Genomic DNA, 72,089 nt, shown 5'->3' on the forward strand with positions numbered 1-72,089 from the left:
TATTATTTTGAGTATTTAGAAATGTTTTTCCAACCACTAGAAAACAAGTAAACCTCAAGAAAAATCACACAAAAATTTCATGGCCAAGTGCTCCTAATAGTTCTTTGTTTTTCACTTTTCTTTTTCTAGCTTTTGCTTTTGTTTTCATTTTCTTTTGTTGTCTTCTTGACTCTTTTTTTTAATACTGAATATGAGCACTTAAAAACATAGGTCAAACAATTATAAAAGAGGTTTCCAAGTGGTGGAGAAAATAGGAGTAAGAAGTGTAAGTGTACAAGTCAAAAATCAATCACAATAGTTACTAGTTTTGGTACTAGTTTGTTCTTCTTTTTGTTCACCTTTGATTTTTGTTTTTAATAAACTTCTTACTCTGTTTTGTTTTTCAAAATAAGCACAAAAAGTACACAAGGAATTGCTGGCCTAAAATTGCTAAGAATCAATTAGCAATTGAAGTTCACAAAAATTTGACTCTAGGACATATGTTAAGACTAATAACATGCATTGGAATCATTTAATGAGCACATCTAAGAATCATATATGTCCAGCCAGCAATAACACCACACAAAACAGAAGTTAATTAATATAGATTCAAAAATAAAAAGGCACACAAGAGATTTAATGACAAGAAAAGCAACTACACATGACTCTAAGACAAAACTAGGAGATTAAGAAATGAAAAATGCTTGTATTCTTATTTCTTTTTATGAGTTTCTTTTTGACCGAAAATATTAGGAGTCCAATGGAAGATAAAAGCAATCCTAAAACATTAAAAAGCACATACAAACAATACCTAAAGGCACACACAAAGATTGATTCACAAGAAGTAGTGCATGAATTAAAACAAACAAGTCAAGGTGAATTGTTCTATAGATTTATTAATGTGACACAAGAACAACTTAAGGCACATAAACACAAGACAATAAAGGAAAACACAATTAGGAACATTTTTAGACACTATATTACATGATTTGACCGAACCAAAACAAGACAAGAAAGCTTAAGAAAGAATTTACCAAGGAGACCTAACTCTTGATACCAAATGATGGAAACTTGCTTTGGAATTGGATTGATGTTGATTCCCTCTTCAAGTTTTTCTCGAGACCTTTGACTCCTTGATTATTCTCAAGCTTTTCCAAAGCTTCCAATGGAGGATAAGCTTTGGATTTCACCAAGGTTTGGTGAAAAAAAACTCTTCAAGAGGCGCCATTCCTTAGAAGAGATAAGCCACTTTAATCCTCACCACACTCTTGTTTGAGAGGATAAGAGAATTGGATGAATATCAAAGAGGTTGGAGACTTTTAGAAGAGGGAATTTCTGAACAATTTCGGAATTCACTCAATATATGATCAAAAAGTGATTACAAAGGTAAGAAAAAGGTTTATATAGAGTGAGAAAAATTATGGTGCAAGCTAGGCTAACTATGATTCAAGAGAACCATGGTTAGCTTAACTTGACTGGCCTAGTTGGTTTAGGAGGCTTGTGGAGCAAGCTTCTAACTTAGAAGCTTGGGAAGAAAGCTAAGTTAGAAGCTTGTAGCACAAGCTTCCCAAGTGTGCAAAGCAAGCCAAAAAATTCGGCCAAAGGAACTAGGCTAGGCGGCCAAGACTTGAATTTCCATATTTAATCCAATCCAAAAACTTGGAGTTGGTTTAGTTAGGTTCACCAAATGATGGTGAGACCTAGGTAAATCAATTCCTTGGAAAATATGGAGGAAAACAAGCCCAATATGTAAAATTTGGCCTAGGCGCAATAGGTCTAATAAACATCTCCTCTGTAGAAGTCTCCTCTAGCCTCCTAACCATGGACCTAGTTAAAGGCCCAATGGTCTTCAAGTGTGAACCTCCTTGGATTAACCTTCACCCTTCTTGGTCTTACCTCTTCCAAAGGGATCCTTGGGGATTAGATTTCCATCATGTTGAATGTGTGGAATAATTATTGTTGTTAATATACGTCTTTGTTGTCGTCATTTGTCTGTAGCTATCTGGCCATAACTTACACTAGTAGCCTAGGTGGGATGTTTCTCACTCTCCTTTTATTTTGTTGTTGTATTGGTTTTGATCTATAGGTTAGCTTAATTATAATAATTATGTGCTTGAAAGTAAGGTTTAGACCTTGTGTTGTGAATGCTCTAATAGGATGTAACATCAAGGTAATAGACAGGAGATTAATTTCTTCTAGTTATTTACATTAGGACTTGGTTTTGGCTTGTCATTTAGTTTTGGTTGTAATTTGATGCTTCTACTCGAGAGATTTTAATTTATTATGTATAATTTATATGGAAATTCCTTTATAATTATTGAATTGTATGAAATGATGTATGTGGGATAGAAGGTGTTACAAAAAGAATTATTAAAATGTATTCATTAAATAATTTTAATTTTAAAAAAATATTTTAAAATAAAAATAAAACACCTTTGTAACATCCTATTTTTTGGGAAAAAACTAATAATAATATCATTGTTATGTAATATTTATATTATATTCTTAATTAATTTATTAATTGTGTTTATAATATAAATAAAGGATTTTTTTAGAAAATAAAATAAGTGGGGGTTTTATAGGTTACACTTCAGTCGCATGTTTTGACTTTTGAAGCTTGGAAAGAACTTGTAGAGGAAACCTTAGAACAGAACCTTGAAGAATGACTTTTGGAGGCATGAAACCACATTGTTTGCATTAGAGATCACCATTTGAAATAAGAAAGGGAGTGTGGTTTTCTCATATGTCGGCATATATGAAGATTGTGGATAATGAGACAATCTCTAAGCCTCTTTAGATTTATGTTACATGAATGGAGGGATAGTGAACTCCCCGAATTGAGTTTTGATAATATGTAATGCATATTGTTGATTTGTGATGGAATTATCTATTAATTTGGATGAATTGGGTTTTTGTTATTGCCCTATGACTTTAGGATTCATGGGTGATGAGTTTGGGGGTTTTTATGTGATTATTACATATGCCTAATTTGAATTGATTCATGTTTGTGATAAATGTTATAAAAGTGTTAGAATGTGATGTAATTATGAATTCATGCAAAATTAGAGCTTATAGGTGAAGTTGATGCTTTAGATAGAGCTTCAAATAGATTTATAGTTTTGTTTTGATAACACAATTGTGCTTATTGAGAATCACACTTGTACTGGGTTAAGCACACCTGTACTTCATAAGAGTTGTATCCTTAGACGTTAGCTAACTAGTGGATTTGGAATCACTTAAAAAGGAATTTTAGAACTTAAGATATCAAATTAATGAGTAAATGTTAAGCTATCAGTAGTAGATGGCAAAACTAACGTTAACATAGAAGTTGTAGATAACTTTATAATAAAATTAAGATTAACTTGATAGCATAGGTATGACTCTAGTTATCATGTTTATGTCTCATGAGGTCATAGAAGCTTAAGAATGGAAAATTAAGAACATTTATGAGTTATGATGATGAGTATTAAGAACCAAGAGCAAATTGAGAGACACTTAGTCTTATGATTTATTATGAAAGATTTAAAAAGTAATTGTGATTTGTATGTGAGAAATATTAAGGGTTACAATTATGTGTTTGAAATGTGGTATGATGAGCTATTTGTGCCTATGAGCTATATGTGTGATGCAATTATGTTTGAGCGATGGCTTAGAATGTGAAATCCAAGTTATCTTGGCCATTTGTGAAGTCTAGATACAATGGTCATGTCGAGTGGAAATCTAGGCTTGGCCTAGAGGTACGATAAGAGTGATATGCATGTTATATGCCTTCTTCATGTGTTGTGTAATGTATTTGAGTCCATGTATTCATGCATAGTTTGCTTGGAGACAGCTACAAGTCCATGCATTTATTTTTAGCATCTTATTTACTTTAACTAGATCCTATAATTTCACATCATATTAAAGTAATCCATAATAAACTTATGTACATTTTGCTTCAATTATTTATCTTAATAAGATACCTACACTTTTATATCTTTTTTATTTACACCTAAGTTGGTCCTCTAAAAATTTATCCCATCTCTCTTTTCTTAATACTTTGAAATTATTTTTTATTCATACGCTACCATATTTTATATAAAATACAAATATTATTTTTTAAGCTTTTCTTTGGTGTCATTTAAATCAACTTTAATGAAAGAAAAATATAAGGTATTGTTGATTATTTTTAAACAATTCATAAGATATACCCATACTAAAAACACTCATACATGAGAGGTATATTAGCTTCTAAGAATTTTAAAAAAATAAAAATAAAATTATAAATTGAATGATCAATATCTTCAATTTCAAAGAAAATACTCAAATTCTTGTTGTTTTGAATTTTTACAAATAACTAGTATACATGATTAAATAATAAGCATATAAGAATGAAAAGTAATACTCCAAGGAAATGTTAAGAAACAAATATTTTGAACAATGATTAACTTCAATAAAACACTCGAAATATTTTACTTTCCAAATGATTTTATTTAATACTCTTATATAACAAATATATTAATATACATGAAGAAATTATAGATAATTTTTGTTTTCGCAACTATTAACTAATAAGGAATTTGACTACGATAGATGCTACCTGTTTCTACTTATTTACAAGCCAAGATTTATACATAATGATGCTAATATCTAATTTTCTTTCCCGTATTTCCAAACCAAAATATTTTAGTTTTTTTTTAATTATTATTTTGGTAGAATGGGTGCTAAATGAAAAAGAATCTGAAATATTACATAAACAGACAATTTTCAAGTTTAAGACTACTTATTTTTTCCCTTTTCGTCTAGTACAATGACGGGAAAAAGAAAATTGGCCAATTACCTCCTATAACATTGAAACACTTCATCATTAATCCCTTCCAAGTGACATAAATGGCCCTTGCGCACACTGGAATTCTCCTTATTAATTTAAAAACATAATAAAGGAAAATGCATAGCAAAGGGAGCATTGAAAGATTTCTCTTACTCCACAATGTATCACCTATCAGGAAGAGCTTTATAAAATGCTGGTATGGATGCGGGGAAAAACATTTGCCTTAGTCCTTCAGCCTTGACTATTGGAAGTATTATGCCAAATGCACACTGAAAGATTCATTGGTTAAGAATTACAAAGTTGTAGTGTCAACATATATTATTAAAACAATAATGATCATGGACATTGCAAAATAAACCTCAACCTTTGTGAATATAAAATAATAAAAACATTGAAACAATAATAGTGCAATGATTTGTGAATTATGTTATAAGATGATTAATCATTGTATTACTAGTTTCTTATTCAAGCTCTAGAAGATAAGGTAAATATGTTATAATGAAAATTATCAACATAGAACAAGATAATAAAAGGCACCAAAAGCCAAATTTCATGATTAAGAAAATAAATGGATGGAAAATGGGCAAATGAAGGAACTCACCAAAATTAATCTAGCTCCAAGCCACAAGCGTTCAAAAGAAGGGAATGGCAATAGCAAACGGCCAACTCCATAGAATACAGTAGCAGAAAAATGGAGAACTAAACTCAATGGGCTAGGATTTAAACCAGAGAGTAGAGTAACGTGTCCACTTGAATAAAATTTTCCAAGACTCAAGTAATCAAAACTTGCTTGGCGTAGTTCCTTTCTTGCTTCATCGGGTGACACAGAAAAGACCTTATATAGGGCATCTGTCAAAGTATTTATGGTGGATGCCATAGGCTGCAAACATGTAAAGTCATGACTTGAAGTCCACATGTTGTAAAGATTAGAGATTCTAAATTTACTGAATATTTTAATGTTATTAATGTAATATTGAGCCATTCATGTTTTCTAGTCATCACCTTTAAGCTTTAAGCCTTTGGGGTAATTGATTCATGATGTGATATCAAAGCCTCTAAGCATGACTACATAGTTTGAACTCTAAAGTTCAACCCTTTCCACACTAAAACCTCAAAGAAAAAAGTTGAATTTTTGCATAGGGAAGGTCGATCGCGTGCAAATTATCCATCTTTCAAGTTCTAAGGCTTTGGTGTGAGTGATCAAAATATTCAAATGTCTTTCTTAACAATTTAAGCTTTTGGATAATTGGTTTATGATTTTTACCATCATATTGGTCTCCACAAACATGTACCATGCAACAAATACTATTAATTAAACAGACACCTTTAGGTACCTAACAACATTCTATAAGCACCAATTTGAAAGACAATATATAAGTAGTAGTTTGTCTTGAATAATATATAAGCTAACAAGTAAATATTTTTCACCTTGCGTAAGATGTAAAAGGATTCAAGTTGTTTGCATAGTGAGGTTGAATCATTCAGGTCACAAATTGGCTTAAGAAGACCTCGTAGCACAACAATATCAGATAATGCCACTGTCATTCCTCCACCAGCCCAAGGATGACGCATGTTGAAAGCATCACCCAATAATAGAGCTCCAGGAGTAGTAGGATATGGATCAGTTGGCATGCAACTGGTAGGCATGATTCTAATAGTTCTTCTGTCAATTGCAGATATGAAAGCATCATGAAGTTCACGTGGAATCTGGTCAATGAAAAATTACACAAGATTCATATGAAGATGAAGTAAAAAACAATTATTTTGCCTCTTAGAGCAAGAAAAATTGCATAGTTGTAGACTTCAAACTAATGACAAATTACAACTAGACTATCCACAAGTCAAGAAGGAATACAAGATTATAACATATACCTGGGATGCCACTTTAGTCTTTAGGTAGTTGGCTATTCCACCAGGAGGTACTTTCTCACCAGGTATATCAACAACGCAACGAACTAGAGTTTTGGTGAGACGATAAAATATGATAAATGAAGGATCACCCAGCATAATATGTCCATATTTTTCAAATGGGAGTTGACAATTCTCCATGGATAGACTCACGAAACAAGAGGGTACTTCTACCTGGAAAATGTTCAATAACATATTAGGGAAGTCAAACAAATTGGTGCAAAAATGACAAAATCCTCTATATTTCGTAGTATCACCAAACTACCTCTATATTGACATCATTAAAATTGAAAAATAACGTTTGTTTGCTAAACTTATTTAGAAGACAATTTGTTGTAAAATTGTGTAAAAATTTGACTATAATAAAACTAAGCAAAAAATAATATGTTGAAATCAGAAAATAACGTCTTAACACAAAATAACGACTTCACATATGCAAAAGGAGCAAACCCATATGCTATATTTCAGTATTTCATAGATTTGCACACTTTCAAAGTATAATAGCAAGAGTTTAAATAGATAAGTTATGAAACCACTCATTTAGCACAATGAAAAGTACACATTTCTAAACTAAAGCAAGCACCATTATCCTACAACTACAATTTGTTTTTACTAAACTTAAGAAACTTTTAACCGTACTTAATTAATAGAAGAAAAAGCTCAACTTTCAACACTTCTCTTCAAGATTTTTTTCCTATACTTCAAACTTTGGTTTTCAACTTTCATTCACACAACTTTATTGGATGAGTTAATCACCTATACACTACCAGGGTAAAGTTTTTTTACACTAACAACCAATCATATCTTTTAATAGTGCCATGTCAGTTGCTTATTTAATAAAATAATAATAAAATAAACAACTTTAAAAATGATTGGTTGTTAGTGTAAAAAATTTTACAATGGCAGTGTATAGATCATTAACTCTTATAGGATTACCTTCATGTAGTCGAACATATGTAGTGTAATAAGAATACTTGCAACTGCCTTAATTCATTTTCTATGACTTCTTCCATGAGAGTTGTAACAATTTTACCAACACTATTCTCTACAAAATTTATTATGGAATTGGTAAGCATAAGTATAATAATCCCAACAAAGTCTTGGCAATCAAAAAGTGTATCTCCTCCATTGATCAAAGCAATGACCATAATTATTGCTACTTTCATAATCAATTAAAAAAGATTCCACAAAAATTCAAAATCTTTCTCTTATTCTCCTCAAGTTTGCTTTGCCCAAGGATGCACAATCTTTCTCAAGCATGTAAGTTCATTTGGATCACAATTCAAATTCTTAAATGTTTTCTCAAGTGACATTTTTAAAATTTTCATTTTTCTTTAAAACATGTCTGATAGGTCTGACCAATTGATAGGTCCCAACAATTAAGATTCAGAAATAAGAGAAAAGAGAAATTAGAGATATAAGATAATCAGAGAAAAAATCAATTATTTTCTTTGTTAAGGGAAAAAACCCCTTCACATTGTAAAAACAATTTAGTATCAATTAAAATTATTCATACCCCCTATTCTACATAAAGTGTATTTATAAGTCACTCCCCTTCTAATTTTCAAATAGCCAAAGTCAAAAAAAGTCAATCAGACCTCTCACTTATTTTAATTACTGCCTCCTAGAATAGACCTTTAATGTTGGAACCTCTTGGTTCCTAACAGTCTAAGCTCTATTATAAGTCCCTATTTTCGTAGCCTGCAACATGCAAATATAGGATATAGAGGTAAAAAATAAAAACTAGCATTGGAAACCATTTTTGTGTTTTAAAGTGTGAGATTTCTTGTTGGTTTTCTCTATCCCAAAAACCCTTAAAGATCAATGAAGTTAATGTTTATGTAAAATCGTATAAGAGACAAGGTAAATATGTTAAGAAAAAATGTAATAGGTTGAAATTTAAAATAAAAAAAAAAACACATACATACCAAGGAAACACTACAACAAAATTATTATATATTGACACACATCTTATAGTGACACAATATTTATTGCTAAAAAATCACTTTTACGTAAGTATGGATACAATATTTATTAGTATATTATTAAATATATATATATATATATATATATATATATATATATATATAAGTTATAGTGACACATAATATATATTGTTAAACTTTATTCAAAATCAATACTAAGATTATGTGTAGTAATATATCAAATAGATTTATACTTATATATTTTGTACTTATAATAAAACTTTTTATATGTCATTATATGTTATATTTCTTGTTGTGGGAGAAAAAATCATGTTATATTTTAATTTTCAAACAAATTTGCACATTTTAAAAGTATTATAGCAAGATCTTAAATAAACAAGCTACTATATATTGGGCACAACATAAAACACTAACGTCTAAGTAAAAAAGTAAGCATCATTAGCCTATAACTACAACTATTTTTTTTTAATTATAGACAACCTTCAGCCAAATTTACATTTAGAATTAAAATTTTAAAAAAACTTTATATTATTTTGTTATGATAGTAAAAAATATCTCAAGTTCTAACATAATTCAACCTTGGGGTCACAGAGAGACCGGCGTAGATTTGAGAAACAACCATCGCAAACAACTGTTAAGGGAGCGTATGCTTTAAGTTCTTGGCCATCTTTAGTTTTGTATTGAACTCCTATAACACTTTTGTTATCCTGTTTAAGAAGAGATGTTACAATACCTTGCTCCATTCGTACACTGAACAATAAACAAAGCAAATGATATTATCAAGCAAAAACATATATTGTACAAACAACAATTTCAATGGATAATTAACCCACTATTGTCATATTTTGTAGAAAGTTGATAATTTTAATAATTAATTTATGGATCATAATAGAATAAGAAGGATTACTTCTCCAGAGCAGAAGCTTTTTCTCTCATCTTCTGTATAAACCGTCCATTATTGAAGCACCTACCAGCCACATCATAACTAAACTTCTCTAAAGGATAATGCAGCTTAGTTTTTCTCTCATCCTTGAAAATAACATACCCTAGAATTCGTTGCGCATCAATTTGCTCCACGCAGTCTAACAAAAAAAAATATTGATAATTTGAGACTAATAGGAGAATGATATCTTGCAAGAAACTTAACTTGCTCCACCATTAAGCATAAGCTAATTTTAGTGGCACAATACATAACTAAATTAAGACAAATAAATTATGGTCTCCAAAACATCATCATTTATCATTAAAATAATGTTAATAATAACAGATGGGGCTACTATATAATTTTTTTCTATTTGTTGAGTGACATCATGAAATTGCAAAAGGATTAGGAGTCAAGTTATAAGACCACAATTAATGAATGTTGTGTAGTAAATATCAACATGAGCAAAATATTGGTTTAGTGGTGTTAAAATGTGATACAAACTTCTAGAATAAGGTAGATCATTATTGAAAATATATAGATGTATGTTAGTAACTACTAGATGATACAAATTCTAGAATTATATAGACAAATATATATAGATAGAAAATTCTAGAATAGACATCTCTAGAATCGTCTACATAAAACATTAATGGTGGTGTTGAGGCCTGTAAATAGGTCATGTACTCAACATTTGTATCCAAGCAACTAGTAAGTCATTTTCACTACTCAAATCTATTCCAATTATTCCTCTAAGCTAGTTTCCTCTCAACTAAGCCTATTATTATAAATTTTCCTCCTCATTCTTTCTACCAATCAAATAAGTTTTTACTATTTGATAATTCATAAACTAACAGTGGTATTAGAGCTACGTTCGGTCATCTACTGGGCGTATAAATATTACCCCACTACTTCCAAAAAAAATTTTCCGATTTTCTACCCATTTTCAAAACAAAATTCTAATCCATGGCCAACACCATTCAACTATCATCTATCCATATTCCTAATTTTAGTGGTGAAAATTATGATTTTTGGAGTACAAAAATGAAGACATATTTCACCTTCCAAGATTTATGGGACACAATAAAAGAAGGATTTTCTACTCCAGAAGACACCTCATCCCTTATTGCGACTCAAAAAAAGGAGTTGAAAGAGAACAAACAAAAGAAGTCAAAGGCGTTATTCATTTTGCAACAAGTTGTGACCGACACAATTTTTCCAAGAATAATGGGTGTAATAACAGCCAAAGAAGCATGGACTACGCTGTAGGAGGAGTTCGAAGGAAGTGAAAAGGTACGTGCCGTAAAATTACAAACTCTACGGCGTAACTTTGAATTGTTAAATATGAAAAAATTTAAGATTGTAAAGGATTACTATTCTAAGATAAAAGAAAAGGTTAACCAATTGAGAGTGTACGGGGAAAATATGCTTGACAAGAAAATTGTGGAGAAAATTCTAATTAGTGTTCCCCGTAAATATGATCCAATCGTGACAACGATTGAGTAAACAAAAGATCTATCTACCTTATCAGTAACAAAGTTGATGGGGTCACTTGAAGCTTATGAGCAAAGGTTGAATAGGCATGATGAGGATTCAACTGAAAATGTCTTTCAATCAAAGCTCAAATTACGGTCTCAAAATAAAGATAGAAGGAATAATGGAGAAACTTCTAGAAATAAAGAGAATTCTAGAAATTTCTCTAGAAATTATCAAAATGAATATCCTCTATGCGGTATTTGCAAGAGGACAAATCATGTCGAGAAAAACTGTCGATATCGTGGAAAGCCACAATGTCGCTATTGTAACAAAGTTGGACTTGTGGAGAAATATTGTCGCAATAAAAATAAACATCAAGCAAACATTGCTAAAGAGAAAGATGGTGAGCAACATATTTTCTATGTTACCCAAGATTCCAATAGTGAAACAAGTGGAAGTTGGTACTTGGATAGCGCCCGCAACAATCATATGGCCAAAGATGCAAGCATCTTCAAGGATATTGATGAATCCGTCAAGGTGAAAGTTCGAATGGGGAACGACACTGTCATTGAATCAAAAGGCAAAGGCGCAGTTATGGTGGAGACAAAGAAAGGTACGAGACTTATTACTGATGTTTTACTAGTTCCCAATCTTAAAGAAAATCTCTTGAGCATTGGCCAAATGGTGGAGAAAGGTTATACTCTCCATTTCGAAGGACACACGTGTAAAATATATGACAATAAAAAGCTAGAGATTGGCTGAGTAAAAATGGAAAAGAGGAATAAAAGTTTCCCTATAAGCCTGAGACAAGGCCCTAACATTGCCATGAAAATAGAAGTAGACGACTCATGGCTTTATCATCGAAGATTTTGCCACTTTAATACGCATGCCTTAAAGTTATTATATCGAAAAAATATGGAGAGATCTCCCATGCCTAAAGGAGAATAGTGAAGCTTGTGAAGGATGTCTCCTTGGCAAGCAACATTGACTGGCGTTTTCAACAAGCAAAGCATGGAGAGCAAAGAACTTGTTGGAGCTGGTCCATATAGATATATATGGACCAATGCAGACGTCGTCACTCCATAACAACAGGTATTTCATTCTCTTCATAGATGATTTTTCTAGAATGACTTGGATCTACTTCATAAAAGCAAAATCAGAAGTCTTTGGTATTTTCAAGAAGTTTAAGAACCTTGTCGAAAAGTAAAGTGGCAAACAAATAAAAGTACTTAGAAGTGATCGTGGGAAAGAATACAATTCCCATGAGTTTGATAAATTCTGCTAAGATGAAGGCATTGAGCGATAACTTACAGTTGTATATCCTCCACAACAAAATGGAGTATTTGAAAGGAAAAATTGCACAGTAATGGAGATGGCCAGATCGATGCTTAAGGAGAAAGGATTACCAAACACTTTTTGGGCTGAAGCAATTTATACTGCTGTCTACATACTTAATAGATGCCAAACTAAGGCAATCCAAGATAAGACTCCGATTGAAGCCTGGAGCGGGAAAAAACCATCAGCAAACCACCTAAGGGTATTTGGATCTATTTGCTACAAACACATTCTAGAAGAGAGAAAGGCACAAGCTAGAAGACATGACAGAATGAGGTATCTTCCTTGGATATAGCACACGGTCAAAAGGTTACCGAGTCTACAACTTGCAAACCAAGAAGTTGACTATTAGCCGAGATGTTGAAGTTGATGAAAATGCGGCTTGGAATTGGAATGACGAGAAAGTAGTAAAAAACATTCCTATCTCAATTCAGCAACCAGAAGAAGAAACTATAAAAGTCCTAGGTGAGCCTCATTCTCCTCCACAACAGCAAACTCCATCACTAGAGTCTACTCCAAGATGAGTTAGATCCTTGATGGATATATATGAAACCTGCAACTTGGCCATACTTAAACCTGAAAGCTTTGAAAAAACATCAAAGTAACAAGTATGGGTCAAGGCTATGGAAGAAAAGATAAAAATGATTGAGAAAAATAACACATGGGATCTAGTAGACTATCCAAAAAACAAAGATATCATCGGGGTAAAATGGGTTTATAAGACAAAGCTCAATCTGGATGGCACCATACAAAAGAACAAGGCAAGGTTGGTAGCTAAGGACTATTCACAACAACCTGGAGTTGACTACAATGAGACATTTGCCCCAGTAACACGCCTAGATACAATTAGAACTCTAATAGCTCTTGCGGCACAAAAAGGTTGGAATATCTATGTAGAGATCTACAAGAAGAGATCTATGTAGAGCAACCACAAGGTTTCATAAGCAAGGGCAATGAAGACAAAGTACTAAGGCTTAGAAAAGCTTTATATGGTTTGAAGCTGTGACACCCTTACTACCCCAACTTATATTGTAATAAAAATTTCAATTATGGTAACAGGGTTCACATAAGAAACTTCGATAATCACAATAATATAAATATAAAACATAAAAACATAAGAGTTTTACAAATTGTTTTCAAAATAATATTACAATACCAAATGCATATAAATATTTCGTCCTAAAATCCTCTGCCCCGATGTCACAATATCAGAACATTTCCCAAAATAAAATGCTAGCATCTTATATGCCACTTGCAGCTGGATCCTCTCCACCTAAAATATCCACAATTTATACGGTAAGAAAAGAAAATATCTATATGCAAAGTACATTCAAACATATTACAAGATAATCTCATCATAACTCGTTATATAGTGTATACAAACGTGTATATAAACATATTTCAATCCATCATTTAAGTCAATATCATAATTATTTAACATTTATAACTCATGTCAATCTCACAATCATTTCCACATACGTAATTCATGTCAATCCAACAATTAACACTATGCCAAGACCTCGCCACGTTTGACACAAGTGATACAGGTTAATTGCCTCACTCAACCCACACCAGACCAGGGGTCACGCCCTCCCTGTAGCATCACTTACCCAGGGGCCGTGCCGTCCCTCACCATTTTGGTGTGAGGAAACACAATCACATTACAATCAATACAATCTCTTGCAATTAACCCTATGCCAGGGCAGCCATGAAAGACATAAGTGGTGGTGTTAACTGTCTTTCTCATCCCACACCATGCTAGGGTCACGCCTTCCCTGTAGCACCACTTATACAGGGCCGTGCCATCCTAGTCATTGATGTGAGACATCACAAACACATCCATATCACAACCATACAACATTTCAACTCATAATTCAACTTCTATCACTTACGCAATTTCATATGCATAACAAATAAGACAACAAAATAGAGTTTACATACTCCTCAATCATTCTTAATAATTCCAACAAAATAAAGCAAGTTCATTAATATATAAATACGATACATGTCATATATTTATTGATTCAACACTCGACTTATTACATACTTAATACATCATATTATATTCCCTTAATTATAATTTATCTAAATTGTCCATTAATGCAGTTCATTAATCCAATAATCCAAAAGTTCAATATTCCAAGGGTCAATAATTCAATGTTTAATAGTTCAATGGTCCAACCGTTCATGAGTCGCTTAGTTATAATATATATACAGATAATAATAAAGAAAATATAAATTAACTCCAGTAAAGGTGGCAGTGCCTCCTAGTTAGGAATTCATTTATATTTTCCCAAATCATGTAATAAAAATATAATAAAGATGTACATTTTAGTCTTTTATCAAAAACGTTTAAATTACAAATTAATAGGAGGCTCAGCCTTCCATTCAGATAAATTAAACATGCTTCTGAGAAATTCTACCCAATACCCTCATATACTCTACATATAAATAACCCTCTTTTCTCCCGTACCTGGATAAATAGTAACTTGGGCAGAACCTCCTCCTCTTTTTCTTAAATCGGAACCGGAACTAGGGCAGAATCTCCTCTCGTTCTTTCTCCCTTTCTATCTCTCTAGAATTTCCTTCTCTCTATAATTATCAATTTTCAAAACCCTAGGCCCCTATTTATAGAAATTTTGAAATTACTATGCACTATGTACTATTCATTAAAATAATATTATTTCATTATTATAATATTAAAGTTACTATACACTATTCATTAAAATATTAGAATTAATTAAATTTTGAAACTTAATTCCGCAGCCCCCCTTCGGTTCCGCAGCCTTCAATTATGCATATGAATAGTAAAATACTATTCATAAATACGTATACATGAATAGTAAAATACATATACGTAAATAGTAAAATACGTATATGTAAATAGTAAAATACGTATGTGTAAATAGTAAAATACGTATATAAAAATACGGTAACTCTTCTAATAATTCCAATACATAAAAAAAAAAAAAAATTTTGGAATGTTACACTACTTCCCTCCTTTTAGAAATTTCGTCCCCGAAATTACCTGATGCAAATAAAAATGGATATGAAGCTTTCATCTTCTCCTCTAATTCCCAAGTAGCACTTTCTGGTATAGCTCCTCCCCAAATAACCTTTACCAAAGGAATTTCTTTACCCCTAAGTTGCTTTACCATTCGATCCTCGACTCTCACCGGGGTAGCTTCCACCGTCAAGTTCTCCTTAACCTCAATATGATCCGACTCAATCACATGCGAAGGATCATGGATGTATTTTCGAAGTTGTGAAATATGAAAAACATCATGAAGATTTGACAGATTAGGAGGCAAAGCAATTTTGTAGGCAACATTGCCGACTCTTTTAAGAATTTGAAAAGGACCAATAAATCGAGGAGTAAGTTTTCTGGATTTTAATGCCCTACCAACCCCAGTCCACGGAGTGACTTTCAAGAATACATGATCACCTTCTTGAAATTCTAAATCTTTTCTTCTCCTGTCAGCATAACTTTTCTGTCTACTCTGAGCTGTCCTCATCCTATCCTGTATCAATTTAACTTTTTCAGTGGTTTGCTGCACAATTTCAGGTCCTAAGATGACATTGTCTCCAGGCTCACTCCAACACAAAGGAGTTCTACACCTCCTACCATACAAGGCTTCATAGGGTGCCATACCTATGCTAGAGTGGTAACTATTATTATAGGTAAACTCTATCAAAGGTAAAAGGCTATCCCAACTTCCTCCTTGGTCCAAAACACAGGCTCTAAGCAAATCCTCTAAAGACTGAATAGTCCTCTCAGTCTGACCATCAGTTTGAGGGTGGTATGCTGAACTAAGTCTCAGTTGGGTTCCCAAAGCTTGTTGTAGGCTCTCCCAAAATCTAGAGGTGAATCTAGGGTCTCTGTCTGAAATTATACTAGATGGTATACCATGTAATCTCACAATTTCATCAATATACAGTCTAGCTAATCTCTCCAGAGAATACCTAATGTTAATAGGTAAGAAATGTGCACTCTTGGTCAACCTATCAACTATAACCCAAATGGAGTCATGTCCTCGCCTAGTCCTAGGCAAAGCAACTACAAAATCCATGGAAATGCTATCCCACTTCCACTCGGGTATACTCAAAGGCTGAAGCAGTCCTGAAGGTTTTTGATGTTCTATCTTAGCCTTCTAACATACTAAACAGGCACTCACAAATTCAGCTATGTCTTTCTTCATTCTAGGCCACCAGAATATCTTTCTTAGGTCTTGATACATCTTCGTTGCTCCTGGATGAAAACTAAGCTTGCTCTTATGACCTTCCTCTAGTATCAGTCGTTTAAGTGTAGGGTTACTAGGCACACATACCCGATCTTTAAATCTTACCACTCCATCTGCACCCAAGGTAAATTCTTCTCCAATCCCTTGTCCTATATCCTTTCGTCTAGTCTCTAGAAATGGGTCTATTAACTGTGCTTCTCCAATTTCCTTTAACAACTCGCTAGTCACTCGAGTTATACCAAGTCTTACACTACTATGAGTCACCTCACAGGTCAAACTTAAGTCTCTAAATTGTGTCAAAAGATCCATCTCTCTAATCATAAGAGAAGACAAATGCAAAGATTTTCTACTCAAGGCATCAACTACCACATTAGCTTTTCCTGGATGATAATTAAGATCAAAATCATAGTCCTTAAGGAACTCCAACCATCTCCTTTGTCTCATATTTAATTCTTTTTGATCAAATAAATACCTAAGACTCTTATGATCACTAAACACCTCAAATTTAGAACCATACAAATAATGTCTCCAAATCTTAAGTGTGAATACTACAGCTGCTAATTCAAGATCATGGGTGGGGTAATTCCTCTCATGTACCTTCAATTGTCTGGATGCATAAGATACGACCCTTCCTTCTTGCATTAACACTCCACCCAAACCCATCTTAGAAGCGTCACAGTAAACCACAAAAGTCTTACTAAGATCAGGCAATACTAAAACAGGTGCACTGGTCAATTTTTCCTTAAGGGTTTGGAAACTATCTTCACATTTACTATCCCAAACAAACACAACCCCTTTCCTAGTCAAATTTGTCAAAGGTAATACTAGCTTAGAGAATCCCTCTATGAATCTCCTATAGTATCCAGCTAATCCAAGGAAACTCCTAATCTCACTAACTGACTTAGGTGTCTTCCAATTCAACACAGCCTCAACCTTAGATGGATCTACTGCTATACCCCTACTCGAAATTACATGTCCTAAGAAACTCACTTCCTCCAGCCAAAAGTCACACTTGGGCAATTTAGCATAAAGTTGATTCTCCCTGAGAGTTTGTAGTACTACCCTTAAGTGTTCCTCATGTTCCTCTTTAGTCTTGGAATAAACTAGTATGTCATCTATAAAGACAACTACAAATTTATCCAAGTACGGATGAAGAATCCGATTCATGTAGTCCATAAAAATTGCAGGAGCATTTGTCACACCAAAAGGCATTACTAGATACTCATAGTGTCCATAACGGGTCCTAAATGCTGTCTTAGGTACATCTTCACTCTTAACTCTAATCTGATGGTACCCTGATCTAAGATCGATTTTACTAAATACACAAGCACCTACCAACTGATCCATAAGATCATCTATCCTAGGCAACGGATATTTGTTCTTAATGGTCACCTTGTTCAACTGGCGATAATCTACACACAACCGCATACTACCATCCTTCTTTTTGACTAGAAGTACGGGTGCTCCCCAAGGTGATACACTAGGCCTCACAAACCCCTTTTTCAACAAGTCTTCTATTTGTTTCTTTAGTTCCACTAACTCTATGGGTGACATCCTGTAAGGTGCAATAGAGATAGGTCCTGTTCCTGGAACTAAATCTATGGAAAATTCTACTTTTCTTCTAGGTGGTAAGCTAGACACATCAGAAAAGACATCCGAAAAGTCACACACAACAGGCAGTTCATTTACCAAAACATTTTTCTCGGAATTCAGAGAAGCTAACAACATGTACACTTGGGCATCTTCTTGCAAAGATACCTTAACTTGGTTGGCAGTCAAATAATCCTTACTCACTTTTTCAACAGACTCCTCAAAAATAATAGATTTACTAGCACAATTCAAAAGGACATGATTGGAAGATAACCAATCCATACCCAAAATAACATCTAGTTGACTTAGAGGTAAACAAATTAAGTCAACCATGAAATCTCTACCTTCAATAGTCAGAGGACACTTTGAACAGACATCAGAAGTGATTACCGATTCACTAGTGGGTGTTTCGACAATTAACTCAAAAGACAAGGAAGAGACAGGTAATTTTAGTTTAGACACACACGCATGTGATATGAAAGAGTGAGTCGCACCAGAATCATATAAAACGGTTAAAGGAATTCCATTAATGAAACACATACCCTGAATTAAGTCTTCGGATTGAGTAGCTTCAGCACCACTCAAAGCAAATACTCTTCCTGTGGTTCGAGGTTTGCTAGCGCTCCCTCCAGCCTCTGTTATTTCTTTCCTACTCTGAGGGCATTCACTAGCTTTATGTCCCTCTGCTTTACATTTGAAGCATATCATTATCCTTTGCATCCGACAATCAACTGCCCTATGACCTGGCTTTCCACATTTAAAACAGTTGTTGTGTGGAACAAAACCCACACTTTCCCTTCCAGAAGTTTGGCTAACCATTGGAACTTGGCTTCTTTGTTGCGTAGAACCTTGATGATTCACCTTAGAACTTGAGTCCCCTGCAAACTTGGTATAAGGTTTATTCTTATTAGCTGAACCAAACTTAGTATTTCTCATCGGTCCTCCACTCTTATAATGAGTTACCCTAGCTCGGTTGTCCTCATCAAATACTCTGCACTTGTTTACTAATTCATGGTAGTGAGTAATCCCTTGATAATTGAACACTTGTTTGATCTCAGGGCGAAGACCGCTCACAAACTTCACGCATTTGTCCTCCTCATTGTCTACACCATCATACATAGGGCAGAATCTAACCAAGTCTTCAAATTTAGTCACGTATTCAGCCACAGAATTCTCTCCTTGTTTCAATTCAAGGAATTCCACCTGTTTCTTATGTCTCACATCTCGGGGAAAATATTTCTCCAAGAACAGCCGCTTGAAGTTATCCCAGTTTACTTGAGTTCCTGCAGCCATCATTCTTTGCAAAGCACCTTGCCACCAGATGCCAGCCTCTCCAGAAAGCATAAAAACAGCCAAAGTCACCTTCTGTATCATAGGACATCCCATAGCTTGGAATATCTTTTCAACTTCAAATATCCAGTCAGCAGCTCCGTCAGGATTATAACCTCCACGGAAACTTGGTGGATTATTTCGCTGGAATCTCTCTAGCCAATCAATTTCTGGTCGTTGGTTCAAATTACGAAGAGCCTGAGCCATTGCTTGTAGAGCATCGGCGATTGCACGATCATTTCTACCTCCTGCCATTGTTTTTTCTGTTTTTCTCCCCCCAAAAAGTTAATAATCATACTCTAAAACAATTAACTCAATCAATCGTCATATTATCAATAAGTTCAATAATCAATTTTACCATATCATTCATCTACCAAACAAGCACAGTAGACTCATAACTCACGGTCGATTGAATCGACATGCTCTGATACCACTAAATGTGACACCCTTACTACCCCAACTTATATTGTAATAAAAATTTCAATTATGGTAACAGGGTTCACATAAGAAACTTCGATAATCACAATAATATAAATATAAAACATAAAAACATAAGAGTTTTGCAAATTGTTTTCAAAATAATATTACAATACCAAATGCATATAAATATTTCGTCCTAAAATCCTCTGCCCCGATGTCACAATATCAGAACATTTCCCAAAATAAAATGCTAGCATCTTATATGCCACTTGCAGCTGGATCCTCTCCACCTAAAATATCCACAATTTATACGGTAAGAAAAGAAAATATCTATATGCAAAGTACATTCAAACATATTACAAGATAATCTCATCATAACTCGTTATATAGTGTATACAAACGTGTATATAAACATATTTCAATCCATCATTTAAGTCAATATCATAATTATTTAACATTTATAACTCATGTCAATCTCACAATCATTTCCACATACGTAATTCATGTCAATCCAACAATTAACACTATGCCAAGACCTCGCCACGTTTGACACAAGTGATACAGGTTAATTGCCTCACTCAACCCACACCAGACCAGGGGTCACGCCCTCCCTGTAGCATCACTTACCCAGGGGCCGTGCCGTCCCTCACCATTTTGGTGTGAGGAAACACAATCACATTACAATCAATACAATCTCTTGCAATTAACCCTATGCCAGGGCAGCCATGAACGACATAAGTGGTGGTGTTAACTGTCTTTCTCATCCCACACCATGCTAGGGTCACGCCTTCCCTGTAGCACCACTTATACAGGGTCGTGCCATCCTAGTCATTGATGTGAGACATCACAAACACATCCATATCACAACCATACAACATTTCAACTCATAATTCAACTTCTATCACTTACGCAATTTCATATGCATAACAAATAAGACAACAAAATAGAGTTTACATACTCCTCAATCATTCTTAATAATTCCAACAAAATAAAGCAAGTTCATTAATATATAAATACGATACATGTCATATATTTATTGATTCAACACTCGACTTATTACATACTTAATACATCATATTATATTCCCTTAATTATAATTTATCTAAATTGTCCATTAATGCAGTTCATTAATCCAATAATCCAAAAGTTCAATATTCCAAGGGTCAATAATTCAATGTTTAATAGTTCAATGGTCCAACCGTTCATGAGTCGCTTAGTTATAATATATATACAGATAATAATAAAGAAAATATAAATTAACTCCAGTAAAGGTGGCAGTGCCTCCTAGTTAGGAATTCATTTATATTTTCCCAAATCATGTAATAAAAATATAATAAAGATGTACATTTTAGTCTTTTATCAAAAACGTTTAAATTACAAATTAATAGGAGGCTCAGCCTTCCATTTAGATAAATTAAACATGCTTCTGAGAAATTCTACCCAATACCCTCATCTACTCTACATATAAATAACCCTCTTTTCTCCCGTACCTGGATAAATAGTAACTTAGGCAGAACCTCCTCCTCTTTTTCTTAAATCGGAACCGGAACTAGGGCAGAATTTCCTCTCTTTCTTTCTCCCTTTCTATCTCTCTAGAATTTCCTTCTCTCTATAATTATCAATTTTCAAAACCTTAGGCCCCTATTTATAGAAATTTTGAAATTACTATGCACTATGTACTATTCATTAAAATAATATTATTTCATTATTATAATATTAAAGTTACTATGCACTATTGATTAAAATATTAGAATTAATTAAATTTTGAAACTTAATTCCGCAGCCCCCCCTTCGGTTCCGCAGCCTTCAATTATGCATATGAATAGTAAAATACTATTCATAAATACGTATACATGAATAGTAAAATACATATATGTAAATAGTAAAATACGTATATGTAAATAGTAAAATACGTATATGTAAATAGTAAAATACGTATATAAAAATACGGTAACTCTTCTAATAATTCCAATACATAAAAAAAATAAAATTTTGGAATGTTACAGAAGCAAGCTCCTCGGGCATGGTACAGTAGAATAAATCAATACTTCACCGATCATGGATTCAGGAGGAGTAAGAGTGAGCCAACACTATACATCAAGACCCAAGGTCAGTATGACACTCTCATTGTCTCCTTGTATGTAGATGATCTTATCTACATAGGAAACAATATGAATATGATGACAGAATTCAAAGAAGACATGATGAAGACATTTGAAATAACGGACCTTGGCTTGATGAACTACTTCCTTGGTATTGAGGTAAGTCAAAAGAAGAAAGGGATATTCATTTGTCAAAAGAAATATATTGAAGCTCTCTTGAAGAAGTTCAAGATGAGTGGTTGCAAGACTGTCACTACTCCACTTGTGACAAAGGAGAAGCTACAAAAAGATGATGGAGCACCAGATGCTGATGCATCTCGCTACAGAAGTTTAATTGGAAGCTTACTGTATTTAACAGCCACACGACCAGACATAATGTATGTTGTAAGTCTTTTATCAAGGTTTATGCAAAGCCTAAGCCAAATTCACTTTGGAGCAGCTAAAAGAATTTTAAGATATCTACAAGGCACTAAGGAGTTTTGTATTTGGTACAAAACAATGACCAACTCAAGTTTGCTCGAATACACCGACAGTGATTGGGCAGGATCGGTAGATGACATGAAAAACACCTCTGGTTATGTCTTCTCACTTGGATCAGGAATATTTTCTTGGGCATAGAAAAAGCAAGCAACAGTTGCACAATCAATCGCAGAGGCAGAATATGTTGCAGCAGTTGAAGCTACAAGTCAAACAATTTGGCTACAAAGAATACTTGTAGAAATGGGAGAACAACAAGATGGGCCTACTACAATCTACTGCGATAATAAATCAGTAATAGCAATGACAAAAAAAATCCAGTACATCATAGCAGGACAAAACACATTGCAATTAAATATAACTTTATCATAGAAGCGGAAACAACTAAAGAAATCAAGATGGAGTATTGTAAGACCGAAGAGCAAGTTGCTAACATATTCACAAAGGCACTACCAAGAGGTACATTCGAACAATTTTGCACTATGATAGGAGTTAAAGAAATTTGTATCAAGGAGGAGTGTTAAAATGTGATACAAACTTTTAGAATAAGATAGATCATTATAAAAAGATACATAGATATGTGCTAGTAACTACTAGATGATACAAATTCTAGAATTATGTAGACAATTATATATAAATAGAAAACTCTAGAATAGATATTTCTAGAATCTTCTATATAGAACATGAATGGTGGTGTTGAGTCCTATAAATAGGCCATGTACTCAACATTTGTATCCAAGCAACTAGTAAGTCATTTCCATTACTCAAATCTATTCCAAATATTCCTCTAAGCTAGTTTCCTCTCAACTAAGCCTATCATTATAAATTTGCCTCCCCATTCTTTCTACCAATCAAATAAGTTTTTACTATTTGATAATTCATAAACTAACAAGTAGGATGAATACGTCAAGGTGGGTAAGTAGAGGAATATAGCACAAGTTTAAGATTAAATGTATCTGGGAGAAAATTTTAGTAGCACTTATTGAGGAGATCATGGATGATTAAGATGATTCAGTCACGTCTAAAGACCAAAAGAGTTGGATAAATGGATCCAATGGAGAATTTGAGCAAGAAAAAAACTAACAATAAGAGAAACCATTAATAAAAGTCTTGCTCTAAATGGTTTTACCATTTGGCTTCGGATAAAGTCTAATAGCATCGATCCATGTAGATGAAACCACCTAATAGGATAAAGGGGTTGTTGAGTGAATACATAACTCACTTAGAAAGAATACTGTATTTATAATTTAGGTTGCAAGAATTACAAGCATAGAGGGGTGGTAATAAAATCAAGCTAGATGATAATATATATATATATATATATATATATATATATATATATATATAGCAAAACTAGGTTGGTTTAGCACAACATGTGTAAATATGAATAAATTGAAACTGAAGAGCAAAACAAAGAAAGGCATGTAACTTATGTAAGTGTCTCTAGACATGATATTAATTAGTTATTCAAGCATGTATAAAATATATGATTAGCAAGGAGACTATATCCGACCTCAGTCTTGGAATAATGTTGTTTTCTAGATAATGATACATACCTTCTAACCCTAATTCAACTAGCTTTAGATATCCTCCTGGCAAGAGAACTTCACCGACGATTCTATCTGGCTGTCTCAAGTCTTTCTCAATGACATGGACACGTCGTCCATCCTTCAAAAATTTATTTACATACGTATAAGTTAATTTATGGAAGATCTTCATAGTAAACAATCAAAACATTCATTTTCTTTATGATATTAATCTAGTTTCCCTAGGCATTATTTATAGTTTTGTACATCTTTTCATGGATACAAACGAAACATGATACAATAAGAAGAAATGACCAAGAAAATAAGATATTCTCATAAACTGATCTAGTTAGCATTTTAAAAGTTGAAATACTAATCACTGTAGAGCTCCAAGCATGGAAAGCTCTGTTATTAAATCCAACAACTTCACCTTTTCCATCAGTGTGCCATCAGACCATTATAACTCCCATCTTATCCATTTTTAATATATTAATCTGAAGATTAAGATAAATTTAACCTCAAATTTACTATTGTGTGTTTCATCAACATTTTATTAAGATCCTTGGATTCTTATTCAAAGAATTTCAATTGTTCTTCCTAAACATTTTTTTTTTAATTTATCACACAAAATTCAAGAAGGTAATAGATCTTAAATCAAATTTATTTCTTAGTTTTAATGTTGTGGTGAGTAAAGTGTAGAAAGGGGGTTACACCAATATGCACATACTCATAGGTCACTACTATGTTTTTCATTTGTGCTTCACAACTTTAGTAATAATCTCATTTCCTGATAACTCATTTGGGCTTTATATATGTATCTAATGTATGAATAAAGTTATTAGGTCTATTTTGATGAGACATTTTCCATTGTGCCTTTGATAAGCATGCGTACAATTGAAATTTTAGTTCAATACACTTAAAAGTATATAGAAGATGTATTTCATATGAAGGAATGTTTTAACCCTAAGAATTTTATTATAATATTATTTTTGATATATTTTTTTTAATTTTTTTAATATGAATAAAGTGATTGAAAATGATTGAAAGAATATTGTTTTAGTATTTCTTTATTTTTATTTACACATTATAATTAAGAGTATATGAATGTTTGGTATTTATTTGAGTATTAGTGTTTTCTTAAAATAATTTTTAACTTTTTTATCCAATAACGTAACCCAACTCAACTCATTATTAGTCATGGTTTGGTTCAGATTTGATAAAAAAAAAAAAAAAAAAAAAATTCACAAATCCAACCTAAATTATCATTATTTAGTTGGATAATGGACTTATTGAAACTTAATTCAAACCAACAAATGAAGATCCCTAAAAAATTTTCTGCATGATGTAAATGATAAGAAGAAGAAAAATCATATTGTTACACCATAGCATTGTGTTTTCAAATAGTTCATTTTCATAAATGAATTTTTTTTCATTCTCAAAATTGAGCTTCTTTTGAAAGAAAATATTTTCTAAAATTGAAGTCAAACATATTTTCAATATTATTTTTTGTTTTCTTTGAAAATAGAACATGGTGAGATTAAACAATGTTTGTTTTATATTTTTATTTTTAAAATTAAATTGCTTAAGGAATCTCTGATCTAGCGAGTGGGAGATATTCATGGTGTGACAAAGAAAATAAGAAATTTCTAAAATTCCATTAAAAATGTGTTTTTAATTAGGGCATAACATAAAAAAATGTGTTTTCAACAAGTCAATTTAGTTGATAAAATTTATCAAATATCACTTTAATTACTAAAATAAAGTCATTTTAGTCTCTACAACAATAAAATTTAGAACTATAATTCTTGTTTAATAATAATTTTGGAATGAAATAAGACATTTCTTAATCAGAAGTAAAGGATTAATTTCTTGAGATATTAAAATTTATTTAAAAAGTTGACTTTAGACAACAAATATTTTTTCAAACACATGAATCATGAATAAAATCTCTAACCGTGTTACTTAAGATATAAAATTATTCATCAATTATATTGTAGCTTGTTGGTGAAGTTTAATCATTTTAATACTAAAATAATAATTGTTTGGTAGACTAAATCAATGAAGACGCTTAATTTCAAAATATTAATAAGATTAATTTCGAAATATTAATAAGATGCATTTGAACTCGTATATCCATGAGTCTAATTTTTTAAAACTAACCCACAGATAAGGTTAAATAACCCAAAATTTCTTGAAATATTTAGAATTTTTGAAATAAATTCATATACTTAAAAACCTGAAATTATGTCTCTAAAGATATAAATCATTTAAATTAAACTTTTCTTAAGGTTCCATAAAATACATGCACTTAATTAGAAAGTTAAATAAATCAAATCACTAATTTAATTATTTAATGAGTTCATCGTCATTATAGGTTTATTTTTTTTATTTTATAAATACTTATAATAAAATAAAAGAATAAATAAAATAAGTATTTTTACATTAACTTATGCATAAAAGTTCTCTCCTTTAACATTTTTAAAAGCTTATTTTAAGTTTAAAAAAATGACTTAGTTAATTTTAACTCACAAAAAAATTATTTATTTTTAAATTTTTTTTCTATAATTAAATTTTAGATTACAAATTTTATTATTATTGACTATTATTTAAAGATAACAAATTAATTTTCTCCATTTTATTATCTAATAAAAATATTAATGAGTAATATATAATATTCAATAAAAATGTATTTATATATATATATATAAATACATTTTTCATTTATATATATATATATAATATAATATAAATTGTTTTATAAAATATATATTATTATTTATATTTTAATTACCCTATAATATAATATAATAAAATATATTTATATTTTATTTTATTATTTAATTGTTTTTATTTTATGACAAAATTATCATAATTTTTATGAGAAAAAAAAATTCATTTACGTCAATATTAAGTCTTGATATAGGCTTACTCTATTCAATAACTAATGTTTTATATTAAGTTTTTAAAAATTCAATTGTCAAATTAAAAGCTTTTAATGTATAAATCAAATTTATAAATTTATTTTAAAAATTAAAAATCATATGATACTTCATTAGATAGATTCAAAATAACATAAAAATATTTTTTCTATTATATATCAATTTAAATTAATGAAACTGAATATCAAATAATTTGTTTTATTTTTTTTTAAATTTTATAAATTTGATCTATACATTAAAGAGTTTTAATTGAATAGTTGAATACTTGATGTAGAACATGAATTATTGACTGAAATAAGTCTATCAAAATTGACCCTTGAAATAAATAAATCCCTCCTCATTTTTTTATTATTATAATATATTATATTTTTTGGCTAAAAGATTTATTATTTCTTTACTCATTAAATATGTCATAATTTAGTTTACTAATATGTAGTTTTTTTTTAATTTTTATTTTATTTTTTAACCCTTTGATCATGTATATGTATATTGTGTATTGGTAGGAGAGGATCCATATTAAGAGCTAGAATGAGAGTAATTATCACACAATTTTTTTAATTAAATATATTTAAGTAAAAAAATTACTCTTATAAAAAAATAGACATTGCACTCATAAAATATTTACTTTAAATGAATGTATAAATTTAGAAGACACTAAAAGAAAATAAATTAATAATTTTATTATTTTTATCCTATTAATTTGTACCATTTTATTCCTCTAATATTAAATAAGTCACAAAAAATTATAAAGTGACATTTAAATATAATCTTAGACAGAAAAAGAAAAAGAAAAAATTATCATTCTATTTATAAGACAATTGTAATTTATACAAATAAGGTATTTTAAAATTTTTACCATAAAAATATTATATTTTTAATAAAAAATAATATAAAATATTTTATTGCCCCAACTTAACAAATTTTATGAATTCATCACTGTTTACATCACACCAAAATTTATTATTTAGTGAAATTATTTATTAAAAAAAATTTAAGTCTCAAATTTACTATAGATAAAATAATTAAAGAATATATGAGTAGAAAAAAACTTTTACCTTACAAGTTTCACTCAAGTCCTACATCGTTTATTAATAAAACAATTAAAGAGTATATAAGTAAAAAATAACTTTCACTTTATAAATTCCACATCTCTTAGGAGATAAGATAAGATAATTAAAAAAATAAGGAAAAAATACAAGTCACACATCAATTATAAATAAAATAATTAATTAAAAAATAAGAAAACTAAAGAATATATAAGTAGAGGACAATCCTCATCTAATAAATTTCACATCGACTAGAGATAAGATAATTAAAAAGTATTATGAACCATTTATTAAACTTTTAGTGGTAATAACAAAACATATTAAATATCATAAAAATTTATATATTTTTTCAGTAATTTTTATTGTCACTAAAAATCATATTAAATGCTACTAAAAGTTTATTTCGTTGAAGTGTTAAGAAATAATAGATAAACAATTTCTTTTATAAGTTTGAAAATCATCTTTAACCCAGACTCCAATTATAAACTTTGGAAGCATAAAGAATTATATTTCAAAATGTTTCTACTAATGAAGGATGTGCACAAGCACCTTAGCAAGGGTGTAGGCGAGAGCGGAACCGGCGACGCCAGCGCCGACGATGACGACATCGGCAGCGCCGGAGAAACGGAGAGGCGGAAGTGTGGTGGCGTTGCGGCGGAGAGCGGTTGTTGTTGTTGTGAGAAGCGGCGATGCGATCGGAAGGTGGCTTGGGAAGACGAGAGGAGTGTGAGGTTTGTTATAACTGAATCTGAACGACCACCTACACGGTGCTCCGGCGTTGGTTATTACTGTTTTGTGATTGTTGTAGTTGAGTGAGTGTGGGGAAAGCATTGTGGAAGAATAACTTAAATCCATCAACATGTGACTGTAATTGTACATCTCCCATTGTGTTTAATTTATACACACCACACCATATGTATGGATGGATAATATGTATGGATGGATGTTAAATATTTATAAAAATAAAATTAAAATAGAATTTTGATCTCTTGTTATTGTGATTGATCTCTCTTAAGTTTATGAAGTTCCATTTTAATTAACATGTTTTTCATCAATATTGTACTAATAGTATTTGAGTTAATTATATATATAATGTTAATATAAAATTTTTTTACACTAGCAATCAATTATATATTTTAATTGTGTCATGTCACTATATAAACATATTTACTTTTAACAGTGACATGACACAATTAAAAGATATAATTGGTTACCAGTGTAAAAAAAATTTATACTAACAGTTTATAGGTGATTAATTCACAGTATTTATTGTGTCCCTTAGTAAATATTTTTCCAAGTTATTTTACGCGGATGAAAAAAGTTAATTCGACGGATGAAATAAAATTGATAATTTTATAAAATTAGTTTAATGATTAATAATGATGCAACACAATTTTTTTTTAAAATAATATTATTATGGTATAAATGAAAAACAGATAACTTATATTATATTAAAAAGTTAACACGAACACTTATTTAAAATTTATTTTTATTTTTAATGTGACATTTATTATAATTAAAAGAAATACTAATTTGGATTGACGTGATAAATTGACCGAAGGACTAAAAGTAAAATATTAAAATAAATTTCCTTAAATTAAATTTGTTTTTTCATCAAATAAAAATTATATTTTAGAGAAATTATTATGACAAACTAATGCTAAATAGATAAGTATAGTTGTGTTAGATAGATGTTAAAATGAATTACTAGAGTTAAATTAGATTTATTAATCTTTCTTGTTAATAAAATAAAATGTAGATGTTTAAATATTTTGTTTTTAATATTATAATTGTAAACTTTATATAAAATTTAAATTTAAATTTTATTCTAAATAATTTTAGAATTGAAACTCTTTCTTTAATTATTTTTCTTCTTCATTTTAATATATAAAGAAAAATATTTTATATTATAATAAGTATTTTTAAATTTGGACGGATACTTGGTCAAGATAACGAGTGAATAAATTATTAATTAAAATGTTTATTAATATAATATATATATATATATATATATATACGAATAAAAATAAATTATTAAAGGAATGTACCATAAAATTTTTTCTTAAAAAAAATTCTACGATACCTATTATAATAGGAAGGTACCAGTACTGCTGTTTAATTTTTTTTATTAAAAAATATTAAATTAAAATAAAAATAAAATAATTAATTACAATAAAAAGAATTAAATGATTGTACCAATACCCCTACTATTATATTAGGTATCATAGAATTTTCCTCTTGTCATTACTATATGTCTTTATTTATATAAATAAATTTTTGGAATCAACGAGACAGACATTAGAAAGTGAAAGACACGTAGAAAATTGAGGCGCACACCAACAAAAGTAGAACACGCATAAAAAGCTAAAGGTGGGGTGGGGACGCATGTACTACAGATTCCGAAGATATTTGTTAAAAAAGATAAAATAAAATCGTTGTTTCGTATTTATGTAAATTTGTAAACATTTTTTTTAATATTCTTAATATTGAAAAAAATTTATTTTGGTCATTCTAAAATATTTTTTCATTTTTACTTTTTAAAATTTAAAATTATCATTTATATTTATGACAATCATTTTATGGCTGATAAACATCATTTGATTTAAGAATCTATAATTTTTTTTTAGAAATGACACACAATTATAGTGTTACATATTACATGACATTTCACACTTCTTCATTGATCAAAAATTTTTATCGATCAAAACTTTCTGGATAATCATTTCTGAGATGCTTGGATTTAGAATCAACAACTATTCTCACAAACTAATATAAGACTTTTCAGTGTGTTCTCACTCACATTCTCTCTAGGAAACTTACCAAAAAGTCACATATCACTAATTTGCTTGGTTTATGTAACACTCCTCGAATATGATGTCTTAGTAGTTCCACTCCACCACAAGGTGACATTTCACACAATTTCTCATTGGTCAAAACCCTTAACCAGTTAAAATCCTCTTTCGGTAGCACTTTCTAAGATGCTTGGATGCCTTTAGGATTAATGAATGTTCCCACAAATCAACACAAGATTTTTCATTGTACTTTGTCCTCACTCGCACACTTTCTAGAAAACTTCTTAAAAGGTCAATCATCCCTAAATTTTTTGGTTTATGTATCACTTCATAGATTCGACATCTCAGCAATTCCACTCAAATGACACTTAACAAGATGACACTTCACACAACTCTTTGTTGGTTATAGCCCTTCATCAATTGGAACCCTTTATGGATAGTCATTTCTGAGATGTTGGACGTCTTTAAGATCAACAACTGTCCCCACAAACCAACACAAAAATTTTTAGTGTGCTTTGTGCTTACATGTAGGCTTTCTAGAAAACTTTCCAAAAGGTCACATATCTCTAAATTACTCCAAGCCAAACATGATTAACTATGAAATTCTTTAATGATGAGCTACTGAAAAATAAATGCATCTTATTAGTATAGGCAGTACTAACTAATACTTTTAAGTCATACTCAACCTTATAGTCTCACACATGTACAAATCTTTATATCCTTCTCATTTTGGTGCATCCAAGTTGTTATAAGCCCACTAGCTTCTACCTAATTCGTAGTAAGAGAGAGAGAGAGTCAAGCTCTAATACCATTTGTAACGACCTTCATATTGACGTCTTAACGGCTCCATTTCATGACACTTCACATAACTCCTCATTGATCAAAACCTTTCACTGGTTAAAACCATCCATGGGTAACCCATTTTTTACATGCCTAATTGCTTCTAGGATCAATGATTGTCCCGACAAACCAACAAAGGACTTTTCAACGTGCTTTGTCTTTACTTACACAGTTTCTAGAAAACTTCCTAGAAGGTCACCCATCCCTACTCCAAGCCAAGCGCACTTAATTGTGTTGTTCTTAAGTTAAGATCTATCTAAAATTAGATGCATCTTATTGGTTTAGATAGTACTAAAGAAACAATTTCCGGTGCGATTTTGTTGTAGTTGATTATGATTCGAGCTTGTTGGTGCTTATTCTAGACATGTCATAAGAGACCTCAAATTATCCCTAAAGGTATATTCGAACCCTTATCCCCTACATACTTTGCTATTTTTTTTTGTAGGGTGTTGAGTGGTGAAGATGGAAAAGGAAATACCCTATTCGTAGGTTAAGCCAAAAGTTCAAAATAAATGTTCAGTGTAAGTCAATTAACCAGAAGTGAACCAACTTAGACTTAATGAAGCCTTTTTTCTATTAATTAGGTAGAACTTGATATTATCATCTAGCATTGTTAACCGAGTGAGCTTGTATATTGTTGGTAAGAAGGGAATGAATAAGCCTTTTGTTTCTTGTATACTACTGTTGAATGTGCCCAAGATGCAAACTTTAACCTTCTACAATGCTTCTTTCGACTTGCAAGTCATCAAGTAAGTGTTCTTAGTATGATGGTAGAAAGTTGTTACTAAATGATTAATAGAGAGACGAACCATGATGAGAGAGAAATAATTGAACTATAAATTGAAAACATAAGTTTGATGTCACTCCACATTTGCCCATGTTGCAAGATCAAGTTCAATCAATTTTTGAATGAGCTAATGGCTTAGAAGGAAATTTGGTCAATGTAAAACCCACCAGTGCCCAACAATATGTGCTTGGTTTTAATGATGTTATTATGAAAGCAAAAATTGTTTTACTTGAGTGGATTTTGGTGCAACAAATCCCTTCAAGGAAGTTGTGAATGGTGAGATTGTTGAGGTTGTTGAGCAGAAATAAGGATAAGTTTAGTTTTTATATTTTTTTGTAATTATTTTTTGTATGTTTCACTTGACTTTTGTTTATAATGAATCAACTTCAATCTATTTTTTTCATCAAAGTATAAATAGTTTGTAGTCTACTTAGATTTTTGTATATTTAGCCTCGAAATGTTTATTAATCAAATTTTTTTGCAATTCCATAATATTCTTCAAATTAATCAAATATATAATTTTTTTTATCTTTATTTTGACCATTTTTGTATGCTTAATCCTAATAGTTTGTTGATCAAATATATTTTGTTCCGAGTGCATCAATTTGAAGTTATCTTAGATTTTGCAAATTTTTGTGGATGTCTACTTTCACCAGTTCACCTGCAAGTTCCAATGTTCAATAGAGAAAATTATTGTATTTGGACCGCCAACATGAAATTTGTTTTAAGATATCAAAGTTCATGGAATGTTCTAATTTCTGGAGTTAGATCCACCACCATTAAGAGAAAATCTAACCATTGCACAAATCAAAACTTATAAGGAGGAAAAGCTGAAGAATGATAAAGACAACACTTGTCTACATGCAGGACTTGTAGATCATATTTTTACTAAAATCAAGGACATGGAAACACCTAAATGAGTAGGACAAGATTTAAGATGAATCTGAAGGGCAAGTAGAGTCAAATATATATGATGTATGTTGTGGTGTGATCTTATGAATTGTTGAATGTTTTGTTTAACAGGGTGTGGATGAGATACATGTTTGCTTTGGGATGTATGGAATTTATGTATGTTTTTCTATGATTTTGTAGGTTATAAAATTATTTTCAATAGTTACATGATTTTGAACTTTAGCTTACCCTTTCTATTTTTATGTGGTTTGGACTACGATGATGATAGATTGTATAGGAGCATATTAGGGCTAGGCTTGAGGAGCTACCACTGGTAGGTGGTGTGATCTTCTGTTGGTGACGGTGTTATTGTGTGTAGCTTGTATAGGTGTTCTCAACTAGCACCAGGACATAGGATTATTTTGGGATTATTGTATACATGTGTATATATCTTGTCTATATAAGTATAGGTGTTTCGCTCTTGTATTCATATTTTATATATATGTATGATACGTTCTCTATTTTAATCTTGAATTTTCTACTATGCTAGTTTCTATTGCTAGTAGTAGTGATTCTTTTTAGTGTGGTGATCAGAGCGAATCGTTACATTTATATTATTACAAAATAATTTATCTATATAATATTAAATGTAGAATAGTCTACTAAAAACATTTTCATCTCAAAACTATGCACCTGAAGTCTACTTTTTTCTAGAACTTTTTGGACTTTTAAAATTTAAATGATTCCTAATAATTGTAAAATAAATTTCTTAGCAATTAATAAATTTAATGATATTTATGTCAATTAAGGACACCAACTTCATATTGATTGTTTGTGAAATATTAAAATATCTTCCTAACATTCATCTTTAAGAATACGTAAGATACATTTTTCTATTTCTTCCCATTATTGTATCATCACATATCGATTTAAGAAATTTGAAACAATGTTGATGAATGAAGAATGAGAAGTTGATACAAGTTTAGAAATTATATACAAAAAAAATGCAGGTAACAATTGTATTAGTATTACTATTATCATCATCATCATCATTATCATCATCGTTATCGTCATCGTCATCATCGTCATCATCATCGTCATCATCATCATCATCATCATCATCATCATCATCATCATCATCATCATCATCATCACCACCACCACCACCACCACCACCCCCACCACCACCACCACCATCATCATCATCATCATTATTATTGTAACACCCCGAATTTTTCTACTAATACTATGAATAATTATTATTTATCTTGTATTTATGAAGATTATTTCCTTATAATTATTTTGATTAATTAATTGGGTTTGATTGAATTTTTAAAGGTTTTTAATAATAATCATTCATGAAAATTATTTTGTATAATATTATTAATTATGATATTTTGTTATAATTATTATTTGAAGAAAATCATGTTTTAAATTGTATTGATATTTTATTTTAATTTGATATATATATATATATATATATATATATATATATATATATATGTTAGTTATTTATTAGCAAACCTGGATTTTCATAGTTCTGGAAGTTTGTGCACATCAATTTCTTAACCTAAATCACTATCATAGTCATCAATTTAATTCCTTCTCCTGTCTTTAAATACCAATTGTTGGGATTTGTCATATCAAATACATTTCGCATAAAAGTGTGACCAAATCTTCCAAACAAACATAACTTTCATCAATTTTAGTAATAAAATCATTATGTTCAACTAAATCAAATTTTAAATAAAAATTGTTTTTGATTATCTCAATATTTGCAATTTCTAAATCATGTTCACCCTTGATAAAACAATAATTCTCTTTAAAAGAGACTTCATATCCTTTCATTAGCATTTGTGGAACACTAAGAAGATTTTTATCTTTCACAATTATGATACCTTTCTTGGTTGATATAGAAATAGTTCCTTTTGTAATGGCTTGCACAATATCACCATTTTCCATCTTAACTTTCAATTCAATTTCTTGGTTTAGGGTTTCACAATTTCTTAGTTGATATGTCAATGGAGGTAAAAAATGATAAATATTTAGTCAAGTGACTAGTGCAACTATTGTCAATAAGTAAGTATTTAATTCATGTGAATTGAATTCTTGAAATGCCACAAATAAATACTCATCTTCATCATCATTGTTTTCTTCAATCAAATTTTCCTTTTTTTCTAGTTGTTGTTGTGACACCCTTCTACCCCAACATTAATATACAACAAATGTAACAATAAAATATTTCTTTTCTTCTTTTTGGGTAAATAAAATCTTTCATAGTTGACAAATATTTCAAATATCATAAGGTAGAAGATTCACATTCGTAACTCATAAATCATAACTCTAGTGTAGAAATTATAAAAAAAAAGAAGTTAAGATTTTCAATACAATTTAGTGAAAAACAAGAAATCATATATATACAAATAATAATAAAGGAAATATAAATTAACTCCAGTAAAGGTGGCGGTGCCTCCTGGTTAGGGATTAATTTATACTCCCAAATCATATAATAAAAATATAACAAAAATGTACATTTTGGTCTTTTATCAAGAACGTTTAAATTACAATTCTTAACATAAATTTTCCTTAAATTATAAACTTTATCTACGTTGTCTCTTCGTTAGAAATTACAAAAGAAGAGAAACTAAAGTTATTAAAATAATAACATATTAAACTAAGTTAACTATGCCCCGATGTCACATCCTATCAGAGCATGCCCAACTGAAGCCTTAAGCCTCATCAACCACATCCTCATGATGTTGATCGCCTGCAACATAATTTAAACATATAAAAAAAATAACATGGGAGTGAGAAACATCTCACTCAGTTTCAGGTGCAGAAATAAAAGTTAGATAGCACCCACACACACACAACAAATACACATACATCATTAATATCACATATACATTCATTTATCATGCAGTGATATCATGGACTCGACTCATAAATGCATGCATGTGGCGCCATAAGGAAGTTTCACAATTCATCACTGGTGACCCTAAGGCACACCTGGTTACAACTGTCGGTGACCCTAAGATACACCTGGTTAGCATATCATCAACTGTCGGTGACCCTAAGGAACACCTGGTTAGCATATCATCAACTGTCGGTGACCCTAAGGTACACCTTGTTAGCATATCATCAACTGTCACTCAACATTTAACTTATTACAGAATTTCATTTAGTACATCATGTCCTCATTTGTCATAGTCTCAATCATAGTTTGTCTCAATAGTCCATTCTTAGGTCTTATGTCATTTGTCCATATTTCACATGATCATGTCATCAATACTCCTCATAAGGTCCGCATAGGTATTCACAGAGAGCATTCTTATTCATATTAAAACTCATTTATTATTAACATTAATTTTATACTCATTTATTACTTTCAACAAAGAACAAAGTAGAATAAATAGAAAATCGGACAGAACAACGTCACCTTCAACAAAAACAAAGTAGAGTAAATAGAAAATCAAACAGAACAACGGCATCTTCAACAAAGAACAAAATAGAGTAAATAGAAAATCAAACAGAACAACGACAAGGGATTGGGATTACATAATCATTTATTATTTCCAACAAGGAATAAAGTAGAGCAAACAGAAAATAAGACAGCACAACGGCAAGGGATTGGGGGCCAATCCGACAAATAAACTATGCAACAATTATCCCCACACCCTTGAGCGAGGTTCTCACTCCCCCCCTTACCTGGATAAGCAGGAGTTGAAACTTGGGCAAAACCTCCTCCTCTGGATTCCCTCCTCTTTTCTCTCTCTCTTTCTTTCTCTTTCTCTATCTCTCTCTCTCTCTCTCTCTCCCTCTTTCTCTCTCTAAGATTTCACTTCTCACTTCAGTATAAAATTTTCATCCCTGCCTCCTATTTATAGGCAATCTAACGCACCTGGAACGGCCCGTTCCGGATCCTTCAAACATGGGCAAATGTTTCAGTTGGAACGGCCCGTTCCAAAATCGGAACGGCCCGTTCCCAAAAAGCAGAATGGCCCGTTCTGAAACCAGAACGGCCCATTCTCAATCTCAGCAGAACGACCCGTTCTCCATCCGGAACGGCCTGTTCTCCATACCAGAACGGCCCGTTCCAAGGCCATTCTGCAACAACAAAAATAACACATTTTTAATGCTTGGAACGGCTCGTTCCATTTTTGGAACAGCCCGTTCCAAGTTACCAAATTACCCCTATAACTTTAATAAATTTACAAAAATACCTTTAATAATATAATAATAATAATAAAATAAAATAAAAGTTGGGTGTTACAATTCTCCCACCCTTGGCTATCACATGTCCTAGAAAGTTCACATTATCCAACCAAAATTCACATTTTGACAATTTAGCATACAATTGCTTCTCCTTAAGGGTTTGAAGAACGATCCTAAGGTGCCCATAGCGGGTTCTAAAGGCAGTCTTAGGAACATCCTCAGTTCTCACTCTAATCTGATGGTATCCTGACCTTAAATCTATCTTACTGAACACACAAGCTCTAACTAGTTGATCCATAAGGTCATCTATCCTAGGTAAAGGATACTTATTCTTAATGGTCACTTTATTCAGTTGCCTATAGTCTACGCACAACCTCATGCTCCCATCTTTCTTCTTAACCAATAAAACAGGCGCTCCCCAAGGCGAGACACTAGGCCTAATGAATCGTTTCTCTTGCAGTTCCTCTATTTGTTTCTTAAGCTCAACTAACTCCGTTGGGGACATCCTATAGGGTGCTATAGATATAGGTGAGGTACCTGGCACTAAGTCTATGCTAAACTCAATCTCTCTCTCAGGTGGTAAACTAGACACATCCTTAGGAAATACTTCTGGGAATTCTCTCACTAAGGGAATCTCATCCAGTTTACTATCAGTCTCAAGTGTTAAAGAAGCTAAGATCATGTACACTCTTTCCTTTTCTTTTAAACAAGTTTTAATGTCAACAGCACTAAGAAATTCCGTACTCTTACATTCACCAAAGGAAATAGATTTCTCAAAGCAGTTTAAAAGGACATGGTGAGAAGATAACCAATCCATACCAAGAATTACATCTAATTGACTAAGAGACAAACAAATTAAGTCAACTAGAAAGTGCTTATCAGAAACTGTCAAAGGACATTTCAAACACACTAGGGATGTAGCCACAGGACCATTAGTAGGGGTTTCAACAACTAAATCATAATCTAACAAAGACACAGGCAAATTCAATTTTCGGACACAAGAGACAGAAATAAAGGAATGAGTTGCACCAGAATCAAATAGTACAACAAAAGGAGTCTCAGCTATGAAACAAGTACCTTGTATCAAATTTTCTGACTGAGAAGCTTCACCACCACTAAGAGCAAATACTCTCCCTACAGTTTTTGGACGCTCGATTTGCGAACCCGATCCAATAACATGTGTTCTTCGTGGTTCGGGACAGTGGGTGCTGATGTGACCCTTACCCCTGCAATTGAAGCAAGTAACCTCCTTGTCACTACACTCAGACTGATTATGACCAACACGTCCACACTTCCAGCATCTTACTAAAGGAGTGGACACAGACCCTCCAACACTTCCAGTAGCACTAACAGTGGATCCTTTTGTAAATGACTTGCTTTTAGTAGCAATAGCTTTATTCCCTTGAAATCTAGTAGGAGCGGAGTAAGGCTTACTCCTACCCGAAGTACTAGAACTCACAACACGGATAGGACCTCCAACTCCTTTATAAAAAACAGCACGAGCACGGTTTTCACGATCATAAATGCTGCACTTATTGACCAGAGTGGGAAAGTGATATATCTCCTGATAGTTAACTGCAGTTTTTACTTCAGGACGCAAACCATTTACAAATTTTATGCATTTAGCTCTTTCACCACCCTCACCATGGTAGTGTGTACAATAACGAACCAAAGCATCCAATTTGGCAGCATACACAGCCACTGTGTCATTCCCTCGATTCAGCTCAAGGAATTCCATTTCTTTCCGACTTCTCACATCATCCGGGAAATACTTCTCAAGAAAGACCTTCTTGAAGTTGTCCCAATTCAAGTGCACCCCTCCATCAATCATCAATATTTGCAATTTCTAAACCATGTTCATCCTTGATAAAACAATAATTCTCTTTAAAAGAGACTTCATATCCTTTCATTAGCATTTGTGGAACACTAAGAAGATTTTTATCTTTCACAATTATGATACCTTTCTTGGTTGATATAGAAATAGTTCCTTTTGTAATGGCTTGCACAATATCACCATTTTCCATCTTAACTTTCAATTCAATTTCTTGGTTTAGGGTTTCACAATTTCTTAGTTGATATGTCAATGGAGGTAAAAAATGATAAATATTTAGTCAAGTGACTAGTGCAACTATAGTCAATAAGTAAGTATTTAATTCATGTGAATTGAATTCTTGAAATGCCATAAATAAATACTCATCTTCATCATCATTGTTTTCTTCAATCAAATTTTCCTTTTTTTCTAGTTGTTGTTGTGACACCCTTCTACCCCAACATTAATATACAACAAATGTAACAATAAAATATTTCTTTTCTTCCTTTTGGGTAAATAAAATCTTTCATAGTTGACAAATATTTCAAATATCATAAGGTAGAAGATTCACATTCGTAACTCATAAATCATAACTCTAGTGTAGAAATTATAAAAGAAAAGAAGTTAAGATTTTCAATACAATTTAGTGAAAAACAAGAAATCATATATATACAAATAATAATAAAGGAAATATAAATTAACTCCAGTAAAGGTGGCAGTGCCTCCTGGTTAGGGATTAATTTATACTCCCAAATCATATAATAAAAATATAACAAAAATGTACATTTTGGTCTTTTATCAAGAACGTTTAAATTACAATTCTTAACATACATTTTCCTTGAATTATAAACTTTATCTACGTTATCTCTTCGTTAGAAATTACAAAAGAAGAGAAACTAAAGTTATTAAAATAATAACATATTAAACTAAGCTAACTATGCCCCGATGTCACATCCTATCAGAGCATGCCCAACTGAAGCCTTAAGCCTCATCAACCACATCCTCATGATGTTGATCGCCTGCAACATAATTTAAACATATACAAAAAATAACAAGGGAGTGAGAAACATCTCACTCAGTTTCAGGTGCAGAAATAAAAGTTAGATAGCACCCACACACACACAACAAATACACATACATCATTAATATTACATATACATTCATTTATCATGCAGTGATATCATGGACTCGACTCATAAATGCATGCATGTGGCGCCATAAGGAAGTTTCATAATTCATCACTGGTGACCCTAAGGCACACCTGGTTACAACTGTCGGTGACCCTAAGATATACACCTGGTTAGCATATCATCAACTGTCGGTGACCCTAAGGTACACCTGGTTAGCATATCATCAACTGTTGGTGACCCTAAGGTACACCTTGTTAGCATATCATCAACTGTCACTCAACATTTAACTTATTACAGAATTTCATTTAGTACAGCATGTCCTCATTTGTCATAGTCTCAATCATAGTTTGTCCCAATAGTCCATTCTTAGGTCTCATGTCATTTGTCCATATTTCACATGGTCATGTCATCAATACTCCTCATAAGGTCTGCATAGGTATTCAAAGAGAGCATTCTTATTCATATTAAAACTCATTTATTATTAACATTAATTTTATACTCATTTATTACTTTCAACAAAGAACAAAGTAGAATAAATAGAAAATCGAACAGAACAAAGGCACCTTCAACAAAAACAAAGTAGAGTAAATAGAAAATCAAACAAAACAACGGCATCTTCAACAAAGAACAAAATAGAGTAAATAGAAAATCAAACAGAACAACGACAAGGGATTGAGATTACATAATCATTTATTATTTCCAACAAGGAATAAAGTAGAGCAAATAGAAAATAAGACAGCACAACGGCAAGGGATTGGGGGCCAATCCGACAAATAAACTATCCAACAATTATCCCCACACCCCTGAGCGAGGTTCTCACTCCCCCCTTACCTGGATAAGCAGGAGTTGAAACTTGGGCAAAGCCTCCTCCTCTGGATTCCCTCCTCCTCTCTCTCTCTCTTTCTTTCTCTCTCTCTCTCTCTCTCTCTCTCTCTCTCTCTCTCTTCCTCTTTCTCTCTCTAAGATTTCACTTCTCACTTCAGTATAAAATTTTCACCCCCTGCCTCCTATTTATAGGCAATCTGACGCACCCGGAACGGCCGTACTGATTTCGGAACGGCCCGTTCCGGATCCTTCAAACATGGGCAAATTTTTCAGCTGGAACGGCCCGTTCCAAAATCGGAACGGCCCGTTCCCAAAAAGCAGAATGGCCCGTTCTGAAACCAGAACGGCCCGTTCTCAATCTCAGTAGAACGACCCGTTCTCCCTCCGGAACGGCCCGTACTCCATACCAGAACGGCCCGTTCCAAGGCCGTTCTGCAACAACAAAAATAACACATTTTTAATGCTTGGAACGGCCCGTTCCATTTTTGGAACAGCCCGTTCCAAGTTACCAAATTACCCCTATAACTTTAATAAATTTACGAAAATACGTTTAATAATATAATAATAATAATAAAATAAAATAAAAGTTGGGTGTTACAGTTGTTTAGGCTGGTTTTTCTTTATCCTGCAATACTGTTTATTGTGGTCATTTTTATTACAAAAATTACAGTGAAAAAGAGGCTTATCTTTAAGCCAACAATCTTTTTCAGCATGGTTGGTTCTTTGGCAATGAGAACAAGGAAAAATATTTCTTTTTGTCGAAGAACCTTCAACTTTTACTTTATTGTTATTAAAAGTTAATGACTTTCCAAAATTCCTTCCATTATTCTTTGCTCAAAAGGCACCTTCAACAACTTCATCATTTCTAGTTGAGACTCTTTGATTTTGTGCGTAAAGCTTGCTGGTCAAGTCAATAATTGTAAGAGTTTGCAAATTACAAGACTCTTTAATTGCAAAAAATCTTGGCTTCAAATCTTTCGGGCACTAAAATCATGATTTTTTTAAAACCTTTTGTAAATAATGTTTCACCAATAAGTCACATTTGGCTCACAATATCCATTAACTTGTCAAAATAATTTTTGACAAATTCATTATCCTTCATCTTCATTAATTCAAATTCTCTCTTCAAAGTGAAAAGCTTAACAGTATGAGTCTCTCTCCTAACGCTCGACGTCACAAAGGCATGCTCGATGTTATATAAAAAATTTGCACATGCAGATCAAAAAAATTGCTTAAAACGCTTGAAACTCAAAAGCTCCAAAACATGCAAAATATCCGACACAAAATAAATATCACATATATCTTGAAATCAATCTAAAACAACACATGCAACCCCAAATTGGTAACAATCATTCAAAATCTCTTCCATGGTTTAAAATGCCAAAACTCTCATTCCTTCACCATTCAATTCCAATTCAGCCACTTATATGCCCTCATTTAATGAAACAATATCAAACAACTCAACAAATCAAGAAACCATTCCATCCTAGCTTACTTTACCTCCGAACTCTAGCCACTTGAATGAAGAAAAGAGGGAGAAGAAAGAAGAAGCAACTCCAATCCTCAACTATCACTCTGAGGATCAAGGAACCTTTCACACCTATGGGAAATATAGAAGGAAGAAGATAGAAACCTTCAAAGTATATCTCTTTTATTTCTCTCTCTAAGGTTTGAAGATTAAGCTTATAAAAATTAACTCAAAACAAAACCTTATATACATTTCCACCTAGGGTCAACTAAACCTTCATCCAGAGACCCTTACAACTCATCAAACTCACCTAGGTACAATGTTACAATTCCCCCAACAAATAAGAAATTTTGTTAAAAAATAGACTTACTTGGGAAGAATAATGGATAATGAGCCTTTTTGGTGCAAGGATGTCTACTTTCACCAATTCACTTGCAAATTCCAATGTTCAATAGAGAAAATTATTGTATTTGGACCACCAACATGAAATTTGTTTTAAGTTCTCAAAGTTAATGGAATGTTCTAATTTATAGACTTAGATCCACTGCCATTAAGAGAAAACCTAACCATTGTACAAATCAAAACTTATGAGGAGGAAAAACTGACGAATGATAAACCCAACACTTGTCTACATGCAGGACTTGTAGATCATATTTTTACTAAAATCATGGACATGGAAACACCTAAACGGGTAGGAAAAGAATTAAGATGAATTTGAAGGGCAAGTAGAGTCAAATCTGTTATACTTTTCACTTTGAAGAGAGAATTTGAATTAATGAAGGTGAAGAATAATGCATTTGTCAAAAATTATTTTGACAGGTTAATGGATGTTATGAATCAAATGTGACTTATTGGTGAAACATTATTTACAAAAGGTTGTAAAAAAATCATGATTTTAGTGCCCAAAAGATTTGAAGCCAAGATATTTTGCAATTAAAAAGTCTTGTAATTTGCAAACTCTCACAATTATTGATAATTCACCAGCAAGCTTTACGCACAAAAACAAAGAGTCTCAACTAGAAATGATGAAGTTGTTGAAGGTGCCATTCGAGTAAAGAATAATGGAAGGAATTTTGGAAAGTCATTAACTTTTAATAACAATAAAGGAAAAGTTGAAGGTTCTTCGAGAAAAAGAAATATTTTTTCTTGTTCTCATTGCCAAAGAACCGACCATGCTGAAAAAGATTGTTAGCTTAACGATAAGCCTCTTTTTCACTATTATATTTGCAATAAAAATGACCACAATAAAAAGTATTGCAAATAAAGAAAAACCAACCTAAACAATCACTAGAAAAACAGGAAAAGTTGATTGAAGAAAACAATGATGATGAAGATGAGTATTTATTTATGGCATTTCAAGAATTCAACTCACATGAATTAAATACTTACTTATTGACAATAGTTGCACTAGTCACTTGACTAAATATTTATCATTTTTCACCTCCATTGATAGATCAACCAAGAAATTGTGAAACCCTAAACCAAGAAATCGAATTGAAAGTTAAGATGGAAAATGGTGAAATTGTGTAAGCCATTAGAAAAGGAACTGTTTCTATATCAACCAAGAAAGGTATCATAATTGTCAAAGATAAAAATCTTCTTAGTGTTCCACAAATGCTAATGAAAGGATATGAAGTCTCTTTTAAAGAGAATTATTGTTTTATCAAGGATGAACATGGTTTAGAAATTACAAATATTGAGATAATCAAAAACAATTTTTATTTAAAAATTGATCTAGTTGAACATAATGATTTTATTACTAAAATTGATGAAAGTTATGTTTGTACGGAAGTTTGGTCACACTTTTATGCGAAATGTATTTGATATGACAAATCCCAACAATTGGTATTTAAAGACAGGAGAAGGAATTAAATTGAATGACTATGATAATCATTTAGGTAAAGAAATTGATGTGCAACAACTTGCTGTAACTGGAGCTTCATAAATCAAGTTTTGGAGCTCATAAAACTAAAGTTTGTCATGTTCATGACAAATCTCAAGGAGGAGTGTTAGATTTATGAGATTTTACTTTATTTAAATTTTGAATTTCAAATAAATTTTAGATAAGATATTTATTATTGTTATAGCTTTATGTTTTATATTTTGCTTTGAATTATTCAATATAATGTTAACAATAGAGTTGTTAGCATAGGAGATTTGGTAGGAATTTTAAATTAATTATAAGTCTATACATATGCATCCTCTTCTATGAATTTTCATGGTAATTTTAAGGATAATTTTTCATCTTCAATTTTAATTTTAATTTGTCTGTAAGATCCAATTTTTCTACATTTTTCACAAAATATTTCCAATATTATTCAACATTACCAATTTTTCTTTCATTCCTTTCCATGCAAAATGAACTATTTTGCATTAACAAATAATTAGAATTCATTTTCAACATATTGAATCACAAATGATGATGATGATGATGATGATTGTGACACCCTCTACCCCACATACATATTATACAATAAATATAAAGTACATTTCCAGAGTAAATAAAACTTTCTTAATCGAAACAAGGTTCCAAAACACAGATAAAAAGTTCACATTCATATTTTCACAAATCGTAGTTCAGTGCAGAAATGATGACAAAATAAAACATTAGTCTCTCCAAAACATAATAATAGTAATGAAACTCCTATGCTAATCCTAATACATCTCTAGCATGCGACCTAAGCAGGACACCTGGAATAGCTCAATGCATCACTGGTATGCAGCCTAAGTGGCACACCTGAAATAACTCAGTACATCACTCGTATATGTCCTAAGAGGAACACCTGGAATAGCTTAATACAGCAGTGGTGACCCAAGGAACACCTAAAATAGCTCAATACATCACTGGCATACGGCCTAAGCGGCACACCTGGAGTCATATATTCATGTGATGCATGTCACGTACATTCACTATTTAATTGACTCAAGATTTCACTTATTATGTCTCATCATATCTCATATTACTTGTCACATTTCACATCTTCATAATCATCCCATAAGGTCACGCACATAAAGGTTCTCATCATCAGAATGTTCATAGAAAAGTATAATCCATAATGAATCAGTATTAAGGCAATTTACATTCAATTCACATCTTCAAATGCACAATAAAGCATGTAAATATCAACAGGGGTCGTGTCTGGCACGCCCCAACCACGCGATTTTCACAATAAGGCATGTAATTATACAATTCAATCAGTAAAAATACTTCATATGACACTTAAAACACGAATCCATGCTCAATTTTGCATAAACACCTCAAATCTCATTAAAAGATCATGTCCCTAATTTTTGCTCATAGGGTTTCCCATAGGAACCCATAGAAGACTGTAATTCATATCCAAATTTATCTATTTTTGAAATTAATTACATATTCATGAATAACATCCAACAAGGTACACATCAGAAATATCAAACACCCAAATAGAAAACTTTCACATTTTTCCCGTTCCTAAAAGCATGCATCGGACAAGGGATTAGAGACCAATTCTGCTATCAAACATGTCCAATATCAAAATTAAACACGTATTCATACTCAAAATCATATAAGGAACATAACATAACAGTCAAAAAGCAAAACAGAAAACATTCATAAAGTGTTGTTTCCATAGGCATACATCAAGCAAAGGATTAGGAACCAATCCTACTATCCAACAGTTACACCCACACCCCTGAGTGAGGTTTCTCACTCTCCCTTACCTTGATGACCAGAAGTCAAAGCACGACGAAATTTGGTTGTTCCTCTTCTCTTAACCCCTTTTTTCAATTAATAAATTAAATAATAAAAATACAATTTAGCAAATGCCCAAAGTGTCCTCCCTTCCCTCTCATAAAAAATTAAAAATAATCAAATACACTTCATCCTTTTTAATTAAAATAACATATATTTAACTTTAATAAAATAATTTCATAAAAACCTGCCTCATATCAAATAATCAAATATTAATTAAAAATCATATTTTATATTAAAATAGAGGTCACATAAAATATATAAATAATATAAAATATAATTCTTCCGTTTAGTAAAAAATAACATACGTTTTATATAAGAATAACGCACATATCAAATAGGTAAATAATATTAAAAATCCTACTAATAAGCACATTAAAAGAAATAATTACATATTATTTATATAATTTATAAAAACTGAGGTGTTACAATGATGATAATGATGGTGGTGGTGATGATGATGAGAATGATGGTGATGATGATAATGATGATGATGATGGTAGTGGTGGTGGTGGTGATGATGATGATGATGACAATGATGATGATGATGATAATGATGATGATGATGGTGGTGGTGGTGGTGATGATGATGATGATGACGATGATGACAATGATGATGACGACGACGACGACGACGACGATGATGATGATGATGATAATAGTAATACTAATAAAATTATTTCCTGCATTTTTTTTGTATATAATTTCTAAACTTCTATCAACTTCTCATTCTTCATTCATCAACATTGTTTCAAATTTCTTAAATCGATATGTGAAGATACAATAATGGGAAGAAATAGAAAAATGTATCTTGCGTATTCTTAAAGATGAATGTTAGGAAGATAATTTAATATTTCACAAATAATCAATATGAAGTTAGTGTCCTTAATTGACATAAACATCATTAAATTTATTAAATGCTAAGAAATTTATTTTACAATTATAAGAAATCATTTAAATTTTAAAAGTCCAAAAAGTTATAGAAAAAAGTAGACTTCGGGTGCATAGTTTTGAGATGAAAATGTTTTTAGTAGACTATTCTACATTTAATAATATATAGATAAATTATTTTATAATAATATAAATGTAACAATTCGCTCTGATCACCACACTAAAAAGAATCACTACTACTAGCAATAAAAACTAGCATAGTAGAAAATTCAAGATTAAAATAGAGAACGTATCATACATATATATGAAATATGAATACAAGAGTGAAACACCTATACTTATATGGACAAGATACATACACATGTATACAATAATCCCAAAATAATCCTATGTCCTGGTGCTGGTTGAGCACACCTATACAAGCTATACACAATAACACCGTCACCAACAGAAGATCACACCACCTACCAGTGGTAGCTCCTAAAGCCTAGCCCTAATATGCTCCTATACAATGTATCATCATCGTAGTCCAAACCACATGAAAATAGTAAGGGTAAGCTAAAGTTCATAATCATGTAATTATTGAAAATAATTTTATAACTTACAAAATCATAGAAAAACATACATAAATGCCATACGACCCAAAGAAAACATGTATCTCATCCACACCATTAAGCAAAACATTCAACAATTCATAAGGTCACACCACAACATACAACATATACAAATATCTCAACCAATACATCATCATGCATCCACCTACGGAGATATCCTAACAACATGAGAAGTCTAAGTGATCCCACTCTACAACATGCAATAAAATAATATAATCTACTCATTTTCATGATCATACAAGTTCACCAAAACACCAACATATCATCCATGCATCTCGCGTCTAGTGCAACATACCTTGCGCCCGAAGTCTTCAATGTAAGAAACTCTCTACGTCGCTTATGCTTGACACCATCCAAATATGCCCAGTGTGACCAAGGTGAAGATCTACTAGGACCTCACACTTGGCATGGAAAAACCCATGCTTGATCACATCTTAGACAAAGAGTCTCTACCAAACTCATGTTTGACATCACCTCAGCAGCGCTTACCAACACCAAGTTAGAGACTTTCCACCCTCGCATGCTTGAAGCATTTCAAACTGTGCCCGAAAACATCCCAATCCAATATGAGTCTTTCTCCTCATGCCCGACGTCATAAAGGCATGCTCGATGTCATATAAAAAATTTGCACATGCAGATCAAAAAAATTGCTTAAAACGCTTGAAACTCAAAAGCTCGAAGACATGCAAAATATCCGACACAACATAAATATCACATATATCTTGAAATCAAGCTAAAACAACACATGCAACCCCAAATTGGTAACAATCATTCAAAATCTCTTCCATGGTTTAAAATGCCAAAACTCTCATTCCTTCACCATTCAATTCCAATTCAGCCACTTATATGCCCTCATTTAATGAAACAATATCAAACAACTCAACAAATCAAGCAACCATTCCATCCTAGCTTCCTTTACCTCCGAACTCTAGCCACTTGAATGAAGAAAAGAGGGAGAAGGAAGAAGAAGCAACTCCATTCAAACTCCACACCCGCTCCAATCCTCAATTATCACTCGAAGGATCAAGGAACCTCTCACACCTATGGGAAATATAGAAGGAAGAAGATAGAAACCTTCAGAGTATATCTCTTTTATTTCTCTCTCTAAGGTTTGAAGATTAAGCTTATAAAGCTCAACTCAAAATAAAACCTTATATACATTTCCATCTAGGGTCAACTAAACCTTCATCCAAAGACCCTTACAACTCATCAAACTCACCGAGGTACAATGTTACAATTCCCCCCAACAAATAAGAAATTTTGTTCTAAAAAATAGACTTACTTGGGAATAATAATGGATAATGAGCCTTTTTGGTGCAAAGATGTCTACTTTCACCAATTCACTTGCAAATTCCAATGATCAATAGAGAAAATTATTGTATTTGGATCACCAACATGAAATTTGTTTTAAGATCTCAAAGTTAATGGAATGTTCTAATTTCTGGAGTTTGATCCACCACCATTAAGAGAAAATCTAACCATTGTACAAATCAAAACTTATGAGGAGGAAAAACTAAAGAATGATAAACCCAACACTTGTCTACATGCAGGACTTGTAGATCATATTTTTACTAAAATCATGGACATGGAAACACCTAAACGGGTAGGACAAGATTTAAGATGAATTTGAAGGGCAAGTAGAGTCAAATCAGTTAGGCTTTTCACTTTGAAGAGAGAATTTGAATTAATGAAGATGAAGAATAATGCATTTGTCAAAAATTATTTTGACAGGTTAATGGATGTTATGAACCAAATATGAATTATTGGTGAAACATTATTTACAAAAGGTTGTAAAAAAATCATGATTTTAGTGCCCAAAAGATTTGAAGCCAAGATATTTTGCAATTAAAAAGTCTTGTAATTTGCAAACTCTCACAATTATTGATAATTCACCAGCAAGCTTTACGCACAAAAACAAAGAGTCTCAACTAGAAATGATGAAGTTGTTGAAGGTGCCTTTCGAGCAAAGAATAATGGAAGGAATTTTGGAAAGTCATTAACTTTTAATAACAATAAAGGAAAAGTTGAAGGTTCTTCGAGAAAAAGAAATATTTTTCTTTGTTCTCATTGCCAAAGAACCAACCATGCTGAAAAAGATTGTTGGCTTAAAGAGAAGCCTCTTTTTCACTGTAATTTTTGCAATAAAAATGACCACAATAAAAAGTATTGCAGAATAAAGAAAAACCAGCCTAAACAACAACTAGAAAAACAGGAAAATTTGATTGAAGAAAACAATGATGATGAAGATGAGTATTTATTTATGGCATTTCAAGAATTCAATCCACATGAATTAAATACTTACTTATTGACAATAGTTGCACTAGTCACTTGACTAAATATTTATCATTTTTTACCTCCATTGATAGATCAACCAAGAAATTGTGAAACCCTAAACAAAGAAATTGAATTGAAAGTTAAGATGGAAAATGGTGAAATTCCGCAAGCCATTAGAAAAGGAACTATTTCTATATCAACCAAGAAAGGTATCATAATTGTCAAAGATAAAAATCTTCTTAGTGTTCCACAAATGCTAATGAAAGGATATGAAGTCTCTTTTAAAGAGAATTATTGTTTTATCAAGGATGAACATGGTTTAGAAATTGCAAATATTGAAATAATCAAAAACAATTTTTATTTAAAAATTGATTTAGTTGAACATAATGATTTTATTACTAATATTGATGAAAGTTATGTTTGTATGGAACATTTGGTCACACTTTTATGCGAAATGTATTTGATATGACAAATCCCAAAAATTGGTATTTAAAGACAGGAGAAGGAATTAAATTGAATGACTATGATAATGATTTAGGTTAAGAAATTGATGTGCAACAACTTGCTGACACGGGGCTTCATAAATCAAGTTTTGGAGTTCATAAAACTAAAGTTTGTCATGTTCATGACAAATCTCATGGAGGAGTGTTAGATTTATGAGATTTTACTTTATTTAAATTTTCAATTTCAAATAAATTTTAGATAAGATATTTATTATTGTTACAACTTTATGTTTTATATTTTGCTTTCAATTATTCATTATAATGTTAACAAATATAGTTGTTAGCATGAGATTTGGTAGGAATTTTAAATTAATTGTAAGTCTATACATATGCATCCTCTTCTATGAATTTTCATGGTAATTTTAAGGATAATTTTTCATCTTCAATTTTAATTTTAATTTGTCTGTAAGATCCAACATTTTTCACAAAATATTTCCAACAATATTCAACATTACCAATTTTTCTTTCATTCCTTTCCATGCAAAATGAACTATTTTGCATTAACAAATAATTAGAATTCATTTTCAACATATTGAATCGCAAATGATGATGATGATAATGATGATGATTGTGACACCCTCTACCCCACATATATATTATACAATAAATATAAATTACATTTCCAGAGTAAATAAATCTTTCTTAATCGAAACAAGGTTCCAAAACACATAGATAGAGAGTTCACATTCATATTTCGCAAATCATAGTTCAATGCAGAAATGATGACAAAATAAAACATTAGTCTCTCCAAAATATAATAACAGTAATGAAACTCCTATGTTAATCTTAACTAAGCCCAAATGTTACATGTCCTAGCAGAGCACGCCCCACAATGAGACTTAAATCTCATAACCAACATCCTCATGCTGATGATCACCTACAACACAATAAAAATACACATAGAGCAACAAGGGAGTGAGAAACATCTCACTCTGGTTCAAATGTAGAAATAAATGTTAGGTAATACACACACAATCATAACAAATATCACCCAAGTTACACATAACCAAGCACAACTCTCAAGTTACAGATACATTAAAACACATGCACATTCACTTATCATGCAATGATGTCATTGACTCGACTCATAAATGCATGCATGTGGCGCCATACGGAAGTTGCACATTTCTCATCATTGGCATGCTGCTACAACAACATACCTAGGCACACGTTCATTCATAAATTCATCACTGGTGATACAAGGTATATCTAGAATAGCTCAATACATCTGTAGCATGCGACCTAAGCAGGACACCTGGAATAGCTCAATGCATCACTGGTATGCAGCCTAAGTGGCACACCTGAAATAACTCAGTACATCACTCGTATATGTCCTAAGAGGCACACCTGGAATAGCTTAATACATCAGTGGTGACCCAAGGTACACCTAAAATAGCTCAATACATCACTGGCATACGGCCTAAGCGGCACATCTGGAGTCATATATGCACCTGATGCATGTCATGTACATTCCTATTTCATTGACTCAAGATTTCACCTATCATGTCTCATCATATCTCATATCACTTGTCACATTTCACATCTTCATAATCATCCCATAAGGTCATAAAGGTTCTCAGCATCAGAATGTTCATAGAAAAGTATAATCCATAATGAATCAGTAATAAGGCAATTTACATTCAACTCACACCTTCAAATGCACAATAAAGCATGTAAATATCAACAGGGGTTGTGTCTGGCACGCCCCAACCACGCGATTTTCAAAATAAGGCATGTAATTATACAATTCAATCAGTAAAAATACTTCATATGACACTTAAAACACGAATCCATACTTAATTTTGCATAAACACCTCAAATCTCATTAAAAGATCATGTCCCTAATTGTTGCTCATAGGGTTTCCTGTAGGAACCCATAGAAGACTCTAATTCATATCAAAATTTATCTATTTTTGAAATTAATTACATATTCATGAATAGCATCCAACAAGGTACACATCAAAAATATCAAACATCCAAATAGAAAACTTTCACATTTTCCCCGTTCCTAAAAGCAAGCATCGGACAAGGGATTAAAGGCCAATTCTGCTATAAAAATGTCCAATATCAAAATTAAACACGTATTCATACTCAGAGACATATAAGGAACATAACATAACAGTCAAAAAGCAAAACAGGAAACATTCATAAAGTGTTGTTTCCATAGGCATACATCAAGCAAAGGATTGGGAACCAGCACGACGAAATTCAGATGTTCCTCTTCTCTTAACCCCTTTTTTCAATTAATAAATTAAATAATAAAAATAAAATTTAGCAAATGCCCAAATTGTCCTCCCTTCCCTCTCATAAAAATTTAAAAATAATCAAATACACTTCATCCTTTTTAATTAAAATAACATATATTTAACTTTAATAAAATAATTTCATAAAAACCTGTCTCATATCAAATAATCAAATATTAATTAAAAATCACTTTATATTAAAATAGAGGTCACATAAAATAGATAAATAATATAAAATATAATTCTCCCTTTTAGTAAAAAATAACATACGTTTTATATAAGAATAATGCTCATATCAAATAGGTAAATAATATTAAAAATCCTTCTAATAAGCACATTAAAAGAAATACTAACATATTATTAATATAATTTATAAAACTGGGGTGTTACAATGATGATGATGATGGTGGTGGTGGTGGTGGTGATGATGATGACAATGATGATGATGATGATAATGATGATGATGGTAGTGGTGGTGGTGGTGGTGGTGGTGGTGGTGGTGGTCGTGGTGGTGGTGATGATGATGATGATGATGATAACGATGACGACAATGACGATGACGATGATGATGACGATGATGATGACGATGACGATGACAATGATGACGATGACGATGATGATGACGATGATGATGATGATGATGATGATGATAATAGTAATACTAATAAAATTATTACCTGTATTTTTTTTGTATATAATTTCTAAACTTCTATCAACTTCTCATTCTTCATTCATCAACATTGTTTCAAATTTCTTAAATCGATATGTGATGATACAATAATGGGAAGAAATAGAAAAATGTATCTTGCGTATTTTTAAAGATGAATGTTAGGAAGATAATTTAGTATTTCACAAACAATCATTATGAAGTCGGTGTCCTTAATTGACATAAACATCATTAAATTTATTAAATGCTAAGAAATTTATTTTACAATTATTAGGAATCATTTAAATTTTAAAAGGCCAAAAAATTCTAGAAAAAAGTAGACTTCGGGTGCATAGTTTTGAGATGAAAATGTTTTTAGTAGACTATTCTACATTTAATAATATATAGATAAATTATTTTATAATAATATAAATGTAACGATCCGCTCTGATCACCACACTAAAAAGAATCACTACTACTAGCAATAGAAACTAGCATAGTAGAAAATTCAAGATTAAAATAGATAATGTATCATACATATATATAAAATATGAATACAAGAGTGAAACACCTATACTTATATAGATAAGATATATACACATGTATACAATAATCCCAAAATAATCCTATGTCCTGGTGCTGGTTGAGCACACCTATACAAGCTACACACAGTAACATCGTCACGAACGGAATATCACACTACCTACTAGTGGAAGCTCCTCAAGCCTAGCCCTAATATGCTCCTATACAATGTATCATCATCGTAGTGCAAACCACATGAAAATAGTAAGGGTAAGCTAAAGTTAAAAAACATGTGACTATTGAAAATAATTTGATAACCTACAAAATCATAGAAAAACATACATAAATGCCATACATCCCAAAGCAAACATGTATCTCATCCACACCATGTTAAGCAAAACATTTAACAATTCATAATATCACACCACAACATACATCATATGCAAATATCTCAACCAATACATCGTCACGCATCCACCTACGGAGATATCCTAACAACATGAGAAGTCTAAGTGATCCCACTCTACAACAAGCAATAAAATAACATAATCTGCTCATTTTCATCATCATACAAGTTCACCAAAACACCAACATATCATCCAGGCATCTCACGTCTAGTGCAACTTACCTTGCTCCTGAAGTCTTCAAGGTAAGGAACTCTCTACGTTGCTCATGCCTGACACCATCCAAATATGCCCGATGTGACTAAGGTTAAGATCTACTAGGACCTCACACTTGGCATGGAAAAACCCATGCTTGATCACATCTCAAACAAAGAGTCTCTACGTAACTCATGTTTGACATCACCTCAGCGGCGCTTAGCATCACCAAGTTAGAGACTTTCCACCCTCGCATGCTTGAAGCCATTCAAATTGTGCCCGACACCATCCCAAGCCAATATGAGTCTGTCTCCTCACGTCCGACGTGACAAAGGCATGCTCGATGTCATATAAAAAGTTTGCACATGCAGATAAAAAAATTGCTTAAAATGCTTGAAACTCAAAAGATCCAAGACATGTAAAATATCTGACACAACATAAATATCACATATATCTTGAAATCAAGTTAAAACAACACATGCAACCCCAAATTGGTAACAATCATTCAAAATCTCTTCCATGGTTTAAAATGCCAAAACTCTCATTCCTTCACCATTCCATTCCAATTCAGCCACTTATATGCCCTCATTTAATGAAACAATATCAAACAACTTAACAAATCAAGCAACCATTCCATCCTAGCTTCCTTTACCTCCGAACTCTAGCCACTTGAATGAAGAAAAGAGGGAGAAGGAAGAAGAAGCAACTCCAATCAAACTCCATACCCACTCAAATCCTCAATTATCACTCTGAGGATCAAGGAACCTCTCACACCTATGGGAAATATAGAAGGAAGAAGATAGAAACCTTCAGAGTATATTTCTCTTATTTCTCTCTCTAAGGTTGGAAGATTAAGCTTATAAAGCTCAACTCAAAGCAAAACCTTAAATACATTTCCACCTAGGGTCAACTTAACCTTCATCCAAAGACCCTTACAACTCATCAAACTCAGCTAGGTACAATGTTACAATTCCCCCCAACAAATAAGAAATTTTGTTCTAAAAAATAGACTTACTTGGGAATAATAATGGATAATGAGCCTTAAACTACTCATCTACCTCCTAGGTTGCCTCACTAGGATAGATCCCTAAAAACTCTCACAAAGCTGATGGGCTTGCCTCGAAGCTCCTTCAACTTGTGATCAACCGTAACTATTGACCTCTTCTCAAAGGTCAAGTTCTCTTTAACTTGCACCTTATCCATCTCTACCACATTACTCAGATTTATGATATACTTCCTCAGTTGAGACACATGAAACATATGATGTAGGTTGGATAGAAAGGGCACATAGACAGTTAATAAGCCACTGAACCTATGCAATAAAGGATTTGGGAAGGACCAATAAACCTAGGTTTTAGTTTCTTGGCCATCACGACCCTTCCCACTCTAGTAGTGGATGTCACCTTTAAGAACACATGCTCCCCTTCCTCAAATTCCAACGACTTTCTCCTCCTATTAGCATATGACTTCTACTTATTCGAGGCAGACCTTATTCTCGCCTGAATCTCTTTCACCTTCTCAATGGTTTATAGAATCAACTGCAGTCCTATAATCACTAACTCACCCTCTTGATACCAACATAGTGGAGTCCTACACCTCTTACCATACAAAGCCTCAAAGGGAGTCATACCAATGCTCGCATGATAACTATTATTGTAGTTAAACTCAACTAGAGGCAACACCTCCTCCCAATTACCCAAATGATCAAACACACATGTTTCTCAAAAGATCCTCCAATGATTGAATCATCCTTTACAATTGTCCATCCATCTGTGGGTGATAGGCAAACTCAACCTCAGTTGTGTTCCTAGAGCTTGATGCAAACTTTGGTAGAACCTAGAAGCGAACCTCAAATCCTTGTTTAAAGATAATACTGGAAGACACTCCATGTAACCATATTATCTCCTTAATATACAACTAAGTGAGCTTCTCTAAGGATGACTTTTTGTTGATAGGAAAAAAGTGCACACACTTGGTCAACCTATCAAAATCACCCAAATAACATCATTATTTCTAGCCAACCTAGGAAACCTAATAATGAAGTCCATTGTGATGCTATCTCACTTCCACTTGGGAATCTCCATCATCTACAACAAGCCACCAGACCTTTTATGCTCAATCTTTGCTTTCTAATTAGTCAGACAAGCTGCAACATACTCTGCCACTTCCATCTTCATACCAGGCCACCAAAAACTTCTATTGATGTCCTGATACATCTTCGCCATATATGGATGTATACCAAGATGACTTTTGTGCCCCTCCTCCAACATAACTCTCCTTAGCTTAGAATCCTAAGGTAGGATAATTTGACCCTTGAACCTTAGAATCCCATCACATCCTAAATCAAAACCAAATTCCTTCTTGGTGCCAAGCAAACCCAAGATCTTCGGTAACTCTAGATCTTTCAACTATTTCACTCTAATCTATTTCAAGAACTCATTAGCTATGGTAGTTATCCCACAACTAATGTGATCTTGAGCCAACTCTACCTCTTAATTCATATCTCTAAATTTCTCAATAAACTCCAATTCCTTCACTATCATCCCCGTTATCTAGATGGATTTCCTACTCAAAGAGTTAGTCACACTTTCACTTTCCAAGGATGATATATCAACTGGAAGTCGAAGTCCTTTAAAAACCCCATCCACCTCCCCTGTCTCACATTTAACACTTTTTGATCAAATAGGTACTTCAAGCTTTTGTGATCACTAAAGATACTAAACCTCACACCATACAAATAATGCCTCCAAGACTTCAAGGAAAACACAACTACCGCTTACTCTAAGTCATGAGTGAGGTAATTCTTCTCATGAGTCTTAAGTTTCCTTGAAGCACATGTCACTATTCCCCCAACTTCATCAACACATAACCTAACCCTTAGTGAGAAGTATCACGTAACACATTTAGTGTTAGGTAACACCAAAATAGGAGAAGTAGTCTGATAGCATTGTCGAATCACTGTAAAAAATTACTAGATTTTCCCCTAAACATTTGTAATATAGAGAACAACTTAGGTATTTTTCTCGAAGACACAAGCCAATTGGATCCAAAATTATCACACAATTAGAAAAGGAATTTTCGTGAACAGAAAAGAGAAATTGGAATATTGCAAATACAAACAGAAAATTCAATCAGAAATTACATTGATTCAAGGTTTCAATATGTAAAGTAAAATTTGCATAATTCAACAATAAATATGAATTCTCAATCAACTTAATTCAACATGAACATAATCAAAAGAATGTAGATCTAAATCTATATATATGAATTCCATCAAAACATGAAATGCAATCGTGATCTCACAATTTTAATAAAATTCAAGAACGATGAACTATTGAATTAGGTGATTTAGGTTTTTTTTATGTATAAATATAAATCTAAATTTAGATATAAAATTAATCTTTAATCTCTATTCTAGATCCCAAACTGAAATTCACAATCATGAAAAAGGAAAAAAAACCTAAAATAGAGAAGAGAAGAAGAGAAATGGAGAATTTGTTCTGTAAAATGATCAAGAACTCAAATTTGAACTTAGTCCTTGAAACCTAGAATCGATTAACGAATGAGCCACGCATCATAATCAAGATAATCCAATTCATGTAAGAAAGAGAGAAAAAATTGAGAGAGAAAAAAGGGAAGAAAGAATTTAGAGAGACTTGTAGAGGAAACAACTTTAAAATCTGAAAAATGAATGTAAAGTGTACATAACAAGTCTCACAAAACCTATTAATAGAGAAATATAGTTTGCCTAATTTTAGTAATTAAAGGCCCAACCCACTAAATCAACTAATTACATCACTAAACAAATCCTAACATTACAATCTAAAAATAAATAGAAAATACTACACAGGGTCGAAACCTTGCAATCAATTTTTTGGTCCCTTAACAACTGAACTGGTCTTTGCTCCCAATAGAGAAGTTGTAGAACTCTCTTTTATCTTTCGATAGACACTAAGAACATCCAAATCCAATATCAGGAACTCCATATATGTTCTACACAATAACAGAGTGTAAAAGTGGGTAAAAATCCAAGAATTGAGTAAAAATTACAACAATCATCGAATATTACCACTATCATAAATCTAACCCAAAACATGAATATAACACACATACAAAGGTCAAAAAGGCCAAATAAATACATACAAAGTTGCTTCCCAAAATGCACTATCATAGTCAACCTCTTCTTCAGCTCTTGAGAGCTCTACTCACAAGCATTTGTCCAAATGAAAGGCTGATCCTTTTAGGTCAATTGGGTTAGAGGAATCACTATATTGGAGAATCCCTCTATGAACCTCCTTTAATAGCCTGCCAAACCCACAAAACTCTTGATTTTTGTAGTAGTCCTTGGACATTCCCATTGTAACACTGCCTCGACCTTAGCTAGATCCATAATAATCCCCTCAGTCAAGATCACATGGCCTAAAAACTTCACATTAGATAACTAGAACTCGTGCTTAGAGAATTTTACATATAATTGCTTCTCTCTCAAAACCTCCAACGCCAATCTCAAATGTTCATGATGATCCTCCAGAGATCTTGAATAGATAAAGATGTCATCAATAAATGTAATGACTCAGCAGGTCACCACACTAGCTACTGAACAACTACTACATAGCAAAAGACTAAACAACATGCATCAGAAACAAAGTTTATAATTCAGTCAATAACTAATATCCTATGAACACCAGTTATATATAAAATATAATACTAAGAGTAAAATAAAGCTAACTGCTAGTGAGCATCTATACAAAAAAAAACTAGCTACATAGGAGTAGTCTACAACCCAAAACTAGCCACCTATAGCGTGACTATCCTCCAACTACATAAGCCATCCTATTAATCTTGCCTTGCTCTTACACCAAGTATGATCAACACACTTTTCACCACAAGGAAAACACAAGGTAAGCTAGTTAAAAGAATTCAACATACAACATATAAAACATCTCCGTATTGAATATTTTATCTTACAGCAGGGAAATATCACTGTCATGCCAACTAAATGGCTCACATCATATTCATCAGATTAAAACAACTCAACTTAAAATGGGACGTAGACACCTAATTTCATCTAGGGGCACACAAACAAGGAAATGGATTTCCAGCATGATGAAGGAGCTCACAAAGGCCCAAAATAGCACTAGAGAAGGTCAGCAAGACATCCAAAGATCCAAAAAGCAAGTATCAGGATTAGTAGCCTGAAAGGGGCTGTTCCCAAACCGGAATGGGCTGTTCCAAACTTACAATAAGGCTTGTAACCCTAGGTCAAAATGCCTCATTCTAACCTAGTTTGTTATGGGTAAAATTCAAATCCAGAACGGGCCTATTTTCCTTGAGAACTGGCCATTCCATATTTAAATTTTACATATAAAAGAAAAGTTCAGAACGGATAATTCTGAAATCAGAACGGCCTATTTTGGTGGATTTTTGTGTCTATAAATGACAGGCTCGTGTGCAGTGCTAGGGGCCAAAAATTTAGTCTCCAAGAGTCCTTAGAGGGTTTACACACTTTTCTTCTTCTCCTCCTTGTAATTCTTGAGTTTTGTGATGTAATTGTACTGTGAACAACTACCAAAATGTGCCTAATTTCTACGATTGAAATATCTAACAAAGTTCAATCAAGAGGTATTTCATAAAAATTCTTCCTTTAATCTATTAGTCTTGTCGTACAACATTTTTAATTAATAAAAGCAATCATATGGATATCTTAGGTGAAATCGTGTAATTTTAAATTCAAATGTAAATAGCTTATTAATAAAAGGGGTAAAAATTTAAATTATTTTTTATTATTGTGCTAAATTCATCATAGGGTACCGAATTAGGGCGTTGTAGGGTGCCTAACACCTTCCCTACATGTAACCAACCCCCAAACCCAATTCTGACTATGAAGGCCATTGTTGCAATTTTAAAAATCTTTTCTTTTTCTGATGTTTTGAGTAAAATATTGGTGGCAACTCCATGTAATCTTTTCAAAACTGTTAATTAGAGATTAGTTTGGTCTCCAGACATTCCTTAATTGACGAGATTTTCAAATTGGAAGTTCAAACCATCTGTGGGCTAGATCAGAATTTTTCGAGTTTTGACATGGGACGTCATCATCAGAGTAGTTTAACAACTCACAACATATTCATCACATCAACATATATACATTTACATCATCTAATGCATCGTCACAGATATCAACTACAAAGATCTTCTACATCTTATGTTGAGTAGTTTAAGTTGTTTGACCCTACCAAATCATGGTGGCTGGTATAATACTAGAATCAATGGCTGACAGTAAGGCCAAAAACAATGGCTAGCACAAGGCTAGAAATATTTGTTAGCATAAGTTAGATTGATTTCTCAGGTTTCACCACTTAAACAAGGAAGTATGGTACTATCTCAACATAGAACAATTTGGCTATGGGCCTATCACGGTATAAGTCTATAACACTAAGCCATATATGGGATTATCCCACCAACTATCTTTCAAATACCATAACCCTCCGATACTAGGTTAAAGACTAAGTCCCCGACTCAGTACTTTACTTGATTGGTCGCTTTATACGCATGTGCCTCGACCTTATCCACACACAAATACCACATAGAACCTAGAGGAGACAAGTGAAAAATAACTTACCCATTCAAAGGTTAACTTACCTATTATAGGGCTCAATTATGCTCTTGGAGCACCATCATGTATATCTGCACAATGGGATCTTAAGTTTGAAAACATCTTTAACTCTTCTTTAGTTTCTATGTATCGTAGCTAATATATGTATCTAACCCATATACTTGTAGCTTATCAACTTCACAACTTATTCATCTTTCAACATTCAAGTTATCAACTTTAACAACATACAACACAAGCAACATTCAACTTCCAACTTCACAACATATCAACTTAAATAACGCAAACAACATACATTTTTACAACATTCATATCTTGAGCAAACAACATCATAAATCAACTTAAGCAACTAAACAACTTACAACTTTGCAACATATTCAACTCATTTCATATAACATCTTACCACACCACTTATACAACTTATCCATCATACATCAATTGTACAACAACATTGGACAACTAATTATTCTTCGTACAACTTATTTATCATCAATCAAATGTAAAACTTCATAAAAATGCAATTTATAATCATCCAAATCGCGCTTGGTTCCATTCACTAGGTGCCCAACATTAGTGAGGTAAGGAGCTCCTTGTTTCACCCACATCTAACGTCACACCACTCATGCCCAATGTGGTTGAGATAGAGAGTGCGCCACTCTACCTCGCCTGGCATGACAACATCCACACTCAACCTCGATCAGATAGAGAGCTCTCTTTCTAACTCACAGATGGCACCACATACTTTAGTGCTAAGTGTGAACCTAGGTAGAGATAAATCTCTTTCTTCACGCTCGACTCCATTCAACCCATACTCAATGAAGTTCCAACCCGAGACTAGTCTCTCTCCTCATGACAAGCATCACCAATCTTGCACCTAATGTGAATTAGATACAGACCTCTCCTTTAGAACAATGTCTGATGCCTTGCAGGCGTGCTTAGAGCGATATCAGATGTTGCACTTGTGTAAAACTAGATTTTACCCGATTCCTAAAAACCAAAAAGATACCAACATGCAACACCATAATTTGCATATATACAACATGATTTCACCATCGAAAATAACATTCTACTAAATATAAATCAAAACTCAAGCATGGACATCTATGAACACCCTTGAACACAACCCACAAATCCCTTTTCAACTTCACCATCACTACAAAAAATATGGCATTTAGCGACCACCAAAATTGGTCACTATTTACCTTAGCGACAAAATTAGCGACCGAATTTAAGTAGTCGCTAAAACCCTGGTCGTAAAGCTGTTTAACGACAGAAATTTTTTTATTGCTGTTTAGCGACCAAATTAGTGACCGAATAAATCGGTCGCTAAATATTTATTTTTTACTTTATTAAATTTTAAAGATGTCGCAAATTTGGTCACTACGAACCACTCATATTTGACCTCTCAAGGATTCTATTTCCTAATACTTAACTTTTTAACATGTTTTGTCCTTAATTACACAATTTTTGGAAACTTCCCAAAGGTCACCCATCCCTATATTACTCCAAGTCAAGCATGCTTAACTGTGAAGTTCTGATGAGATAAGCTACCAAAAAGCAAATGCATGTTGTTAGTATAAATAGTACAAATTAATTCATTGAAGTCATCCTTGTCGCCACCCGCCGAAACGGACATTGGCATTCGCGACGATGGTTGGACTCTTTTTTAGTTTTGAAAAATGATGGATTGTTAGAACGACTTATTCTCAAACTGAGACCTCATCGAACTAACAATTTTGTTAAATGATTCTCACCAATCCGTGTTAATCCCAAACGGGACCCTCCATGGATTAGTGGTTTTCGCAAAAAGGGGTTCTTGGAGTCGCCACCAATGTTTTACTCAAAACATTGGAAAAAGACATAAGGCAATTGATTTTCGCAAATCAACTTTGGCCATTACAACCAGAGTTGGGTAAGGGAGTCGATTACGTGTGGGGAAGGTGTTAGCACCCCACAACGCCCCTTTCGGGTTCCCTATGACGGATTATTTCATAAATAATAGCGTAAAATTACTAAACTACCCCTATTTATTAGAACGATTATAAGTAAACTATCTACATGATGAAAGCTTTAAACGTGCAATGCAACAATCAAAAAGCGATAAATGAAAGCGGTAAAAGAAAGGATTTGGAAAGAAACCTTCGAAGCGGGCTTTTATATATTCAAAAAGGAGTTAGGAGGCTTTTTGGCGCTCCTTCCTACTAAACGTTCGCTCACTCCTTTCCCTAAAAATAAATATTAACTATGGAAATCAAAGAGATTTCCCTTCGACTTGTTCGAGTCTCAAGCTAAAGGCTCGTGAACTCAAGAACTTAGTCGGATCAGCTCTCGGAGAGATTTCTAGGGCAAAGAATAGCTCAAAACCCAAGAATACTCAGCCAGAGGGTGGAGAAATGCTCCAAATGTGTGGAAGGACGAGCCAATGACGTCCTATTTATAGGATTGAGGCGCAGTACGGCCTAAGGAGTCAATACTGCCCGTACTGAGTTTTTGAACTACAGTACGGCCGTACTGAATTCAGTACGGCCGTACTGAAGTTCAAAAACTTCAGTACGGCCGTATTGATTTCATTATGGCCGTATTGTAGTTCAAATGGCTCAGTACGGCCGTACTGAACCTCTAAGAGGGCGTATTGAGCTCCAATCCTCACACACCCTTATTCTAAGCTACTCTAAGACTTCTAGACCTACAAAGAATCATCCTAGGGTCTTCCAGGAGTCCTTCCGGCTGACTTTCCTTCGGTCTTCGAGAGTCTTTGAGTCTTATTTCTGACCCGGACAATTTTAGGGGTCTACAATCCTCAACTATCCAATCTCATACTTATACTATTTTGGATCCTTCTCATTTTGATGGCAACTCCTAGTGAAGAAGATTGATGATCTTCACTTCTTGGAGTTGCACGACCACTTGATCTTCTCTTTGAGGATGATTATATGTTGATTCCAGATAGGGAGAAAGAATGATCCGAACAAACAAGAAAAGGAAGCACCAATGCCAAAGTGAGTAAAAGATTACTCATAAAAATGGCTTAAGCTTAGAGAAATCCTAGAACTTATTAATCTTCAGAGAAGGGACTTTGAGAGAGAACTTGGTTGAATAAATTCTTAGAAATTATCATATATCATTCAAAGTTTCTACATAAGGAGGGCAAGGAGTATTTAAAGGCCACAGATCAAGAGAAAGTCGTGCCACATCCATGTACTCAAAGTGGCGCCAATTTTGAATTGAAATTTGAATTTGAATTCAAATTTGGACGTCCACTCCTTCCCACCCATGTGGCAGCCCCCTTCTAGAATCCTAATTACTTTTAAGTGTAATTTAGGGTTCATTTGATTAGTCACATGTGCAGCCACCCTTGGCACAAAACATGTGACTCAAATGAAACTCTAATTACCCTTAAATGTAATTACAACTCCATGATTCATGCCTAATACTTATTCCCTTTACATTCCTATTCTAACGGCCTAAACACAAAGGCCAACAAAATACAATGGAAAGGAAAAATTACAAGAATTAAAATGAGCCCCATATTGGGTACCAAAATCCCAAAGGCCCATGAAGCCCAAAACTAGGCCCATTAAGCCTAAGGCCCAAAATTCCTATACTAGAGGTCCATAATACAAGACTAATAATTATGAAATCCTACACTACTCAAAACACAATCAAGATGGTAGTTCATGTAAAGCCCATGTGAAAATTACCCTAGGCCCACCAAGCCCATTAGGCCCACCAAGCTCTAAAGGAGTCAAATCTTCTAGTAGCCTCCTTGCCATAGGTTTAGTGGTTGGACCCTTGGTCCATGCTCTTCCATCATCCCCTCCCTCTTGAGAAGGATTCGTCCTCGAATATAAAGACTCATCCTCATGATCACTAGCCCCTACAAAAGGTTGCAAATCACTAACATTAAAAGTAGGTCTAACACCATAATCAGAGGGTAAATCAAGCCTATAAGTGTTATCATTGATACGCTGTAGGACTTGAAAGGGTCCATCTCCTCGGGGACTAAGTTTTGACTTCCTTTTTTGGGGAAAATGTTCTTTTCTAAGTTGAAGCCAAACCTAGTCACCTTCCTCGAAGATCATATCTCGTTTGCCTTTGTTATTAGCTTTTGCATATCTCTCATTTTGTTGTTGTGTGTAATCTAACCTTTTCATGTAACTTCTTAACAAAATCAGCTCTTGAAGCCCCTTACTTATGAAGAAAATGAGTGACATCAGGTAGAGGTATCAAGTCCATAGGAGTTAAAGGGTTAAATCCATACACAACCTCAAAAGGTGAGATATTGGTAGTCTTATGGACTACCCTATTGTAGGAAAATTCAATATGTGGCAAATACTTATCCCAAGATCTATGATTTCCTTTCAAGATTGCCCTAAGCATAGTGGATAGAGACCTATTACTACCTCAGTTTGACCATTGAGGATGGAAAGTAGTAGAGAAAAAGAGTTTAGTTCCTAGTCTTGACCACAAGACAGGCCAAAAATGGCTTAGGAACTTAGTGTCTCTATCTGACATTATGGACTTAGGAAGCCCATGAAGCTTAACCACATCCCTAAAGAAAAGTTTTGCAATGTTGCTTGCATCATCTACTTTGTGGCAGGGAATAAAATGGGCCATTTTACTAAAGCGGTCCGTCACCACAAAAATAGAATCCATGCCCCTTTGGGTTCTAAGCAATCCTAACACAAAGTCCATGCAAATATATACCCAAGGGGATGAAGCAACAGGCAAAGGTGTATATGTACCACGAGGCATAATCTTAGATTTAGCTTGTAGACAAGCTATGCATCCAAGACAATGCCTTTGGACATCTTTTTGCATATGAGGCCAAAAGAATTTTTCTTTAAGCAAACTTAGAGTTTTGTCAACTCCAAAATGCCCCATAAGCCCACCTTCATGACTTTCTTTTGTCAATAGTTTTCGCATGGATCCTTGGGGTATGCATAGCTTGCCTTCTTTATACAAGTACCCCTCAGCCATGTAAAAACCATTGAAGTCTTTTTGTTGACAATTTGAATAAATACTAGCAAAATATACATCTTTCTCATACATTTCCTTAATATTGTTAAATCCAAGAATTTGGGTTCCCAAAGACACAAGTAAGTATGTCTTCTTGATAAGGCATCAGCCACAACATTAGCTTTACCCTTCTTGTATTTAATAATATAAGGGAACTATTCAAGAAACTCTAGCCATTTTGCATGTCTTTTATTTAACTTACCTTGGCTTCTTAAATACTTTAGTGATTCATGAACACTATGTATCACAAAGTCCTTGGACACTAGATAGTGTTCCCAAGTTTGTAAGGCCCTAACCAATGAATACAACTCTTTATCATAGGTGGGGTAATTGAGGGAGACACCTTTTAGTTTTTCACTAAAACTATGCAATGGATGTCCTTCTTGCAATAACATAGCTTATATGCCAATTCCAGATGCATCACGTTCTAGCTCAAAATTCTTTTCAAAATTGGTTAGAGCTAGTATGGATGCATTTGTAAGTTGGTTTTTCAAGAGTTGAAATGCATTGTCATGTTTATTTCCCCACTCAAAAGGCACATCTTTTTTGACAAGCTCATTTAAGGGTGAAGCAATGGTAGAAAAGTTAGGTACAAATCTTCTAAAAAAACTTGCGAACCCATGAAAACTCCTAACTTCACTAACATTCCTTGGTTTTGGCCACTCTTGAATGGCTTTGATTTTCTCGAGGTCAACTTGAACCCCGTCTTTACTAACAATGAATCCTAGGTGTAGACCCCTAAAATTGTCCGGGTCGGAAATAAGACTCGAAGACTCTCAAAGATCGAAGGAAAGTCAGCCAGAAGGACTCCTAGAAGACCATAGGATGTCTATCTGTAGGTTTAGAGGTCTTAGAGTACCTAAAAATAAGGAAGTGGGAGGTTTGGAGCTCAATACGGCCTCCTTGGAGTTCAGTACGGCCGTACTGCACAATTTGAACTACAATACGGCCGTACTGAAGCCAATACGGCCATACTGAAGTTTTTGAACTTCAGTACGGCCGTACTGAAGTTTCAAAAACTTCAGTACGGCCGTACTGAATTCAATACGGCCGTACTGTAGTTCAAATCTTCAGTACGGGCCGTATTGATGTCAGAGGCCGTACTGCGCCTCACCTCTATAAATAAGACGTCATTTGGACGTCATTGGACACTTTTCCACACAGTTATGACTCTCTCCTTGAGTGTTCTGGGGTGTTTGAGCAGTGTTCTGCCCTAGAAATCGCTCTGAGAGTCGATCCGACGAAGTTCTTGAGTCACGAGCCATTTGCTTGAGTCTCGAACCTAGTCGAAGGGAAATCCTCCGGATTTCCATAGTTAAAATTTTCTAGGAGGGAGCGAGCGGTCTTGTAGAGGGAGGGAACGCCAAAACGCTTCCCAATTTCTGTCAAGATATATAAGAAAGCACGCTTCAAAGGTTTACTTCTTTAAAGTCCCTTCTTTTACCGCTTTCTGTGTGTACATATTTAAACTGTCATCATGTAGATAGTTAATTTATAATTGCTTAGAATAAATAGGGGTAATTTAGTAATTTCGCACTATTATTTTTAGAAATAATCTGTCATAGGGAACCCGAAAGGGGCGCTGTGGGGTGCTAACACCTTCCCCACGCGTAACCGACTCCCTTACCCGACTCTGGTTGTAATGGCCGAAGTCGATTTTTGAATCGATTGCCTTAAACTTCTTTTTCCAATGTTTTGAGTAAAACATTGGTGGTGACTCCATGAACCCTTCCTTTTTATGAAAACCGCTAATCCATGGAGGGTCCCGCTTGGGATTAACATGGATTGGTGAGCCTTTTAATAAAATTGCTCGTTTGACAAGGTCTCAGTTTGAGAATAAGTCATTCTAGCAATCCACCATTTTAAACAAATAAAAGAGTCCGACCATCCTTCGCGAATGCCGAAAGCCCGTTTCGGGCCGGTGGCGACAGATGGCGACTCTGCTGGGGAAGCCTCGAGAATCAGTCCCATTTAGTGATGGATTATTTCTAAAAATAATAGTTTAAAATTACTTTATTACCCCTTGCTTGTATAATAACATGTTTTACCTATTTGGCTTTAAATAACTGTTGTATGTTTAAATTTTTGCAATTGTTTGAAATACAAACTGCACACGAACCTTTGCACACAACAGTTCCCTCTATACCCGGGGGCATGAGTGGTAAGCCATAGGGAGTGGATGTTAGTACGGCCGGTTGTCGAATGGGTCTATAGGTGCCCGTAGACCGTTGTCGGAAAGCATCACTCAAGGTGATAACCATGAACTCGAGTCCGACAGTGCGTTGGAGCTTTCCATCGACTTACGACGAGAGGAATTGGGTCCCTATAATGGGGGCACCTTGGGGGCCTCAGACCGGTGAGAACAGTTAGAACCACCTTGAATATGCACTTTTCTGCAGGATACCCCTACCTCGTGATTCGCTCGTGACTGTTCGTGGATGAGTGAATTGTGTGTGCATTTTTATGTGACATTGTATGAGCATACATTGCACCTTTTAAACATACAACATTCCCTTTTTAAAATAAGAATAAATGGGAATAAGAATCTTCCATTACATGGTGTTAACATCTACCTTCATCACATTCATATAGGTAGTTTCCCTTTTCACCCAAAAAATAAATACAAAAAGATACAAAATATCCAAAAGAAAAAATATGTATTTATCCAAACCAAGCAATATCATGCATCATCTTAGGAAAATCCCAAAACATGATAATGCTTAGTTGAATAAACACTATGCATGCATATTCAACCTCATCATCTCATATCATGCATATAGATCATGGAGAGATCTAGGAGTCATTCATACATCTCTCATAGTATTCCATTAATAAACATTAATAAAAAGAAAGAATTAATCGATGCATATATTCAAAGAATGGATCGCACGCCGTTCGTTATCAAGTGTAAGCCAACAACCGCGCCAAGCGAGCACACGTCAACTCCGTTGTTGGTAATCAAGACAAACAAAGGGGAAGGTCCAACACTATTAAGGATCACAGTTCCAAGGCCTTTCCCTTACGAATCAAATAAGGTTGTGCCGTGGATATACGACATCCACTCTTCTGCCGACAGCAATATCTCCAACATCGCTGGACTTGGGGGCATGACTAGGAGTGGTAGGATCTACACTCCCGATGATCTTCATAACAAAGCTCCCAAGAATAAAGAAAAAGAAGAAAAGAAAACCTAGGAAAAAGAATCCGAGGAGGAGACAGACGAGCTATTAAAGTTTATCCGACAGAGCGAGTACTCCATCGTGGATCAACTTCATAGGACGCCAGCAAAGATTACTCTGTTGTCGTTGATCCTATGCTCCGAACCGCATCGGCAAGCTCTGTTGAAAGTCTTGAACGAGACATATGTGTCGCATACTATCTCCCAAGACAAATTTGAGGGGATTGTTAGTCACATCACGGCTAATGATCACCTCACTTTCACCGATGAAGAGATCCCCGCTGAGGGACCTAATCACAACAAGCCCTTGCACATCTCTGTAAAGTGCAAGGAGTATCACATCGCAAAGGTCTTGGTGGATAACGGATCTTCCTTGAACGTGATGCCAAAAAGAATGTTCGATCAGATGGCAATCAAGGGAGTCCAACTGCGCCCGAGTAACATGATCGTTCGAGCTTTCGACGGTTCTAAAAGAGAAGTGGTGGGAGAAATCAGTCTCCCAATCCAAATTGGACCCACTATCTTTAACGTCGAATTTCAAGTAATGGATATTACTCCTGCATACAGCTGTCTCCTCGGCCGACCTTGGATTCATGATGCGAAAGCTGTTCCTTCGACGCTCCACCAGAAAGTCAAATTCATTGTGGGTGACAAGCTGGTGACTGTACAAGCTGAAGACGATATACTCATCAGCAAGCCATCCACCATACCTTACGTGGATGCAGCGGAGGAAGCTCTAGAAACCGCCTTCCAAGCATTGGAAATTGCCAATGTTGAAACATTTCCCCGAGAAATGAAGAAGGTAGCCTCCATGCTCACCAAGAACGGATACTTGCCAGGACGAGGACTTGGCAAGGATTCCCAAGGAATTCCCGAGCTACCTATTATCAAGGATAATCCGGGGAAACAAGGGTTAGGATACAACCCTAATAAAGATCAAAGGACGAAGAGGAACCAAGATCCTTCTCGACGTTCTTTAAGCCAGATCTTTAGGAAGGCCGGTTCACAAGCGTTAAGGCCGGTCGTCGTCGTCAAGTGTTTTTCTCCTTCCGATAGGGATGTATAGACCTGATGACTATTAGAGATTACTCCTCGGGGACAGCCCGACCCCCGAGCCTCGATAGGGCACATGTTTCCACTATGATTATAATAAAATCATTCTTTCTCATTGCTTCTTTTCTTGCTTGCAATAAAATTCTAGACCACATTATTTTAACCCTGTTTGAATAAGCATGAATGAGGTTAAAATCGTCTTAATAATAATAAACCCGCATCATTTTTATGTGGAAGTGTGTGTGACAACTTGGAGCACCTTCCCTTGGCCTCGACAAGTGCCATCATGGGTAAAAAGAAATCTTTTAAAATAAAAGAAGCTCGGCAGGAAACCCAAAAAGGGGGCTGCGCAAAAATAAGAGCAAAAGACCCGCTAGGAATCCCACGAAAAGGGTGACCTAGGCAAAAGTTAGGGTTACGAAAATGAATAAAAACAAAGGTCCGCTAAAACACCACAAAAGGGTGTTTTAGGCAAAAATAAGGACAATCAAAAAACGAAAGAAATCCATGATGGTACCATGAACCGAATTCAAAAAGAAAGGTTCAAGGGAAGTTATCTAAGTTGTCAAATCACAACGTCAATAACAAGATTTGATTAACTTCATGAATGTTTAAACAAACAAACCTAAACACAATAAGCCTACCATGGCCAGCCATTCTTACAAAATCCATTTTTCAAAAATAAAATAATCCCCTCTAAAACACAAACTTTTGAAAATATATCCTTTCCTTCTTTTCTCTCTTGTCCCAACGATTTTTGAATAATCTAGTGGAAACATGGAGATATAGTGGTCAATAGGAGGGTTGACACATCTTCTAAAGAAAGGGAAGAATCACTTGGTTGATGACACCAAAATCAAATACGCATCATTCCTCGGTTATAGAAGTCGGCAGCGCACAACCCGTCTAGAGGAATGGCAAAAATCCAAAAAACGCATCGGTTAATTCTTTTGAAAAAATGAATCAAATAGAATTAGGTGCATCATACCGCATACATGCATACAGATGATAGGTGTACTGGAAGATCACTTATTCTCTGTTTATTGAAAAAAAAAAAAAACAAAAAAAAAAACAAAAAAATATAAACTTCAGAAAAAACAATGCGTCTGTACCATGTTCAGTACACCCGTACTAAAATCAGGGTTATGAACAAAATTTCAACTCAATACGGGCGTATTGAAATGGATACGGCCGTATTGGCCATAAAGAAATTTTCAAAGACCTCGTCATGAGGCAATCACATAAAATAGAAAATAAGAAAAATTGCTTGTGTATGACAGCAGAAAAAAACGAAAAATCAACAAAAAGGCAGTCAATAATAGAAAAAGCCAAAAATCGACAAAAAAGGCAAAAATACAGAAAAAGCCAAAATTCGACAAAAAAGGCAAAGATTCAGAAAATCA

At 33.2% G+C, this 72,089-nt stretch overlaps 1 protein-coding gene across 1 annotated transcript; it reads right to left on the bottom strand.

Annotated features, from left to right (window-relative positions):
- Positions 1–4,683: 4,683 nt before the first annotated feature.
- LOC109811675 (squalene epoxidase 3) lies at positions 4,684–28,971 on the bottom strand. The gene is made up of 8 exons (XM_020375470.3): positions 28,596–28,971; positions 24,092–24,203; positions 9,551–9,725; positions 9,222–9,393; positions 6,662–6,871; positions 6,218–6,496; positions 5,391–5,669; positions 4,684–5,058 (listed from the first exon to the last, which is right to left on the bottom strand). Exons 1-8 carry the CDS (start codon positions 28,923–28,925, stop codon positions 4,954–4,956), a joined length of 1,662 nt encoding a protein of 553 aa, XP_020231059.1. The 5' UTR covers positions 28,926–28,971; the 3' UTR covers positions 4,684–4,953.
- Positions 28,972–72,089: the final 43,118 nt, after the last annotated feature.

The sequence above is a fragment of the Cajanus cajan genome, chromosome 2 (assembly GCF_000230855.2).
Source record: "Cajanus cajan strain Asha chromosome 2, NIPB_CcT2T_4, whole genome shotgun sequence".
Lineage (NCBI taxonomy): Eukaryota > Viridiplantae > Streptophyta > Magnoliopsida > Fabales > Fabaceae > Cajanus > Cajanus cajan.

What these genes read in the sequence shown, in the direction of transcription:
- LOC109811675 (XM_020375470.3), bottom strand. Translation starts at nt 28,925, where the DNA reads ATGTACAATTACAGTCACATGTTGATGGATTTAAGTTATTCTTCCACA. An exon ending in TCGCCTACACCCTTGCTAAG is followed by an intron (nt 24,204 to 28,595) that starts GTGCTTGTGCAC and finishes AAATTTTTGAAG; the next exon opens with GATGGACGACGTGTCCATGT. An exon ending in AGTTGAATTAGGGTTAGAAG is followed by an intron (nt 9,726 to 24,091) that starts GTATGTATCATT and finishes TTTTTTTGTTAG; the next exon opens with ACTGCGTGGAGCAAATTGAT.